This window comes from Gavia stellata, chromosome 13, assembly GCF_030936135.1.
Source record: "Gavia stellata isolate bGavSte3 chromosome 13, bGavSte3.hap2, whole genome shotgun sequence".
Lineage (NCBI taxonomy): Eukaryota > Metazoa > Chordata > Aves > Gaviiformes > Gaviidae > Gavia > Gavia stellata.
In genome coordinates, this window is record NC_082606.1 from 18,164,643 (window position 1) to 18,236,731 (window position 72,089).

A 72,089-nucleotide genomic window follows, 5' to 3' on the forward strand; every position below is an offset into this window, starting at 1 on the left:
TGCTTAGAAAATGTCAAAACTTCAAAAAAATATTTTGCAGGCAGGGTACCATTTAAACCCCAAACATAAAAACCTCGTGTTTTTCTCACCTCTCACTTTTCAACCAGGATTGCCTCTTTTGTGAACTTTGAAAAAAACCAAACATAATTATATTTTCCCCACTTGAAGAGAGAGATATGCCAAAATCTTAAAATCACAGAATATTTCAGTTTGGAATAGACCTCTACAGGTTACCTAGACCAACCTTTACTAAAAGCATGGTCAGCTTTGAAGTCTAATTTCAAATGGCAAGTTATGAATAATCTAGAGGCTACATCTCACCTGCCTAAGTGTTCACTGCATGGTAACACACCATCTGCTTAACCTGATAACTCTTTTTGTAGGTGACTGCAAATTACTCCTTAATAATTTCACCAACCGTATAAACTTGCTGGGTAATCAATTTATACAGGCTTATTGCCCACGTTCACAGTTCTAGTGTTGGTCCCACAGTATTTGCAGTTTTTCTTAAAATGTTGATTCCTGGAGTCATGTATTTTCCAGAGAATGCAAGTTTTCAGTTTTTCAAATGGCAGGAGCTACAGAGAAATGTTGAAAGGCTCATGCCTAAAGCATCATAAATGAGAATGTAAGTAATATCCCCTCAAACTTATAATTCTTCATGAATCTCATTGTTATTTGGACATTCTGATGTTTAGAGCTTCAGCTTGTAATTCCAATTTCTCCTTCATTTAAAAAAACGATAGGAATAGTTGCAAATCAGGGGGGTTTTTTCTGTTTTGGTAAGTTGGTTTCTTAATGGGGTGGCTTTCTAGGTTTGTTTCTCTATTTCATCTGGGACACCAGCAGCCATTTAGCTCGCAAACCACAACAGTTACTTTGGCCGTCTCAGGCACAACGGATCTTACCATGTCACCTCTCCTCCCATCCGACTTCCACCCAATGAAAAAAGTTTCTCTGCGTTAAATATAGCACCAGTCAGCTTTCCTGTGCGGCGGCTCCATTTCGGGCTGTAGCAGAAACATTGGGCACCACACTGTGGAAAATAAGTATGTAGCAGTTGTAAATATACACGTATATTTATATATATAAAATGGCGTTAGAACCCACAGTCTATAATTTGTGGGTGACCTTTAACTACATGAGGATAAATGGTTACAAATTAGGACCTCTGGTCTTGGCTGTTGTTACCTACTTTCTTACTCCTGTTAGTAAATCAAAAAACATGTATATCCATGGGGTTTTTTTAGAGTAACATTTGGCTTAGATTTAAGCTGGGATAACTGAACAAAGTGGAAACCCAAACAAATAAATATGATTATCCTGCAGTGTTTCCTTTCATGGAATCAGGTTCTGAAATAAGCAAAGTGTGTGGGGTACTGTAAGGTCTGTAAGACAGGCACGTGCTATTCCCATAATGAAATCTACTCCCTGAATTAGGTCTTTGTGTTACTAGGAGCTGCTTCTTTTGTTTATTTTGCGACAAGATCACATTTTTACTGGAGCCAAGTAGCATGTTAACGTCTGATTTTCAGAAACCCTTGGGTCATGAGGCTGGTGACACGAAGCCCGCTTCTTGAAGCACCGACTATGATCAGAGGGTAAGCTCAGTCTTCAAGACCCAGGTTGTTCCAGGATGTTTGGCTTTGAAATGCACCGGCAAGGGCTATTTGTGATGGGGAGGCGCATAGCAATTCAGAAATAGGATGGAAACAAATACATGCTTTACAGGTAGATGGGCAATAGCGACTCCCTGAGAGCAAAACATAGGGAAAACTGGAAGGAGGCGTAGCGCTCAAAAGTTATAAATTGTGTTCCCCACCCCTTTAGCTATTTTGTTTCCTATCCTTAATTAAATGTGCACATAAGAGCTTTCTCCATTCTATTGGTTCATCACAGCACAGAGAAATAAGTTTTAGCAGGTCTTCTATGACCTTAAGGAGTCAATGACCCTCTGGGCTTTTGATTTCTTCACCTTAATTTCAGTGGGTTAATTTCTCTGTGGCAGTCTGAGTGCTGCTGAGCTGTGGCCCATCTGCCTTTTGCTTTGAAGCTGAGACATTCTTGTCACAACAGAGAATAAATGTTGGGCTTCATGAATTCATCAGCTTATTACCCATTTGTTTCAAGCTTTTCCTGAATAGAGAGAGCAAAATTAAAAACCCCAACCAAAAGTAAAAGCCCTGCTAGCCCATCTATATGTGGATTTCCTTTCTTTCATCTCTCTTTTGTCCTTTTTTCATCTCCATCTCCACTAAAACTCATTTATGATCTGCTTTGTCATCTGGGCTATACCATGCACACTCCTTCTCAAGGTCAGCTGTTTATTTCCTATTTCCTTAGAGTACTTGCCCCAGTCAAATCCCTGCCACATTTTATCTCCCTCTTACCAGTCTGACATTTAAGGCTTTGAGGTTTGCTCCCATAAGCTCAGGAATGCCTTTCCCTGGGTTTGCACAGGTTTCCTGATCCTACATGTATGCAGCTAGCAGATTTCATAGGCTTCTCAATTCCGGGTGCTGCTCAGCACCTATCCATCTTTTCTGCTTTCACTCCTACAAAGCAAGTTCTTCAAGGTTTCTCCACCAGCGTGATTGCCCTGCCCAGAGCTTGGTGGCTGCACAGAGCCCTTCAGCTGCCTACAGCATCTGGAAGAAGATGGAATTTGTCAGCTCAGTTTACCTATAAAGACAGCAAGGATCAAGAAGGAAGAATAGAAATATCTAAATGTCCTATGGTGAAATTAGCCTCATGCAGGAACCCTGGCCCAGTGGATCCCCATTGAGTCTGGCACCTCTTTTAGTGCCTGCGAGATTGGAAACCTTATTTGAGAAAGTGTGTTTCTGAGAGGTAACTTCACAGGGGGGGAAAAGGGAAAGTACTGCTGCCATCGTAGAAGAAGGGGTACACAGGGAGCTAGAGAAGATTGCTAATGGCAACAGGATTTTAATTTGGTTACAGCTATATAAACAATTGCAAACAGTGCCAAGACAGCCAGTAAAGCATTGGGGGGAAAAAATAGCCAAAAGCAGTGGTGATTTCTGAGATGCCTAGAAAGATGTGCATCTTTTGAACTGGGGAGCGTGGGAAGGGAAAGAGCGTTATGAATGCAAGTCTTAGGGGTTTTACCCTTGGGAAGAAACAAGCCTAATGGGCTAGGTTTGTGTTCCTTTGGGCCCAGAGGGGAGAGAGATATCATGCTTGGAAAAAACCTGGAGTGCGGTGCCAAGATCAGAAGCAGGGCTCAGGCAGAAAAAGGCCCGTAGAAAGGACCTGTGATACACTCCAGATCACACCGTGTTAGTGCTGCCCTTAGCGCAGGTTACTGTTCTGCCTTTCTGCAGATCCTCATCTACTGCATTAAACCCACGGGCTCTTTACACAGCTCTGATACAGAGATTAATCTTCGCAAATAGTTCTCTTGCCTGTACACTCCCCAGTCTCACTTCATCTCCTGTAAAGGTTTAAGGAACTGTACGGCTCCACAACCTCCTGAAATATTTCCCATCAGTATTTTCCTTGTTCTTATACTGAGCTTCCTGATGGTTTATCCTTCTGGTTATCACAGCGATGTAATATCTGAGTGTTCCTCATGAGAGGAAAAAAAAAAGGTCAGCAAAAGCAAGGTTGGGGTATCTCTGGTTCTTGTCTTCTTTATGGCGAAAAAGATCTCTTTCCTTCAGATGTGGAGGGATGGTAATGCTGTGAATGTCATCCTGCTTATGATGGAAAAGGGGAATGTTTTTCATTCTTTCCCAAAGGTGCTCTAACTGGATTTGTCTCATTTCCTCTGCAAGTTTGTTCCACAGCTGGATCTCTTCAGCCAGGAGACTTTGTCTCTGGCTTTTGCACTTTTTGTTCTGGACTTTGTGATTCGCACTGTCGTCGAGAAGAAATAAGTATAACTGTCCAGCCAGTGTACAGATGGAGAGGAGGTTTGCAGTGTACGAGGCACTGTACTAATTACTCTAAAGATGAGCTCTGAGGACCTCAATTAGGAAGAGAGACAGACTAAGAGCAGGTGGAAGTCATGGACTGGTTTGCTGAGGGTGAAGTCAGGCAAAGGAGCAAGTCACAAGGGAGTCCTTGCTTTCAGTTTGTATTTGCCTTGAGATACTGTGACTGAATCACGGACACTGTGCACAGCTCCAACACAGACACATTTGGGGATTGCAGGTACCTTTTCTCTAAGTTATTGAAGTTGTGTCATTTCTATTCTTTTGGTTTTAATATACCTTTCTTGTGCAAGATTCATTATTCTGGCTTTCTATACCTAAGTCCTGCTCCCTGAAGAGGTGGGAAATCTCATTTCCAGGAATTTGTGGCTGTCTCAGTAAACTCTTAAGAGCTCTCTAAGATTAAGGATGACTTTCTGCCCCCACCTCCTCCCTTTCATTCCCTTTTACTAAACCCTACATTCAGGCAGACAAGGTGCTCACACAGAGCCATTCAGCAGAGGATGGGGCACAGATGTTCAGCTGCAACCCCCTGGGACCTATACTAACCTTCATTGTGGATGTAGCTTACATCTTTCCCCTTTGTGGCTTCAGCACTCTTCCCTGCTCTCATGAACCAGTCCCTTCTGATTTATAGCTGTGTGGGGGCAGCTAAACTGGTTTCACAGTGCTGTTTATTGAAAACTACCTCTATTATGCTCCGTTCCCTTCTGCTGCCGCCCGTTTGCTCGTGTTTGAATAGGAGGGTGATTGCACCTTCCTTGCCCTCCAAGCCTGGGCTCCAGCAGTCAATCCCCAGCTGACCCTACCCCATCTCCAAGCTGCCTGGCCCCACCTCATAGCTGGTTGCTAGTCCTTGGCAGCACACCTTGTTCTGAGAGGTGTTTCAGTTACTGATGGGTGAGTGACTTGATTCAGAGTTTGCTTTGGATAAGCTCCCATAAATTGTAACGTTTGACTGTAGGTTATCCAAACTATCCGGGCCTCTTGAGACTCTAAATTGGCCTGGAAGATCCAGACTGCTTTCTGAGATTTTGGCACTTCCTGATCCCAGAGAAGCTGCAAACAGCGTGGCAACAGGCTCTTGCATTTCTGCTGCTTGTTTCAGCTGGATCCTGCAAAATGAGTGAGCAAGCAAACAAGCCCGTTAGACCCAGCTACTCAGCCAGGTGGGAGCACGAGGGGGCTGTAAGGAGCTCTCTGGTTCCTTATGCCCTGGACGTGCATTGCCAGGACCCGTAGGTTGGCGTCTGATAGAGAGGGGACTGGAGAGACTATCTACTGGCACAAAATTGGATTTGGCACCTCAGTGCGCTAGTCCAAGGGTAAGTCTGGGTGGAGGAGGGATGCTGCACCACAAAAAGTGGCCAATGGAGCTGGCTTTGTTCAGAAAAAAAAATAATAGATGAAGCTGTGACTATTGGATTAAAGCGTGTATTTTTGTTTGCAATACAACCCCTCATAACTGTTTATGTGTGAACATCTACAGTGTCACGGCTAAGGCAATGTCCTGTCTGTAGGGAGAGTAGGAGATTTGGGCGTGAGCAGGCTGAGCGGGCCCTTGGCAGAGCCTCACAGGTTCCAGCGTGCAGTAGTTCAGTGACTTTCAAGCCAAAAGTCTTGTCCAGATCACTGTATTTAATAGCCACCGATGAACCTATCCTCCCAGACTTTGTCTATACAGTTTTTAAACACATTAACACTGGTGATTTATAATTACTAAGGCGGGAGGATTGATGTGGAGGGAGAGAAAGTCAAGTCTTTTACAAATCTCTGTAAAGATCCAGCTGTTTAAAAAAAAAAAGTGGTCAAAGATTTGGGTAGGTTCTTCTGTAGAATAAACCACTTATTCCTATAACTGCAGTTATAGGCAGCATCCAACTGGATGGATTCCCTACAGAGTTTGGGGATGGGAAGGAGCTGATACCTGCACTGCCAAGTCTGTGAGGCAAGAAAGCAGTCGCCTGACCTGATGATGTCATTTATTTTCACTCACCTTTGAATCCATTTTTCTTATCTCGGCCCAAAAGCACTGGATAAACAAAATCATTTTGCCAAATGTGGGCATTAGATGGGAAGCGTAAAAAGAAACCCCCAAACCCTACATTCCCATCACATTATAGCATGTTCTTCAGAGCAATTTGCATACCCTGGTGTTTCTGCTTTATGGACTGCAACCCTCCCTCTCTCCAGCTTTATTCTGGTGCGCAGCCCTTCCTGCCCACATGGTATTACGCTTCATGCGGACGTCATGAAGATATTGCTAAATCACAGCCGTCTTGCCAAAAAACTGGCTCTTCCTCTTGCCAATTTTTTTCAGCCTCTGAAAAGCTACAGGACTTGTGCTGGGCCTCATTCAAACTTAAATGATGTGCTCAGTTACAAACACAAAATAAAATGCAGGACACTAACAAAGCAGTTAGGTTTTGATTAATTTTGTGAAGGGGTTAATGGGATTTTTTTTTCTTCTTTTTTTTTTCTACCCTCTAAGGGAAAAAAAAAAGATAGAGCAAGAGACCCAAGTGGACATAACTAGAACAAAGACCTGTTTATGATTAGTATGGCTGAAAATATCCATGTTAGGCCAGGTGCAGATGGCTAATTCCCCCAGACTACAAGCCAATTTAAACCATAATTCCTGAGATAGACCACTTTTCCCAACATTAATGGGAACCAGCTGCCTCCTATTAATAATATGGATGATTACAAGAAAAAAAAAAGTGGGGGAGGGAGTAGTCAAGTTGGAGAAGATATTATTTTCCAGACTGTTGGCTGTGTCCTGCTGAGGACAATATGGAAAGCTATAGGATATGAGTCTTGAAAAACCTGTCAAGTTAAATATGCACAGTGTGTTTGCTCAGAAGAAGGATCGAGTTATCTGTGTACTTCTGTGTTTCGGTGACAAGGTTATTTGAGGAGTAGCAATTGTATTTAATTAGTTATTTGCTGGTTCTCTGCTTTTGCCTTCCCTCCACTGACACTGGATGGTTTTGATTAGCTTCCTAGGAGGGGAGCCCATTGCCGTTGGTACGTTGAGCCTGGCCGTTCCCACTGAAGCCTGATTTCATGTGAGATTTGTAGTGTACATCAAAGCAGAAGGACAACAAATGATCCAAAGTGTTCTCCTGAGAGCCTGACTTGCTGGTTCAAGAAATTTGTTCAGGCTTCCATTATTGCTGTGCCAGCGTGAGATGAAATGTGAAGACATGGCAATTCACAGCATGTAATACCAATGTGTCTCAGGAGTGTTTTTTTCTGTGTTCTTTATGATTGTTTTCCTTTGGTTGTTTTTGGGAGTCTGAGTAGAATTTATTTTAAAAAATAAAGCCCATGACGTACTTATTTTACTTGTCTGGAAGGTGAGAAGAAAAGGCCCATGGTATCAGTCAGCTTGGCTATACTCCTTGTTCCCTATGTAGATGTGATTCTTAACACATGGATCATTTCTCTGAGATCGATGAATAAAGGACACTTGTTACAAATCTCTCTCTTGCCCCTGCAGGAGATGAGTAGGGGCCAATGCCCTTTTCCTAGTTATTCTGCTAGGATTTTGTGGAATTGTGGGAGACATTTAGCTCACACAGGCTGCATTTCTTCTTAATCTCTTTGATGACGGTCTCTGGAAACATGGAGGAAAATCCAGCTCATGGTATTGTAATTCCTGCTGGCAGGTTTGCAAGGGGCATTTTTGTTTACCTGAAGAGATGCGTAGATGGAGCAAGCTGGGATTCCCCTCTACACAACTTGAGGGTACAAAAGGCCATGCTGCCTTCTCAGACCATGTGGACCTTGTACATACCTTCTCCAAATGGACAAACTGCAAGGGACCATCATAGCCTTCCCTGGTCCTTGATGGTTTGTAAGAGGAAGTGGAGGAGAAATGCAGAGTAGGACTTTGATTCTTTAATACCCTGATGACTTGGCATTATAACAGGGAGCCAGGACGCATGGTTCTTGGGAACAATTTCCCTCACTTAGACTGTCTTCTGTCCTTTGCTAGGTTCCAGGAAGAGCGCTTTTCTAAGTCAGGAGCAAAACATTTTCTAGATCACAAACTCTTAGATGGCAGCTCTGAGAAAAAAAGAAAAAAAAAATCTTTGAACTTCCAGCTAAGCCATGAAACTAAGGACATTCCAGCAATGTATCCCAGTGGCAACACTTTGTCTTCATTCACATGCCTTAGTAGCCCAACCCTTACATGGGTTGCCAGAGCATCTCTCTGGGGTATTTACTGTGAAGAAGAAAACCTCCACTGCCCATATCCAAACTTCAGAGCGGTATTTAAAGCAGACATAGCAGAGGTAATGGGAATAAGATTGTTGATTTTATGTATGTAAATAGAGCATAGTTGAGTTGACAATGTCTCTTTAAATAATTGAAAAAATCAGCCTCAGCTGACAGTAGCTCACTAGATAATGAGGCTGGTGGTGGAAGAACGTGAATAATTAGAGAGTGGGGATTCTTGCTGTGTGGAATTGACCCTTGGAGGCTCAGAGAAAGCAGGATTTGTGGCTGCTCTGAAATGCCAGTGGTCTGGTCCAGCATTCCTCTTGTCAATACGAACCTTGTGTTTTTATTGGAAACACGTGTCAAAATAAAACAGCGTTTGAGGCTGCTGCTGAGAGGAGGTGGGCAAGTCCAGAGACAGCCAACCTGTTTTTCTGTTTGTTGCCAAAAATACCATGCCATTGCTGCCCATCATGCTCAAATGGAAGGACAGATGGTAAGCACCTTCATAATAAAGAAATTGTTGCTATACAGGTATGTACAGATAGAAAAATATCTTACACTACTGATTCTGACACCATTCCCTCCTTAATGTTGTTATTCCCACTCAGAAAATTAGAGAAGTCAGGGTGACTATGGCATCCTACTACGCCTTGATGATGCCTAGATTGAGAGTTTATATTACAGTACTTCCCTGAAGAAAAGCTGTTGCAGCAAGCCAGTCCTGATCTTTCCTGGACGGGCAGAGGAGCATTCGGTGAAGACCTGCCAGTCACATCTAATATTTTACTCCCTATGAGCTGTCAAAACACTTTGAAAACTCTGTAAATTATGAATCTTGGAACCGCTACCTGCATTATAGAAAACTCAAAGTAAAGAGGTGAGAGTCCTAGTATGTGGTGTTTACACAAATAAGTCTTTGGGTTTGTTAGTTTTCTTTTTCCGGATTTAAAATTATTTTGTTGGGCTGATGTTAAACATCTGCCTCTTTCTCTGCCCTCTTCCCTATCCCACCCTCCTGAGATGGTTTTATTTCATGGGTGAATTAAATGGTTTGGGGAACTAAAGAGCCTAATTTGTAATGTGCTTTAGGGGCTTTCAGAATGAAAGGCAGGGATTGAAGTAGAGTATTTAGTTATTAGTGTCTCCATATTTCTTTCCCTTGATCTACCTGTCCCATCATGTTGTCAGATCTTCACAGTTGAGATTTGAGGCAATAATGGTGAAAGCTGGAACATGTGAGCCCTATTTAGGCCCAGCACCATCATATTTCTGGACTGAATCTAAGCCTAATTGAAAAGGCAAGTGGATATCTCTAGCAAAAGAAAACATGGCTGTTATAGGCTTTACCAAGTTCAGTTGAACACAGTAGAATGTGCTCTGGCATCTTTGGTTTGTTTCCATTTTAAATATAAAATTAAAGACATATTTCCTCTGTTGTAGGTTTTAAGGATGATTTACAAACCAAAAAAAGAACCCTACAGCACTCCAAGGTGTGGCCCTTGTGATGCCAAGAAATAAGTCTCCGTTTGTCTTAATATCATCTCTGCAACAGTTTGTGCAAGCCTGCTTACATACCACCTTATGGGCAGCTTGTATATTTGTCACCATTCCTCATTGCAACTGTGTCCTCTTCTTATGTATTTCCTATCGCTCTTGAACACTTCAGGAAATAGAAACTGTTTGCATCCAAGTTCCAAAGGATTAGAGCCGACTTTTGGATTGCAGGCCGATGGAGGTGGGATGAGAGGATTTTCCTTGAGCCCGATTTCTACACTGCTGCCACAAGCAGAAGTAGCTTTGAGACATTCTCTTTGGAAGGTCAAAATGTACCAAAACTTTCAGGCAAAGCTCAATCTATTTCCATCTTCTGAGACCTTTTTCAATCATCACTTATTTCAGATGTATTTCTTTTGGTGAGTATCCCTTTCCAGTTTAGAAACTGCAGAGGACTTTTTTTATAGTTAATACTCCTTTTTGTTAGTTTGAACCACCATGCGATGATTGTCATGTGCACTTCAGAATACAGTTTATGGAAAAGTTTTGCCCTCAGTAATAGTTTTACCAAAAAAAATTTCCCTTAGTAATTAATTGCACAAGGTTAATTGATTCTTTAATGGAATGTCAAAAATAGATACCCATTCTAGAAATCTGAATCCACTTCTTGTGGTCTTTGACCGAGCCCTTTGGTTTTATTTGTGTCTGATCCATTTTAGGGTCCTCATTGCTTACTGAGCAAAGACTCCCCTATGAATCAGGCGCATTTTGGGAAATGTATTACAAAAATAAAAAATTCTGCAGATCCTCAGATTGAAGAAAGAGAATCTGAGAGCAGGCAGATGGCTCCTTTAGAAGACCTTGTCTGTCAACTAGGAATTGGCACAGGCAGCCCTTGGATTACAGTGGAATTATAAGCACACTCTTCTCGCAGCGGTGGCACAATTGTTTTGAAACTAGGCAGATCTTCTGTGTTTACTATTTGGCAGGTTCTGTGTTTTTGGCTGGCAGCCATGCTGAAATGTGTTTAGTTTTAATTGACAGCCCTGGTCAACACTGCAGATCCCAGGTAGGTACTGCTAATCCTGACAAGGCAAGGCAGAAACAGACAGCAGGCTTGTATTCCAGCAAGCCAGAAACTCAGTCTTCCGGAAAGCAAAGGCACTTTGCCTCTAGACAGTTCACCCTCAGGAACTCAACCTCCAGCTTCATACTCCACCTCCGCGCCTCTTTGTAAGCAGCCCACAGCCATGGGAGCTGTAAGCTCTTGCAAGCAAAATGATTTTGTGATCAGCTTTGATGCAATGGGAAGCCAGGTGCTACTACCCTTGCACGAGAGATCTTATTAGAGCAGAGAGACATCCAGAGTTGTAATTTCTTGGATTTGAGACTTGAAAGCAAGAACAGTTACACACAGACCTGTAGTTTAAAATATGAGACATTCCAAAGGTGCATATGGTTAGATTTATGTAAGCCACAGTTTGTAATGGTTTAGATTTAACCTCCTAGTCCTTGTGAGAGAGTTTCAACCTTGCTCTCAAGAGAGTAAGAAAGTAACAAAGAACATTTACAAAAGTAAAAAAAAAAAACCAACATATGAACAGACTTACGATGGCTTAGTCATGACATCTAATTAGGGACAGCAATGATTTCTGTGAACCACGAAAACGTTAGTTTCAGTTGGCATAAAATTCCACAGAATAATACTCGCGCTATCTCTCAGCCTATCTGTCTCTCTGTCTATCAGTTGTGCTTGTATGCTTTACTATTAGTGATGCATTCCTTCTCATGTTATTGTCTTCCTTATAAGATAATTTCTCAAAGAATTCTTTAACTTCCCCCTTAAGTGCCTTGCATTTCAAGTGGCTGCTTAACAAAGCTCCATGGTAAAGGGACTTCTATTTGTGGAGATACCTGGGTATCAGGACAACATGCCTCCTATCAGCATTCAGGTCTCATCCTTATTAACAGCTTATGCCTCTGACAGAGAAAAAGAAACAGTGTCAAGTTAGATACTACCAGAAGAGGACACTGAAGGTAGAGATTTACTGTGCAAAGAGAGCGAAGGAAATTTGGTGTGTCACCTGGGAGTAAACGGGATGGTTGTTCCATCCTGGTGTCGTGGGATCCCCCCAGTAAAAAAGGAACCCAGACCCTGACACAGTCATTGACAGTTTCAGAACATGACTTCAGTGTATCAAGGTATTCTTCAGCCTCCAGATACAATTAGTGGTAATATCTCTGCAGAGAGACATCTTCAGAACTGCACAGCATTTATGAATTTGGATTATTTCTGAGAGCTGGTTTTTGAATCTGGGAGAAGTTGAAGAATATCCTCCAGTTGCTCATTTTTAATGGGGCTGCAAGGTCGAGGTGGAGACCTGGCTGTTCCAAACTTTCCAAAAGGCATTTCCAACAGTAGAGTAGCCCTATTTTCTCCTTCAACAGGTCCTTAAACTGTGCAGTACTTGTTCATCAGCCTCAGACTTTGATTTGGCACTGCTATGTCGTGCAGATGTAGCAATCACATTTGCGAGCCTGGAACTAATTAAAAATGGAATATTTTAGATCAGTCATGGTGAGTGTGGCCAGATTTACAGGGAGAATACAAGGGAGCTTAAGGAGCAGAGTGATCTAGCCTTTTAAAAATGTTCTTCCTTCAACATTGGTACATTACCTACAGGCCAGTTGGGTTGGTCCTTTACAGCACTGTCTTTATGCACCCTCAGGCTGGTTAAAGTGGAGCTTTAAGGAGACACAGGCGTTTCACGGTTTGCTAGGTTCCAGATGCATGGAGAATTGTCTCTAAAATCTGCCTGGCAAGACATTGCTTTTTTCATTCTCTTTTTTAAGAGGGCATGGTTGCCAAGCCTCTCTATCAGTTTAACAGGAGACAATGAATTAAAGGCAGTGGGGAATAGAAAAAACAGGAGATCAGAACAAAAACAGGTGAGGTGACAAGTGTGGCTCGAGCCCTGTAGCAACCATAAGTCTGATAGCTGCACAGAATGGGGTAGGGCCATCATAGGTAATACTGTTACCTAAAACTTGCAGGCTGCACTGATTTCCAGGAACCTCTCCAATCCTTTGAACTCGGTTTGTGAGTGACTGAAGAGAGAGCTCACCTTCAGACAGCGCTGCAGGGTCTTTGGGGAGGAAAGATTATCCACAGAGCAATAATAGGGTGGGTCACCGCCATTTTTTCCTTGCTCAGCTCAACATTTTCTAGGCTTTGCTGCTCCTGGCTGCCAGCTCTGCACCTTCTCTGTCCTGAATCAAGCTTAGAAACAAAGAAAAAAATCTACGATCTCCCCCGCGGTGTGGTCAGGGTTCATTACAGATCAGTGCTTTCTCCCTTTGCACCTCACCAACAGCTTGCTCTAGCTGTGACTGTCAACCAGAGTGCCACAATACCAGTCACACACCAATTACACCACTCATCATGGTCTGGTGGGGACACTGGGTTCCTGTCACCACTGCTTTGTGTCACCTGCTTGTCTCCTGGACAGCACCCAGCTGCAAGTGCCTTGAGTCGGGATCTTTTCACTGCCTGCAGACTCTAATGGGCTATTTGATTAGCTCCTCATCACAGAATCACAGAATCACTAAGATTGGAAAAGACCTGTAAGATCATCATGAGACTGCCTCCGGGCAAATAAATAAATGACGATAATAAGGCTGTGCCCTACATGGTCCTGCTACTGGAGAATAGGAGGCTTACCTGTAGGTTGTCATTCAGATGTGATATTCCTTGTATGATGCTCAGGTAGCAAAGCCCATTACTGGTTTGTATATAGGAAGGTGACTTTTCAGTCCTGGTCCCTCCCAGAAGTTTGTGATTTGCAAACCCCAAGATAAACAGACAATTTTTTATCATATAGTAATTTTTTTTCTTTTAATCCCAAAAGACCTTTAAAAATAATTTGTAGACCAACTGGTAAAGTGTTGAATGTGGGTGGAGGCATTACGGCGGGGAGGTGGTTGGGGGGTGTCTTCAGCCATTTGCACCCAGCTTTTCACTCCAAGGGATGCACTGTCACCAAAAGGCCCCATGTGGTTCTGCTGAGGGTATCCAGCAAATGCCTCAGTTTATCAGCCTACCTTAGAGAAAAATAAATAACAAATCATCTTTTCTTAAACATGGCATAGCCTGCAGTCTCTGCGAGGGGTTCTTCGCAGCATGGCTTATATTACCATTAAAATGATTTAACTGGAACCTCCGCTCAGCAGCATTGTAGGTGACATGTTCTCTAGCTGCGGTGTATCCAAACAGATTGTTGCAAGGCCTTGAATAAACATTTTGTAAGTCTAGCTCTGAAGCAATTTACATCAAGCAGCATTTATTTCACGGGTGCCAACTAGTTCTTGTGTATTCCTGACAGAGCAGGCAATGTTTTCTATCAAATCTGGTGGGTGTAAACAGAATACCTATTAATAATGTGGTAGGAACCTGACTGAGTGCGGTATTTATGGCTCATGCATATGAAAGTCTCATAGTTTGCTTATAAAGAGCACATGAATTTTCTGGTTAATGTTTGAAATGAGTAAGAGAACAAGAATAATTTTAAACTTTTTTCTCACAAGCCACACACTTTCATTCCTCTTGTAATATGAAGGATTGATGCTTTTCTCAGAATACACTGAATGCAGAACTCAACAAAGCTGGTCCATCCATTGATTTCAAGAGGTTTAGTGCCAGGGTCAGTAAAATGCAGTAAAGAATTAGACTAAAGCATTCAAAATCTAGCAAAAGGAGCAAATTCCCAGGGCCCTTAAATTTTTCTTGTATGTTACTATGGTGAAATCTCAAGTTCATCCATTGATTTCAGTGACGAGTTTAAACTGTGCTGAAACGGAGCAGAACAAGGTCTTGGCCAGTGTGGCAGTCGTTAGGTGGTGAGTTTTGTGCTAAGCACCTTAAAACTGAACCTCGTCCAAACCCCGAGTCTGCAGAATGGAGATGGAAATTTCGTGAAGCAAGGCTTCAGTTTGAGTATTCTTGCTCCTTTTTGCTTTCACACAAATTAGCAGAGTTCTAAAAACAGCTTCTAATGCTCATTTCTACTGGCACAGCTGCTATTGATCGTGTCCAGAAAGAGGAATGGAAAGACACGACAGAATTGGCAATGATCCCGAGCTATGGAGTTTGGATCTAAACCCCGATCCAAACTTTGCTAAAGAACAGGAGGTTTATTTGTATCTGGAGGTTTCATTTAATCTCTTGTACGTGCATGGGAAATCCATAGCGCTGGAGTACGGCTTTTTCCCAATGGATAAGATCTATGGGATCTGGTGCTCTGGGGTGACCACCTTGGTGAGGAAACTTTTAACCTGGGAAGAGAGTGGCCTAAGCAGCAGCATCTGCAGGGAAAAGGGGTCTCCAGCCATGGGAACCAGGAAGGCAAAGAATATACCCAGCATTCCCAAACATGGCCCAGCTTGCATGTCTCATCCAGCTTTTTTCCAGAACAGTCTCTTTTTTTTGGTTGTTCGGTCAGCTGGAGCAGGTATAGTACTTAAAACCTGCTTCCCAAATAATCCCATGAATAGACTGGAAATTTTAGTCAGCATTAAGATTTTGGTCACATTGTGATTAATACTTGCCCAGTTTCTGCAGTATCATTTACTATTTGTTGGTTTTTCAGTTTTGAGCTCTTCAGTCTCTCCAGTCAAGAAACAGAAATACTAGCATGCGTTTGAGCCAACCAGTATATAACCATTATTATTAAATCAGCTAACAAAATATCATACTGTACAATTTGTAAAGAGACAACAGATTGGCAATTGCTTGTCCAAACTGTGTGGTAAATATGTTCTAGTAATGAGTGGCTTAGCAGAAAACAGGGCAGAAAAGACCACAAACAAAATCAATATTATTACAAATATTATTTGCCACAAGTAATTTGCAAAGCTCTGTTTTCATCCAAAACATTTGTTTTAAATTATATGCTGACATATTCTGGAAATAACTGTTATAGACTATTTTTAAATTAGTAGTACACAAAGGAGTTTTTTCTTTATGGCCTTTTTCATATCAACAGTTTCTGGTTTCTGACATGCTAAAATAGATTTGGATAAGGATTTATATATGTGTTTGTGTCTATGTATGCATGTAGCCACTTTTATTTATTTAATTTCTGGTTTGGGCTACAGAATTGTGTGCTTTGGGAAGCAGGTGGTTTCCAGCATTTGAAGAGATCTGCATGTTAAATGAGTTATATTTTGTATTGCAGGGAAGTATTGCTACATGTATGTTCATGACATTCCTTTCAGGCATCTTCTTGGGTTCGTTTCCAAAATGCTATGAAAAAGTGATTTGCTCTCAGAAAGGAATTGCTCAGCTAAAAATAATAAATATTTTAGAGCGAATGTGGAAACTAAGTATGTTAGAGGTGATGTGGAAAACATTGGAGCAGACTGAGCAGAAAGGATAAATGATCCCAAAAAGGAGTCAAACAAAGCTGTTGCAGAAATCTCAGCTTTTACCAGAGTCAGGACAGTTTGGAAACCACAGATGAAAGACCCTTGCTTCCCATGGAGGATTCAGGAGAACCAAGAGACTTTCTGCTGGCTTGACTGAATGAGTTGGTCGTTGTCTGGCCAACATATCCTCACATTGACCCTTTCTGGGCAAAGGATCCAGATATCGGTGGTGCCTCAAGCCCTACACCCCATTATGGGATGGCCAAGTGTCCCACGGAGGCTTGTGCAAGGTGGGAATGCCATGTGCTTATAGTTTCAGTGGCAAACACACCCCTGTGTCTAGGACGAGCATTTTGTGTGACCTTCTCTACAGGCTTTCACAGAATCACAGAATGATAGGGGGTTGGAAGGGACCTCTGGAGATCATCTAGTCCAACCCCCCACCAGAGCAGGCTCATCTAGAGCAGATTGCACAGGAATGCGTCCAGGCAATTTTTGAGTATCATCTCCAGAGAAGGAGACTCCACAGCCTCTCTGGGCAGCCTGTTCCAGGGCTCTGCCACCCTCAAAGTAAAGAAGTTCCTCCTCATGTTTAGACAGAACTTCCTATGACCGAGTTTGTGCCCGTTACCTCTTGTCCTGTCACTGGGAACCACTGAAAAAGGACTGGCCCCATCCTCCTGGCACCCACACCTTAAGTATTTATAAGCACTAATGAGATCCCCCCTCAGTCTTTTCTCCAGACTAAAAAGACCCAAGTCCCTCAGCCTTTCCTCATAAGAAAGATGTTCTAGTCCCCTAACCATCTTCGTAGCCCTTTGCTGTACCCTCTCCAGCAGTTCCCTGTCCTTCTTGAACCGGGGAGCCCAGAACTGGACACAGTCCTCCAGATGCGGCCTCACCAGGGCAGAGTAGAGGGGGAGGATAACCTCCCTCGCCCTGCTAGCCACACTCTTCTGGATGCACCCCAGGATGCCATTGGCCTTCTTGGCCACAAGGACACGTTGCTGGCTCGTGGCCATCCTGTTGTCCCCCAGAACTCCCAGGTCCCTTTCCACAGAGCTGCTCTCCAGCAGCTCAGCCCCTCACCAGTACTGATGCCTGGGGTTATTGCTCCCCAGGTGCAGTACCCTACACTTGCCTTTGTTGAATTTCATAGGGTTCCTCTCTGCCCAACTCCCCAGCCTGTCCAGGTCACGCGGAATGGCAGCGCAGCCTTCCACTGTGTCCGCCACTCCTCCCAGTTTTGTGTCATCGGCAAATTTGCTGAGGGCACACTCTATCCCTTCATCCAGGTCATTGATGAATATATTGAACAGGACTGGACCCATACTGACCCCTGGGGAACACCACTTGTTACAGACCTCCAACTAAACTCTGTGCACTAATCACAACCCTCTGAGCTCTATCTATCAGCTGCTTTTCAATCCACCCCACTGTCCGTTCATCTAACCCACACTTCCTAAGCTTGCCTATGAGGTTGATGTGGGAGACCGTGTTGGAAGCCTTGCTGAAGTCGAGGTGGACAACATCCACTGCCCTCCCCTCATCTATCCATCCAGTCATGCCATCAAAGGCTATCAGACTGGTCAGACATGACTTCCCCTTGGTGAATCCATGTTGACCACTTCTGATAACCTTTTCCTCCAGATGATTTGAGATGACGCCCAGAACAATCTTTTCCATCATCTTTCCAGGGATGGAGGTGAGGCTGACTGGCCTGTAGTTTATTTAGCAGTATTGGAGATCTCTGTAGCAACTGAAGTTTCCTTATTGTCATCCCAGGAAGCCTTGATAGAAATGCAAATAGAGAGTTGCAGTTTCAGCAGTGCCCTGTATATCTGACTGGCAGTCCTGGGGGATGCCTGCCCTGTCCCCATCCGCATACAGTATCTGTACCACAGGGAGTCCCTCGTGACTAGATGCACTGTCATATGTGTATGTTGTTTTTCCGGTTTTGTCACCAAATATCACATTGGCTAAAGGTTGACAGACAGCTCTGATGGGTGTCATCTCTGCTTTTGAGAGCATTCATCTTACCAGATCTCTCAGATCAATTCTCCAATTTGGCTACCAAAATGAAAATTAAACATCCTACCCACCAGGAAAACTAATTTGAAAATACATTTTTAACCCCAGAGCAATCTTTTACTTGCAAACTTAATTGTGTTCCTTTAAGAAGATGTAATTAAGTATCCTCATGGCAGACCATCAGTTTTTACAAAGCATCTCTAGAGCAGATAGACATCATTACTAATACAATTCTTGGAGGTGCAGGCAGGAAAATAAATTGGTTGTCATTGGGACATCATCAATATAATGAACATCTGACATGTAGACTGTTTGTTTCAGATGAAGCAGACATAGATGAGGGGGAAAAATTGTTAATAAGAACAGCAGACAGGACATTGTAGACTGTATCTGTCTCATGAAATGTTATTTGCTGCCAACACATCACACTAAAGCAAGTCTGGTCTACCTGGGAATAGATGAGAAAAATAAAGTGAAGAGACACTTTCAGGTATGTCCTGAGAAGCTCTGCTGAATAACGCAGTTTGAATCTTTGACTTTTTTTATTGTATCTCAGTAGCGACTTTCATTTCAGGCAGGAAATTGGTAGTTTGCCTGTCTTTTATTTCCATTTACCACTACAGCAAAACTGAACCTCTGTTTTTTGGAACTATACCGTCTCCAAGAGAAATCAGTAGCTAACATTGTCATTCAGACAAATACAAAGCAGAGCTGGTTCAAGTGTTGCAAAGCCTACAGGGAAATTTTGACATGCAGAAATGAATACCCAAATGCCCTCAGCTGCCTCGGGGATTTCCGGCAGCGTCTGCAGGATGCAGGGGAAAAATTCCAGCGTTGAAAACAGCTGAAAATGTTCCATGATAGTGTCCCAGCTCAGCACTCTTCAGTCTCACTCGTCTTAGGTGGATTTAAGCATGTGTTTATTGTTAAGGGTAGATGCTAAATTCAACAGGAACCCACTGCTTTTCCAAGCAGGACCACAGCTCCTTTTCTGATTCATGAACTATTTGGGAAGTGAACCTAGACTCTTTCAAGTCTTTTCTTCCAATATTCATTAACAAGTTTGGACGATGTGCAGTCTTTGATTCAACTGTTTCCTTTTCAATTTACGTGATGGGTGAACTAAACCACACAATGTAATTCCTTTTCCCAGTTTTAGATGACTGAAACACACTGAAGGAGAAAATTTCACTTTGTTTACTTGGAAGAATTTTGAATGAACGGTTGCTCATGTCAAAGGGATTAGCAAAGGGAATTATCAACATACTCACACAGATCCCCACTTGTCAGGATATGCGTGAGTGAAAACCCCACAAGTCAGAGCAAACTATAAGAAGCAATGCCATAAGAGAGTATCCTTATGCAACTAGAGAAGCTCAAAGCACTGTGCACACCCTGAGCTGATCAGGAGGTATAAATAATCCTCCTCGTGAAATGCATTTGGCCAGAGAAAGCATGGTAGACAGCGTCAAAGTTTATGTGGAACCTGAAAGGGATAGCCAAACCTCAATAGGATCAGAAGTTCAGATAAACACCCTAACGCTTAGATACTAGCGTGAATGCTCTCCAAACCTATCCAAGCCATCTGGGCCCAGCTTATTAACCTAGTAGTGTCATGAGAAATGGGTTTCTCACAAGGTTTGTGATGCTTCCTGTTGTTTGACAGGCAGGAAATACCATCAGAAGAGCCTTTCTCGCTGGAGTTCATTCCATCATTCTCGGTACGAGAGGGAATCAGGAAGTGCAGAGGCAGCGCGAAAATGAGAAACAGTGCGCTGGGGTTGGGATGGGGGGAGGGATATCGAGAAGGCAAGTTAATCAAGTTTTCTAATGCCACAGAAACAGGCTAGTTTTGAGAGGTACCAGCACATGTGGGAACGGGCTGCCGTGCCGGGCAGTAGCGGGGTGTGCTTCTGGAAGAGCAACTCGCCCCACTCCTTGGTTCAGACCAGGTAATAACATTTCCCTGTGACTGGGGAATGCAGCAGAATGAGAAACTTTGTTGAAACGAGAGCTGCAAATGCAGCTCTAAAAAGACTTTGCAGCTCTAAAAAGAATTTTCCTTGTGAGGATCTCAAATCAGTAACATTAATCTTCATGCTGTTGTTGCTTCGCAGTGTATCTGGCATCCTGGAAAGGCTCATCATCCATTGTTTTTGTATTAATATTTATTTTTTATTTTGCAGGGATCTAATTAAACACTGGGCTACCTGCTAGCCTCTGTGGCATCACCTCATTGCTCCAGGGCGACAGGAGAGCAGCAGTTGTCTCTGATGATGGATTCAGCAGTGTATTGCTGTGCTGTTTTGCTACAGCATAAGCAAATGGAGGATTCTTTGTGTGCAAGTCTGAGGCTGTGTACACATGTGCGTGAACTCTCCAAAAGCAAACAACTAGCCTTTATAAAGCCAAATTCCAAGCAAGAAACCAGCTCAGCAGCTGTGAAAGGTGTCTCTGTGTTTCATTGTTGATAAAAGTACAACCCACAGTGACTCAAACCTCAGGATGTGGTGGGAAGCAGAGAAGAAAAGAAAGATAGAGAGTGGGGGAGAAAGGGAAAAAAAAAAACCTACTCAGGATGAGGAGTTCAGACACGCCAGATTTCTTTGGCGCAGACATTGCTGTCATGAGCCTTGCAGACGTTTAGTGTTTGATTCCGTGCTTTCTTTTCACTTGGCACTGAGCGTGAAGATTTTGAAAACAGTATCGCAAAGTGTTTTAAATTGCAAAGCTGACCTGTGAGTGCCATAAACAGCATCTCCTTCATATGCTACAAGCTGACAGTGCAGGCAGGAACCTGCCATGTGAGGGCTGTCACCAATCTGTCATTAACCTAAGTCTGCTCACGGTGACATAAACGTCGATGATCATTTTCCTCCCCACCTCCCCTCTACTCCAGTCCTTTCTTGAACTCTTCTGGGAAGGCAGAAGGCAGCTGCCTGAAGGACAGGGACTTGGCATGGGAAAAGGGAAAGGGAAAATCTAGTCTGGAAGCTGAATACTAAAAATAGGCATCGATTCCTATCAGAGAGGTGAAGTGTTCAAAATTGCTACGCCGCTTTGTCTTGAAAGTCATTTACCCAATCATGGGGACTACCAGGCGTGCTGCGTTCAGATGAGATCATGCTTCAGGATTCATTCTGAGGCCCCAGATTTCAGTCCACCAGCTCCAGCCATCTGGCTTAGGCACAGCTTCTTGCTGAAGCAGCAGGGATGAGTTGAAGGTTGGTGGCCTCAGTGTTCCTCCTGTGATGCTGTTGTCAGATATTTCGCTATAGGAGCACTAGCTCAGGCATGAAGAAGGAACAAAACTATCCTGTAACACATGGAACAAAACTACCCTGTAACAGATAGTACCTAACCAGCAGAACAGGCCTTTTTTCTACTGAACATGTGTTTCCTTCGCTTGCGGTGAAAGAGGAGCGCAGCTACAATATGAATGAAGTGAGAACAGAACAATCTAAAAGATGAAGAAAATAAGAAATGGAGCAAATTGCATGAAGGCTGTATGGGCTTGTCTCCAGCGTTTACTGATAGGAATAATACAGGATCTCCTGTCAGGTCTAATCAAGCCTGTTGAGTTGACAGTTGCTCATTCAGCACTGAGACACAGTGCCTGCTCTCCAGAGGAGGATTTACAAAGGTCAGCCTGAACCTCTGCAGCAGTGATTTTCATATTGCTGGTGCTGGGAATCCAGGAGCTACTCAGGCAAGGCACACAGAAGGCAACTAAGAAAAACAAGTCTATTACTGATAGACTTACGCTGCTACACTTCCTCCATCAGGCCATTACAGAGACCCAGGAGGCCCACAACTGGAGAGAGATTGAAAATGAATGCTCTGTCATCAGTGAAGAGGAGCTGGGCTTCAAAGTCTGGTTCAGAGCAGGAGCCAACCCAAGGTGCTCTGCATCATCTTCACTGATGACGACGGGAATGGGACTTCAGTGTCCCTGTGGGAAGGTCTGCCTTCGAGAATAGCAGGTTGTGTCCGGTCTCTTTTAACCTCCAAAGAGTTTGAGCAACTTGTGTGAGTTCTGAGTAGCTGGAAAGGACCAAATACAGGAATAATTGGAGTGGTGCTACCTGGGTACCTCGGCAGTCACCAACACCTGATCTGTGCCATGCGTTGTGGTCTTTATTGGCCGATTGTTCAGAGGTACCGACTGCAATTACTCAGGACCATATCACACACAGCTCCGCGAGGGACTGCTCGCAGCGGGCACGGGGAGAAGCCATAGCCTTGGCACAAGCAGAAACGTGAGCTAGCTACTGCCACCTGCTTCTTCTTTGCTCATGGCTCAGCTCTGAAGCATTGTAACAGCACGTTACAAAGCTAAATGAGAAATACTCACTTTAACATTCAATATTCAAACGTTCTTGTGCACACGCACACTTATGTATGTGTGTGTGGATACAACACATGTATAACGTAAATGTATTTGTTTATCAGTGCATTTCCTGAACGGCTGTGGTTTTTAATAGCGCTACCCCTTTATCTCCACAAATGAATAACACTATTAGATCTGATCTCTAATTATATTCTGAAGACCAATAAACCCCCAAACATTTCTGGATGTCTTTAATTAGAACAAAAGCCAAACAAAACAACGAAAAGAAAACAAAGTGGTTGATGGAGTCTCACTACCCACTTGCTGGTGGTTAGGAGTAGAACCGGGTTAATTAGTCATTGCAAACATTTGATGATTTTAGACCTGTCTAACTTTTCTCAGTATCCTCCAAACAGGCTTTACTTTTTGCACATATTTATACTCTTTGAAATTTTTGATACATATTTTGTATAAACACATTTCAACACACTGGTAGTAAAGTAGTTTTTAGCTGTATTCAGGGCTGTTAGCAGTATTTGTGTGACATTCAGTAGGTCTTGTAAATCACACGGTGCTGTATATGCTTATACTTGGATAGCTGAAAACACCATAAAACAGACGGTGAAAAAATCAGAGATTTTTTGGTGACCACATAAGCACTTGCCTAAATCGTTGCAAGGATGCAAGAGAGGACAGCATGACCCAGTGTTGTTTCAGTAAAAAGGAATGGGTGGTTTTAATCCCTCATAAATGTTTTTTTCCAAATTATAATGAGGTTTTAGTTAATTTTTAATGACATAATGCATGTTCAAAGACATTTTACCTTTATTCGTTTTTTGTTCTGATGATTTTCATAGGAACAAAGCGGCCCCTTGCTGTAATGCAACGGTCTCCAGGGTGAAGCACTTCTGGTTAACCCCAGCGCAGAATCAAATCAGATCTGCGCCTTAGACAAAGAAGCAAAATCAGCAAAGGTGAATTGGATGGAAAGGAAGAATTTGACTTGGAAGAGAACTCTTCAGAAAGTACCACGAGATCTTCAAGAAAGCAGTGGGATCAGAGCTCTCATTGCATGTGAATTGCCTGAACTGCATGAGTGAGCTTTAAGGAGAGCAGTAACAAAGGAATAAAATGGCTTACAGGGTACATCAGCCCTGGAAAATAGAAGCATTTTACAAATGGTTTCACCTTCTTTGACTCTTGATACCCGACAGTGATGTACAATTACTTCATGTTCTAGCTGTTTTGTTGTATCTGAAACACAAAGCCTTCACATTAAACCTGGTTAAAGAATAAAACAAGGGAATGCAGCGATTTCTAAATTAACCATTAGCTCAGCAGCAGGGTTTTCTCAGGCTGTTTTGAGAGATGAAAAAAAAAAGTTAAAAAAAAAAGTAGTTTAAACTTTTGCCTCAAGGGCTGGAAACCTATTTTTCAGGCTGTTTAACTTTTGTCATTCTCAGTGCATCTGTTCAAATTAGCTTCAGACAGTGAAATAAATAGGAAATATTGCCCAAGGGTCCTTGGTTTTGTCAGAAGGGACTTTGAAAAAAGTGGAGGAGAAGAAGGAAGCCTGATTCATGAAGGCCTGCCGAGTCTTTTTGCTGACATGAAATCAAAACTGACTGAGGTTAAGTTCATTCAATTATCACAAACACCCCTGTGTACAAGAAAACCCATAATGTGATGATAGTGGATTAAAAGTTCAAGAGAAGATGTGGTGTGAACTTCCGCAGGCTTGAATTCAAAGTTTCAGCAAAGGAAAAAGAATGCCAAGTAAATCTGGGAAACAGGTTCAGAGATGGGGGAAAGAAAAGATTATTTGCTCACAGTACAGAACGGCAAAGCAGCCAAGGTATTTGCTGTGACAGATGTGCTGACCGTATCCTGTGGGCTATACATTAAGATCTTCATGTCTCTTCATGTTAGGAGACGTTAATGTTGATTCTAGAGAGCCAAATGGAGGGAGAGCTTGGACAGTCATATATCTTAACCACAGCTCAGTAGATCATCTCTCCTCAGGCAGCACTTTGAGCAATTCTGCTCTAATAAACTCTGTTCATGACAAAATCCTGGATACTTGGTTCCTCTTCTCTTAGTGTTCTGCCAGATGATGGAAGCATCTTTGTTTTCAGACTGCTTTCTGTACCAGTCTCCTCTCTGCCCCTTTTCCCAGGAAAACCCTTCATCATCTGCAATGCTGTAATTTATTAGTACAACAGTGATATGTTACAAATATACATGACCATGGCAAGATGTAATAGCATCTCCCCATCTTTTAAAGTCTTTCCTCCCTCCCTGTTGTTCATGGTTTTATTCTTAATGGGTTGGCAAAGCCTCTTCAATCTCTGTGTTTGCAGTGGATGAGAAGTGCAGGGTAACTCATGCACTGGCCACTGACAGATGGTGATGGTTCTTGTATAGGTGTCCTACATATCCTAACCAACCAACCAACAACCTCCCTGAAAATGAGCAAGGCAAAGCAAGACCATCCAGGCTGGGACATCCCTAGAGCTATTCCCATCTTTCCTCTATAGATCTTCTGGTCCCGCTGGCAGTGTGGTCCCAAGGCTTCTGGCAAGGCAACTTCATTTCCCCCTGTCTTTGCAACAGTCTTCCCTTTCTGGATGTATGTATGTCGATGACTGCCTGGTAGGGGAAGGGACCCATCTGTGGCACAGATGAACACATGCAATGAATGAGCTACTAATTTAATATGGTGGTTAAGGAGGATAAATTCTGATACCAGCTCTTTACAAACAACAAGTTGACGTGAATCCCTACCCCCAGTCTGTTTCCATTTCTACACCCAGTAGTTTACTTCATTCCCTCAGTCACAGTCTTTCCTAAATGATCTCTAGTACCTGGTATTTAATTCACCTGTTGTTCCCCTCTATCCTCTGTGTGCATGAATTAAACTGTTATCAACAGGAGGAGCTTATCCGTTCTCTTTTATCGAATCTGGAATTTGCTAATACATCCATTACCCTTATACCACAGAAAACAATTATCAGACGTGTTTGTTCATAAAAGAATCAGTTTATCTTGGTTAAATGTTTGTATCTCGTAGCACAAATCCTTGCACAGCACACCTCTGGTCCAGAGTACTTCTGGAGCACCAAGAACATCCTTTAGATCAAGCAGGAAAGGCATTCCTGTAAGTGACTTCATTGAAAAAATTGTTTTTGTGTCAGAAACATATCTTGCTATCAGTGATGATTTTTCTCTAGAAGTTAAATTCAAAAATGTCTAAAATCAGCATGGAAATATACAGACAAAAGACATTTAACCATGTTTTTGTCTAATTTGCACCTCTCAGGTATTTTGTGAGACATTAAAATGCACTTCATGGCTCTCTCTGGCATGCACTATAACTCCGATCAACATTTCTAAGAAGTATCATAATAATGACGATGATGATGATAATGATGGCCACTGCTTCGCACCTATTTGCTGCAGGAAAAGAGCTGACTGCAACAGGATGTACTATGAGTTAGATTTATTCCTAGATTTATTCCTCCCCTCTCTCAGAGGTAAAATAGGTCAATATTCTATTACAGTCCAAACATTATTAACTTTCTTTCCCCATATATTTTGATATTCCAGTGAAAAAGCCCAGTGAAAATCAAAATCAAACTTCAGAAAAATGACTCATCTCAGGTGTAATTTTTAAAGTTTTCTTAATCCATAATTCCCTTTTTTTTTTTTCCTCTGGCGTTCCTGTGTGTATGCTCTTTGCTTTCTCAACAGAAAGAAAAAGAAAAACAAAAACTGAGGACTCAAGAAAACAAAGCAGATCCTGCTGCTTGTGGCTATTTTCATTGGGAAGAAAACCCCACAACATCTTTCCCAAAACCAAATAAACATTGATATTATTTATTGCAATACCAGCCCCTTTTTGACAAGTGCTACTCTGGAAAGGTGTGCCTTTCCTGGAGTTGTGTTGGAAACCATGGACTCCAAAATCTTAGCCCTTTCTTTGGGACAAGAAAAGAAAACATGGAACTGCCAGCATGTGAGGGTATTTTCTGCGTACAGCAAACCTCTTAATAGGCAGCCGCATATATTAAAGCAGAACTGCTAGAAATGTCTTGTCCATTTATTCTGATTACTCTAACAGAGAGCATTCACTGGTTTATGCCGCCTTCTCTGACAGAAGAAAAACTGCAGTAAAGGAAAGAAATTATTCTGTCTGTGTCCAAGGTTAAGGCAATCTGTAGAAAAGAATGAAAATGACACAGAGAAATGAGTATCTCATTTCAGCAAGGTCTGAATCATTATCTGCAACATTTTGGATGAGTCAGCATGTTTTCCGGCTTTTTTTTTGTTGTTGTTTCATTACAAGGGGTGTTTCTGTGACAATGAACGCTCAAATGAGCATGCCTCTCACTTCTTTCTCTGCTGTACCTGAAGCTGTAGGCCTATTTTTCCTCTTGCTGACTCTAGGATAAATCAAGATTGGAGGTCCAGTCCTGGAGAAACGCTGGTGTGAAATTGGGCTGAGTGGAGACACATCACTTACTGGGTGTTACATGTCTCCAGATCACTGCAGAGACTACAGGCTGGGAATAAGTAGCACATGTTGAAAAATGGTTAAGAAACACAGCAACTTTTAGATGAAAGGGCTAGACTTTGGGGTTAATGGCCAGGGTAATGAAAAGAAGGGAAACAAATACAGTCGCAAACAAGAATCCCTTCCAAGGAGCAGCCTTTCTTCTTTCCCCAGCCTGAATATGGAAATCTATTGGTCCTCATTGGAAAAATAAAGCTGTGAATGCATTACTAGAAACTGGACCGATCAATGTCTTAACCTTTTGATTTAAACATGAGAACAGAATTTTTAGGATTAAGCGTATTAATTGTTCCACTGATATCTGATGTTCGTTATCGAGGGTCAAATGTTTGAAAGCAGGCTCAATTTTTTTTACTCACAGTCGACTACAGAAGCAATTAATTACAAGCACAAACTGGAGGCAAGAGGGGAGAGAGAAAAGGAACAGCTGGAGTAGCAAAAAGAGAGAAGTGGGAGGAAATGAAATGGAAAAATACACATAACCACGTTTGCTGCAGAGGTAACAAGGAGAAAAGGATGAATTTGGGTTCTTTGAAAATGTTCTTGTTGACAGGAACTTGGAATTTTTATTCGCTGTCATTTCTTTCTCCAAAAGTATCCCTTTTTACTTGAAATCTCAATATTTCACAAAATCTACATTCTAGGGAATCTTCGTTCCCTGCCCTTCCCCCAGTTGTGTGGGATGAGAGCTAAAATATCTAGATTTTATAAAAATGGAATGAAAACTCTAAATCCATAGCAAATATCACTGATAACGTACAAAATGATAAAATCATGTTTTCATGCTTTTATGTGGTTGGGTTGGTTTTTTTCATCCTGCCAATCATTTCCTTTTTGAGGTACTCTGAGGGAGGGTAAACAGGGACATCAGATTAGTGGCTAGCAGTGGCTAGGAATGGCTAGTGCAAAAGTAATGATAGCTCAGACTGCCTCTTTGCTATATGCTTTGCCAGTGCTACAGCTCACTTTTATGGAGTTAGTTATTATATTGTGAATACTGTTTGCCAAGAACTGTTCACAAGAGTCCTCACCACCCCAGAGCTGTGTAGCGGCACTTTCAGGGAAAACCACTGTTATGGACCTAAAATGGCAGACATTTTAAAAAATTGCTTGAAAACTAAGTATGCGGTCAAAGTTATAGGTAAAAAGGCTGAATGGGCTGATGAAAGATATCCCCCAAATGAAGGAAATTGTGTCCAGATGAAGAGGTCACTTCATCTGCAAGCCTTAGGCATTGCATGGATAATAATCCCCAGGTTCAAGCATTAACAGGAGAATAAAAGACAAATGGAGATATTTGCCATTTATTTCCAAATAAATGCAAGTTTATTATACACAAAACCTTCACCTTGTCTCAACAGGCAGATCTTAGAGGGCATTTTCAGGGCAGTTTTCCCTGGTGAGTGTTCGCTACGGTTTATGTGGAGTTCTGCTTCACCTCTTCAAGATACAGCATCGGGCTGTTCAGCGACTGGCTGGTGCTTTGTACTTAATGCTACTACTTTTGGTGAACAAAGCTCTTTGTAACAATTCCACACAGGTTTCTTGTAAAGATATTTCTTTAAGTTAACAGAAAGACTTACAGTGATTCTCACGGACTGTGAAGGAAGCCCATGGAGGTGTGTTCCTACTGCCTGGGTACATGTCTGGGAGCGATGTGAATGCAAACAGGCTGAAGTTCAATTAGCCAAGATGGAAATGATATCCATGAATTGATTAGAGCATTTAGCTGATATGCAGGGAGGGACATGTGATCCTGACCGAGAATGGTTGGACCTGCCCACTTGTGGACAGGAGAGATGTGATGATGACTCCCATGCCACCTGACTGGAAAGGGTTAAAGAGCACCAGTTAATCTGCAATCAAGCAGCTGAGAGGCATAATTAGCCTGACTGGTCAGGCCATAAGTGCTGTGGCAAGAGGTAGGTTCAGTTTGCCTGAAGGGGGGAAGTCTGTAGGCTGTGCTCCTTGGAGGAAGGCTTGGAGGACACCTGGACTGGGACCATCACCTGTCCTGCTCCATCCCAAGGGTGGCTGCTCTGGAAAGGAGCTGAGAATGGCTATTCTTTTAACAGTGAGTAATTATGAGGCTTAAATACAATGTTCATCTTCTATAGCTATGATAAAGCTGCTTTCTAGTCCTTGAGCTGAGGCCTGGTCTGTGTTCATCTGGCTGTTGGAGGTTTCCTAGGTTGGCTGCTTTGGGGGTGGTGGGGAGGCACAAGAGATGCTCCAGCTGGTCCCTACTTTTTCCCCTTCCTTGGCAATTTTGGGACAAGAAAGAAATAGCAACAGCTCTTCAGCTGCCTGTGTTTTATCACAGAATCACTAAGGTTGGAAAAGACCTGTAAGATCATCAAGTCCAACCATTACAAAAAAAAAAACCCCGACAAAAAACCCCACACACCACCATGCCCATCAAGCCACGTCCCACAATGCCACGTCCACATGTTCCTTGAATACCTCCAGGGAGGGTGACTCCACCACCTCCCTGGGCAGTCTATGCCAGTGTGTTACCATTGTGTTCCATTGTGGTTTTGTGAGCTTCTGTGTGCTGAGGCCAAGCTGTGGGGGTGCTTGGTGTTGGTATCTGGATGTGAACATCTGCCAGCTGTGGAAGCAGCAGCGGGGCATGGGTCCAGGGCTCTAGGGACAGTCTGATGCTCTGCTGAGGAACCAGCCAGTTCATCCTCTGGGCATTGCTGAGACTTGAGGGTCTCCTTTCCTCTGGAGTAGTGGTGGCAATGAAGGAGGGTTGGAGTACTGATAGAGGCCCTCTTTCCACTTCTCCAGTGCTCACCAGTAAAGTGTTTGAGGGCCCTTACAAAGGAGGGGAGGGGAAAAAAAAAGTAAACTGGTTTCTGTAGTCCATTGCTGAAACACAAATCAGTGCATCTGTTCTGTGGCAATAAGGAGAGTTTAGTACACAAATACACTTTAGTTTCTGGCTTCCCAGAGTATCTAAAGAGGAGGCAAGGAAATAACTAAAACAAGAAACACACACAAATCCTTATACAGTGGCCTGTTTTGCTGTTTCCCTGCCTCTTAAAGCCCAGCACACCTTCAGACATTCCTGGCTGAGGTAGATATAAAAAACCATGTCTAATTTGGATTCACAGAGTCCAATCCTATCCTAAACAAACAGTGCTGCCTGGAATTGCTTGCCAGACAGTTGGCATATCTTGCAGATTAGCTAACACTAACAATAATGCATTTCAAGAAGGAGAAGCAGCTGAACTTGGCCTTTGCTCCCCAGCTGGAATGCCATGCATGGCCCCCCCACATCTGACCTTAGTTGGAGTGGAAGGATTTGCAGATAGCAGGTTGCTTGACCCCAGCAACCTACCCTCCATGGAGGTAGGCTGCAAACTGAGCTGGGAGAATAATTCCACTACAAATTGCTGCAAGTGTTAAAGCTCCAGGGAGCAGATTTAATAGCTCCCTTCAACTCCTGCATTGGTTCGTCAGACTCTGGTTTATGGGCACAGCTGGATGATGGTGAGAGAAGGCAGGAAGGGGAGGCTATGCTGCACCTAAATTTGTGGAAAAATTAGTTTGCATTTGTTCAGGCTTTCCTTTGTGTCGATTCATCCCTGTAAATTTAGATGCATGGAGGAGAGCTGCAGGCTGTGAGTGAGGACCTTTAATCCAGCTTGCCCCGATCAGGAATGTGGGAACCAGCACCAGCCAGGCCTTACACATTTTATGAACAGCAAAACAAGGTTTCAGCAGCTTGGTCTGGAATTTGGGTGGCCACATGTAAACACCAGTGAGCCTGGCTTTCTGGGGAAAAAAAAAAAAAAGTTACAACTCCAAGCTTGTATTTGCTTCAGATTTCAAATAGTGAAAGGAGGAGGGAGAGAGAGTGTATAAATGCCAACTCAGCAAAATAAATGGTTCACACAGAAAAACCAATGTCAGGAGTGAAACCTGACTCAACTGAGAGCCTCTTGTGTATTAAGTGCATGTGCTGTAGTGACAGAAGAACACCCCTGCTGCCCCCCTTGTAATACAATCAAAACTCTGCTTATTCAAGTATTTAGAGATCAAAATGCCAAGAGGAAAGCAACAAAAATATCTCTCTGAAGATGTGAATAAGTGGAAGCTGGAGTTTCAAATATCAGTTTGGGGAGTGTGCAAGGCAAACAGTAGCGGTGCTTGCTGGAAGCACAGCCCAGCACATGTGCTGTATACCTGCAGGACAGACCTTCTGGCTCCAGGGCAGCGCTGCAGAGCTGGGGGTGCTGGCATCTCCTCTTGGGAGGGAGAATCTGGGGGAGTTACCATCCCAAGTGGAGTTGGGGAGGAAGTACCTCAAGATCATATGTTTCTGTTAGCTTGTGTGGAAATGTTTATCTCACCTGGCAGGCTTTGCCAAGCCTCACTTAGGAAATATAAACACTTTTTTGAGGTTCCCAGTATTTGTTTCTGTTCTCCTCCCACCCGTTCCTGTCCCCAATGGCAGGATTGCTTTCTAGATCTCAAAGCTGGTGAGCAAGGGCTGCTAGTGCTCTTGCCAGTATTCACTCTTCTTGCCTCCAGCCCAGGGCTTGTGTGTCAGTTCTCTTTCACTGAGGAAAAAACAGTGTAGTCCTGTAATGCCCACAGAAAGGCTTGTGCTGGAGCAGGCGCTGCCCCTCACTTCTGTCAAATTCAGTTCTTACAAGGGTAAAACTTCAGTCTTTGGCTTCTGAGCAATGTAACTTCTCCAGGTCCAAATCTCAGCTCAGCTGTTGACCATTAAAATTGGTCAGAAACTGGAGAACTCTAGGCAAGGGGCAATATTAGGAACATGCTTGCAAAAAAAAAAGACCAAACCACCAAACAAAGCACCTCAAACTGTATACAGCTGCACTAAACAGAAATAGAAAAGTTCTTCAGATGGCAAAAATACCCTGTGCTTATCTAATACCTCTTCTGACCATTTCTAGACACCCAAGGCTGTGCAAATTTTCACTTAAAGCTTGGCCATGCTTTCTGCTTGCCAGCCCTTGCTCCCATGCCAGGGTTCGGTGCATGCTCCCAAGCCAGCGGTGCTGACCTGCCCGCACAGGTTGGGCGTGTGGGAATGGGGCAGGCCCACCCGCAAACCCCCGTAGCCAGATGTGCCAGCGGGTGTGCAAAAGCCACAGGCGATTAAAGGGTGGCGGAAAGCAAAGCGAGTGTGTTATGTCGTGACTGTCAGAGCTGTGCTGACATCTGCAGAGGTGGAAGAGCTCGTGTGTCTCGTAGCGGGCTCTATCCTCCCCAAAGGGTGCGGAAGGCTTGAGGCATCAGTGGTTTATCCCTTGCGGGTCTGCCACGCAGAGCAGCGGGCACAAGGTGCCTTGCCATCTCCCGGCACAGGGCTCCCTCCTGGCCCGCACCCTCCCTCCGTGCCGGGGACGCAGTGCCCTCTAAAGGAGGCACTCCGCGGGAGGAGGGAGGTTTGGGAAGCCCTGCAAGGAAAACTTGCCCGTTACCGTCTGGAATTGCTGGAAATAATGTCAGGGCAATCTGGAACCTGCCTGAAAGCGTTTATTAACTAAAACGGCGAAGAATTTAAGCGCTTTTCCAGAGCCCTCTGTGTGCGGACAGGCTTTGTGACAGCAGGCGAGGAGGTTCAGCCCCGGGAGGTGGGCAGCGAGTGGGGAGCAGGGTGTTTACTTGGGGAGTCAGCCTCTCAAAAAGAAGTCAGAGGGTCTTCTCTCCATGCAGCAAAGGAGGTGGCATGTCCATCGGTCAGGTGTGCACGGGGAGGGAGACCCTCTCCAGCGTTCAAAGCAGCTCCTTGTCCTCGGTCTTCCTGCAGCTGGCTGTTCTAGGTGGGAAAGCATCTGTGCAAGGACCGTTTAGAGCTATGTCGGCGACGCTTATCTAAGATGCCCTTATTTTGCACAGTCTGATTTTGCAGTTTTGACTGTTTTGCTGTTGAACACCCTCCTAAGGTAAATGGAGCAAATCAAAGTGAACGTTCCTGACAAATTAATGAGCAAACACATTAGCAGCTCTGAAAATGAGATGCCTACACATCACATGAATTCATTTCACAGCGTTTATCTATTTATGGAAATGTCTTTGAATTATACTCCCAGCTCTAGCAGAGATGATTTCTTTTTCCATTACAAAGCAGGTTATGTGGTGATAACTTCTGGACCCCTACGAGCTACTGGAGCATGTAATTATCTTGTTCCACTTATTAATGATGAAAGGTCTATGCAAGTCCCAGAGTAGCTGTATGTGCTACGCTCAGTAGTTTAAAGAGCTTGTATAAATTTAATTTAGTTTAAAATTTAGTTGCTGACTTTAAATAATCTTCAAATATGGAATATAAATGTTTTGGGGCACTTAAAACTTTTCAAAATCATAAATGGATATGTACTACTGCAAATCTAAACTTAACATTGTGGTGTTAACATATGAAACTGAGAAAGTGGACTATAAGCAAAAGAAGCTGACCTGGCTCTACTCTGAAATGCATATTGCAAACAAAGATCAAGCTAATACAAATTGGGACTCAGGCTTTTAATTTTGAAGTAATATTATTGGTAATGGAAGATATGTTAAAAATTAGTTTCATCTTGACATCCTTGGAAGGCGGCCAATTTATATACTTCTGGGCTAGAGATCTGCAAACCTCTGTTCCCCAACCTTCCTAAAATGGCATCGCTTGTTTTATGATGTCTCCTAGCTATAATCCTGCTTCTCCAGTCTGCCATAATAATGCTAATTAGTTCTGTATGTAAATAAACTATTGTTGACAGGACACTTTCAGCAATTCACATATGACTCATGGAGAGAGAGAGAGAGAGAGAGGTTTTAAAAATGATTTATCCATAAACAGAGATTCCATATGTCCTAATCTGGCATGGATTTCTCTCCTTCTCTTTATAGCAAGGAATGTGTGTATGCCTGTATAGCAGGGCTATAATGTGACAATTTGTCTCGAAGTGAAACCAGGATTTATGGTACTTACTGGAGACCACAGAGGTAAAATGAACAGCAGGCTGCATTTAATCATCTGAATTTTCAAATATTTCTTTTGCTTGAGTAAATGTGTCTTTGTTCCTTTTTGGAAACACGTTTGGCTGTAGGATTGGTTGCCGTAAAGTTATCTGAAAATACTGCAGGCATACTTTTAGTGAAGTGCATGCAGGGGGTGGGAGAGGAAGCATGGATAGGGGACACTTCTGCAGGAAAAGGTCTGGGGCCAAAACTTTCTAGCTGAGTATACTTCTGGCAAGGCTGCCACTAGTAACATACCCTTGAAGAAAATGCCCTTATCAGGTGTCCAATGCACATTTCTGGAAATTGGGGCATACCGCACTAATCCCAGATAAATGCCGTAGGAAATCCAGGCAGAGGAGAAAGAGGAATTGTGAGCAGCTAAATGCTATTCATGTCTCCTGTAGGGCCTGATCCTGTGGCCTTTAGTGGTGTGATACCATTCCAGCCTCGAGAGGAGTTGTGCTGATATGAGTGTACTTGTAAGAGGCAAATACACCCTTTGCAGGGTTTGGAAACTTGCCTGGGAATGAAGCTTAGGTTGAAGTACCTTGTATCTGGGGTTTTTATTTTTGCCCTTGTAGTCTGGACTGCAGTATATATCCTTCTGGTGATGCCGTTTGTTCTCCCTGTCTCTTCTTTTTGCCTCTTGCTTTCTCTTTATTTTTCTTTTTAGCACAGGGTCACTCATGTTACTACAAGTAATTTTTGTAACTTGGTGATTCTACTCTTTTAAATCAAACCTAGGGTTCTCATAATCACTAGATTTCAGGATATATGGAGTTTTGGGTAAAACAACCAGAAATCATGGCGTTGTTGATGCCTAGAAAATGGCAGCATGGATTACCTGAACACACAGAAAAGGCAGATTAAAACCCCACAAACCAGTAGCAGGTGGCGTTTGTGCCTTCATAATTTGAACAAGACAATGCTGCACATATGAGCCATAAAATGGGGTGAAAAAAAAGTGCTACTGGCAGTGAGTTGTGATGACAGAACAAGAGCTGGGGGGGAAAAAAAGCTGAATTTTGTGTATGTGGGGAGAAAGCTGGCACCTGCAGAGAAAAAGGCTGGCTGCTTATTCATGGCAAAGGTGCCAGCTTTCCTGCCAGTGGAATTCGAGCCTATTTTCTTCCTTCAGAAAAAGAAAGCTCTCTAGGGGTGTCAGTGGTTTAATTGGGATGGCTTGTTACAGCCTTTGGGCTGTGAGTCCTGGTGAGGCTGCCAACGAAGTGCCAGTGCAGAGGAGCTTTGTCTGCTGCAAACTCATGTCTGCTGAGAATTGGAGCAGGTGCTGGTGCTTTGGCACAGCTGTTTGTGGGAAAGGCAAAGCCAGAACTGCTTTTTCCTTCTCTCTTGAATTTGCAACAACTTTCCTCCTTCAGGCTGTGTAGGAAGAAAAAAACAAAGGCATTAAGTTGGCTCACCCAAATGGGGGGATCCCTGGTCTAGTTTTTCTTGCTTTCATCAGTTTTTTTTAGTTCATGGCCTGGCTCTGAAGTCCTGAGCCTGACAGTTGTCATTTGCTGGTAATGCTGGCCAGGGTTTATCTGCGACCCTTGCTGGAAGAGCTGCTTTTTAGCTGGTCCCAAACAGCTCTCTTCCAGCCACGGCTCCTTCATCTGATGTATGAGACTGAGAGCAACCTTTAGTAGCACCCATGCCAATATTCAGGTCAAGGTTCTACAAGTGTGAGCCAGCAATAATACTAATTCATAATTTAAAAAAAAGTAGGAGAGGTTTTCTGAAGTTGTTTCTCGTGTTCTGATTGTAGTTCTCTCAGTTGTGGGACTTCTGGTCCTCTCTGCTCTTGACTTCAATTCACTTATGAGCATTTGCTATGAAAAAGGAAGGTGGTTAGAGAGTATTTTCTTATTTTGTAAGGAACTAGGATGGAACCTCTGAAATGTGCAACCTGCGTCCAAACATAGGGATAGGAAAAATGATCACATAAAAGGACCTGTTGATTTGGAAATGTGCTTTGATTAGTTTCTGATGTTGGCAAACTTGCAGAAGTTCTGCATTCAGGTCCTGATATATAGGTTTTACAAAGCCAGCAGTGACTGGGTGCAATTCTGAATCTGAATACAGTCATGATAGTAAACTATCAAAGGCTAGCTAGAAACTGGAGTTTGATTCAGTTCTGATAGTTTGGTGGCCCATTATATAGCTCAAATACATCACTGTCTTTGACCTTTGTTTCCCACCTAAGCATTTCTGGTGTAAATATACGGTGATGATAAAAGTGAAATAAAAGCAGATTTTTGGGAGGCAGAGCAGAAATGTGGGTGTGGAGTGGGGATTGCGTTTGCCCAGTTCTGTTAGAACTTTCCGTTTTCCCCTCTGTAAATGTGACAGTTTATGAAAAGATCATTAGATTACATTTTTCATGCTGTTGTCATTGCTTGCTGTTTGAAAGTTAATGAAGAGTTGGGTTGCTTGGTTGCTGTGAGGTGAGTAATGTGTGTTTACTGAGGGGTGATCTGCTGCCTGCCAGCACACCTTGGCTACCTGTACTTACTGGGTTTAGCCACAGAAAGAGCTTGGGGTTATGTTACCTTTGATTCATTTAAAAACAAAGGAAAGGGAGATTCTTTCCTGTCTCTTCAAACAAATTTCTTAATGAGCAATATCCCCAAAAAAGGCTGAGCAAGAAGGTAACTAGCTATTTTGGCCAAAGAGGATAATCCCAACCCAGAAGCCAGTCATTCTCAGGGAGCTGGGATTGTTGGAGAGCACAATTTTGAGTGAAAGGTGAGCTTGGAGATATGGCTAGGGTTTATGTTAGCTGGTATAATTTTTCACGGGGTTTTGAACATTTCTGAAAATTCAGGTGCCCAAGAAGCCTAGTGCTCCCATGGAGTGATAGCTGCTGTATGAGGTTGCACTGGAACACTCATGTGGAAATGTCAAGGATTCTCTATGTATTGGAAGAGCTTCAGTTGGGGGATTATTTTTCTAGACCCCAGAAATTCTAACCAGGTCGAAGCAAGACAAAAGCATAGAAAATCTTCTGCTCAAGCTAGCGCTTATATTTTCAATTGCTTTGAAGCAGACAATATGGCTGTATTTGGAAGTGTAAGTACAGGACAGGGCCACAGAGGATCCATTTGCTGTTCCCAACCCTCTGCCCAGTTTTTCTGCTGTTTTATAAATATTGAGAGAAAGGCTGGTGGTGTGAGAATCTTGTGATGTTCTTCCTAGGAATCTTTTGTCCCAGGGTCCAAACTGTGAAATTAAAATTTGCCCTGTGTGCAGCTCTTCTATATGCATATAAACTCCGAACAGAAATGGCAGGATTACGGCCAGAGCTGATTGATTAATCAGTTAAAGAATTTTTGCAGAAACACTGGAAGAATCCTCCCAAAATATCTGGGTTGTATCTCAAAATGTAGGTCACAGGGAAAATGTAAAAGTTTGATTTGCAGGTGCAGCTGACAGTTTAGTTCTCAATTATCTGTGTTTGTTAGAAGATGGTTGTGGTTGCTGCTTATCTTCCCCTCCGTTGGAGCAGACTGTTAAAGGCTGATGTTTGCAGTGATGGTTGTGGAGTCCCCTGGCAGTCAGAAGTGTGTGGACATAAAAATGCAGGCTGATTTATGTGAACTTGAATCACTTATTAAAAGTCTTTATTGAAAGGGACTTCCCATTCAGGTCTCGTGTTACTGTTTCTTTATCTGATATGAAGTCGCTACTTCATATGAAGTTTTATTTTTCCTATGATAATGCTCTACTTCAAGTTTGATAAGTCTTTTATCAGAGCATCTACCCAAGCCTGCAAACACACAGTAGCTGTATGAGTTATCCTATAAAGAGTGTGTGAATTGTCAGGGCCTGAAGCTGCTGGGGTGTCCTTTTTGGGAGGTAAAAGAAATTCAACTTGAAGAGCAGTGATGACAGTGAGTGCTAACATGGGAGTATTTGGGGGAGGCTGTGACAGGGAGGTGGCTGAGATGAGTGACTACGTTTGAGATGAAGTAGCTGTTTATTGAAATCCTATTGCCTCCAGGGGGGCAATGAGGCTGTATGGTATTTTAGGACACTGATTTCCTGTGTAATGTTTGGGAAAATGTGGCAATTCAAGGACTGTTTTGGTGTTTCTTGGTGCTACCGGCATTTTGCATTAGTGTGCAATGCAGATGTCAACTATCACTGCATTAGGACTTGGTCTGGGTCCCTTTTAAGTAATGCATCTTGCTCTGGTGTTCAAGGAGTTTCTAATCCCTTCCAGTGCCAGGAGGAGAGAAACTAGATCTAGAGCTGCCAGAGGGGCTGGGCAGGCACAAATGAAAGAGTATCGGTAACAGCTTGCATTCAACAGAAAGGTAAAAAGATGTATCCAAGGAAGCAGATTCTAGCATTGTTCTTCCCTTGTATGTTCTGTCAGAGCCAAACAATCCCTGCTCTTAACAGCTCTGAACTCGTGATGTAAGTGTATGGGCTCTTGCCTGTCCCTTGGTACTGTGATACTTCAACACTGTAGTTTTGTCTTTGATATTCGGGTACTGTCTTCCTAGAGGGAACCTTGTAACCACCCCAAGGACTCCACTCTTGTCAGTCTGTCCACACTTATAAGTGACTGCCGCCAAGCAGCTGCTGCTTTTGACTTGTATCCCTGACAGCACCCTCCCTCAGCTAAGGGAACGGGGAATAGGGTGGAAAGTTTTCTCATGTGTCTAGGTTTCCATTTTGATGGAAGGATCACCGAGTGTTTAACACAAAGAAACAGCTTTGCTTTATGAGAAGAGCATCCAGAGAAGAGGTTTTACTGATGCTCTGAATATCAGTAATTCATGGAGGATAAAGAGCAAATGCGGTTCCCAGGATTTATGTGCGAGAGCTTGAGAGTATACTTGCAGCTAGGCTGCTCTTGCTTGGTGAAGTAGTGGGGCCTCCTAAGAAAATCTGGTTCACCACGAAACAGGCACCGTGTGGGTGACTTTGCAATACTTACAGAAAGGGACCTGAGCAAAAAGGGATACCAAATTGGTCTGCAAAAAGGAATTGCACTGAAACAGGTGTGGATAAGTGAAGTAATCCAGAAACTATCTCTTCAGGTTTATTTAGCAGCTTTGCAAGAGCTTGTCTGAACACAAACTTCAAAGTCGATCAGAAGGCGAGCATGGCATGATCTAAACATACAGGTATTACTGGAGACCTGTGTTTTGTTCCAGGCTCTGCTACTGGCCTGGAAGGAAGAAGGTATTTGGAGAAGATATTTCATCTGTCTTTGATTTTCTGTAAAATCAAAGCAGTGATACCAGCTACCATGAAAACATGTGGAGATAAGTCGATGGAAAGTTATTAATTATACTAGTAAAATCACTTCCATGATTGTCCATGGCAAGTTTCCCAAACTAGACTCTTGAAATAACTTTTTTCAGTAAGTAAAATCCCCTTATTTCATGCCTCTTTCCCTCTCATGTCCAGAATACAAGAGGGATCTCACTTTCTGTTGCTTCCACTTAATTGAATTAGTCATCTACCTCCAAAGGTATGTGCCTCAGGTCCAGTTCTTGCTGACAACCAAACCAATGGGCCATTACATGAGGTAGATGGAATCCAACATCAAAGGAAAGAGCAATTTGAGTTGGATAGATGCCAGGAGCTTTTTGTGCTTATCCAAATACCTGCATGCACTGAGATTTTTCTCATTGCTGCTAGTGCTCCCTTATTGCACGTTGGAAAGATTAAAACCTTTGCTGGTAAGTAAGGTTGTGCTACCATTATCTCCAATGCCTGAATGAAAATGGTGGTGTGGAGCTGCTTATGATGTTGGAGATCACTTGTCATTTTCAAATGCTGGTGCCTCTGGGCAATGAAAGTGAATGCTACGTAAGGCTATCTACACATGGGATGTTTAGCAGGGCCTCAATATGATCAACTCTTTATCTCTTCCTGTCACGCAATCAATGAACAAAACTAAGAATTACCATTGCTATAATGTGGCAGGAAGGGGTTGCGAGGAGATGAGAGCGCAGAGTTCCTGCTGAGCTCTCCTAATGAAGCTATTGCTGCAAAACAGCTTCCAAAACATCTGTGAAGATCCCTGGAGAGCCTGCCAGAGATGTGACGTTGCAATAGTTTGTGTTGCCCTGATATAGACCTCAACAGCATGCTCCACACTCTTGGCTATGGTAACCCACAGCCGATGTCCCTGTGGAAGTGACATTCACTGCAGAGTAGGGCCACCTGCAATTTGAGAGCAATTCCTAAATGGACATTGGGAAAGCTGTAACTGAGTCCAAAGACCGTTGAAGTGCAGGAGAAATTCAGATAAAGATCCACGCCAGCATGTGTGAGAAATTAATCCCCAAGATCTCTATGGAGCTGACTGCAGCTGTTTTGCAAATTATGACCCTTTTGGTTTGTACATTGAGCCAGATAGCTTGGGAGTTGTTTACTGTGTTATTTTCTAGTGTCCTCCTGGGAAAACAATCTTTGTGTTCCTTTTCTGGTCAGCTGAGGAGTTTGGAAACGGAGGCAGAAGAAAGGTAACTGGGCTTTGCTCCTTCGGAAAGATACAGTGGGGCCAAGCAAATGCACAGCTAATGTAATCTGAAAAGATCTGCTCTAGTCAGATTGTCAGCCAGGCTGCAGGCACAGCCCATCCCTTTTTTGTGTCTTAGTTTTCATGTTTGAAAAGTGAGATGATGTCACTGGTCTTTGAATCACTTTGTAAGCTACTGATAAGTAGGTGTCTGGAAGAGGAAGGTACTGTTTGAGCATTGATTAGGTGATGGGACCTATTTGCTGTGGTTTCTCCCTCCTCGTCACTAATGGACAGATCTAAAAGCTTTGTTGCAGTAGTGGGCTATCATATGAAGAGCTATGAAATCGTGTGAGTTTGCAGAAAAGTTCAGGGCCACCTTTAAAAATGCAGCTTTTCATAGAGCATCTGCTAAAGCTGTGGGGGACCTGTGCTGGCTTATTGGGAACAAGTGTGTTAGGGCTGGAGCACCCTTTATGGTCCACAATACATTTACAGCTAGTTCCCCACCAAGTCGAGCGCTCAGTTTTCTTTTCTCAATCTCTGGCTTCCTCCATTCCTCCTGCTTTTGCTGTGCTGAGACTCAGCTTTTTCACAAGCCATGGGGCAACTTGCCTATACAGATCAGGCAGGTACAAAGACTACTCTTGAAAGTCTTGTCCTGGGGGTCTACATCTGTAAAACCTGGCTCTCTAAAACTAGCATTTGGGTATGGTTGTTCCCAGCATAGGATAACGTATGAAGTCAGGAATTCCAGTGTTAGTACTGGGCGTGGATTTGCCACTCCGAGTTTTTTCAAGGAGAAGATATTCTTGCTTTATTTCCAGAGGCAAGCCCTTCCAAAGTTGTGAACACAAGAGCTTGCCAAATATTAGCTTTCAAGGTTTTAAGTCACACAGTGTTTACTCGAGTTACCTCTTCTTGAAGTCTATATAAAGAGTCATGTTTGCTCAGGCATACTCCTAAAAGCCCCAAGACATGGCTCTGGAAGGAGGTATGCAGCAGCAAATGTAAATATTGCTGTCCTTAAAACTGGAAGCCCTCTGAGTAATCTATAGAAGGAAATAGTAACATGAGGAAAAGACTTTATAAGATTTGGAGGGGACTTTATAATATTTGACGACTACAGAACAAGTACCTGGAATGGATAAAATTCAGAAATTCAGTGATATTGTAAATATGACTTCTCCTGGCCAAGGCTTAGCCCTGCAATTGCAGCTGCTCTTTTCTGCTCCCCAGTGTCGCCCTTTGCTGTCACTAAGGCAGAATTTTCCCATACCCCAGCCTCTGAAGCAATGGCTGGGAACAGTTCTTAGGGACTTTGCTGGCCAAACTACACTGGCCTCTTGCTGTGGGACAACAGTTGGAAAAAAATATTTGTTGTACTTAGCAAAGTGATTCCCTCCCACCTTTTGTCAGTAATTGGTCTCATTTTTCTGAGAAGGTTGTGGGAATGCGAGCTGAATTTCAGGTGCTCTGAGATATGATAAATGGGAGAGGAATTTTCATGAAGGAGTGCCTGAATACAGTGCAAATAAAGAAAAATTAGATTAAAATTCAACCACAATATTTACAAGCCTCTCCACCTGCCTATATATGCAGGTATGCGGAGACCAAATTCACATCATGAGTTTTCTGCAGCTGAGACAAGTGAGCAGAGTGCTGGGTTGTCTGAGGAGGATAGTATTTGCCCTTGCTGTGCCACTTTTTCTAGGTTTCAACAGGCAGCCCATCAAATTTCCACTTACTTTCTTCCCTCTCTGTAGATAGCTGTTATCAGCCTTCCCACAGCAGGGTCAGGATGTAAATAAATGGAGATGATGGATTTTTACGCTGCAGCAGAAAACCCTGGGCATGAGTTAATGCAGAATAATTATACTTATCAGCGTATTGCATCTAATGCTGCACTGTCTAGATGAGTGAAGGATTGCTGCAGAGCTGGAGGCAGCAGGACCAGCTGTGATCCTTCACCCTGCAGATGTATTTATGGTTTCCCGATGCCATCTGCTGGCATGGGCCTTGCTTGTGCACTGAGCACTGAAGCCCTCCAGCTTCTCTCTCCCATAAGCAGATGCTGCAGCTCCCCATGTCTTTGCAGGTGGTGTAACCTCAAACCACCTTTTCTTGATGAAGCCTTGAGCTTTGCAAAGCAAATGCTCCCTGCAGCCAAGCACCTGTAAAACCACTCTGCTCATGGTCCCTCCTGGAGCCGTTCTTCAGCTGGGTGCCCCGGAGGCTTTCCACACCTCCCTTTTTGCCTGCTGTAATGCTGTATGCTCCATGGGATCCAAGGGGATCTGCAGGTGGAACTTTTTTTTTTGTAACCTACCAGGCTAAACCTCCAAATCCATGTGGTTTTGAGGGAGCGGGTTTGTCTTTGGTGGGGCAGTAGTACCAGTAATACTGCATGAGGGCAAGGTTGTAAAGATACTGCTGGAAAGCTTTGGGAGCAATGGAAGTTTGATCTTTGTATAAGTCCCTGAAATAGCCTGAAAAACCAAAATGAATATTCAGGTAGTAGAGGATGTAGGGAAGTTTGCCCTTTTTGTCTTGCAGTCTTGCAAAAGGGCCCTGTGGCAAGCAAAGGTGCCCTGTGATAACAGCACCAGTTGATGATGTTCCTTAGCTTTTGGTGTTAGCGCTCCTGATATCCTGGTAGAGCTGGTTTTATGCCTTAAACTAGCATCACTGCCTCCAGCATGGCATCTGCTCTGGGATGATGTGTGCTGCTGAGGAACTGATCTCTGAATCTTCCTCTGATTCCAAGCAAGAACAACTCCGTTGCTTGTAAGCGCTCCTTGGCAGGTGCCAAAGACCTGGCTGTGCCCATGTGCGCTGCACGAGCCTAAAGGCAGGACCTGTGTCAAAGCAAAAGCCTAGTAGCAAAACTCATGAAATCACCTTTTAAATCTTCCAGTTTTTAGGGGTAGTATTTCATTTTGTGTAAACATCACATAAAAAAGACTTGCTTCGTGCACCTCGCTTTGACTTCAATCCAGGTTTGTTCTGGGCTTCCCTTATTTCTGCCCGTGGGGAGCTTGCACTAGTTAACCACAAATAAAGTGGAGTTTGACACTTAAATTCTAGTATGTCAGGAGTGGGTAGCAGCAAGATCTAGCTGGAATCTGTATTAGCATGTTTGCAGATATGGATCAAAGGTTTGAAACCCAGATGTCATGAGGATGAATGAAGAGGAGAAATTGCTAATCAAATTCTCGAGGACTGCAATGCAATAAAACAGGGTAACTTGATGGAAAATGTAATCAAGCCTCCTAGCCTGTTTTCCAGATACATTTAGGCTCCAATTTTTCAGTCCTTGTGCCTCCCTTTTCACATGGACTTTAAAGGGAAGGAAGATGTCTGTGAGGATCAATGAAGTAATTTAGTTTTACCAGGCAAGTCTAGTAATCCTGCTGGACAGATCTTCCAGAGGCTTCTTCCTCTTAACTGGGGAAAATATTGTAAATAAAGTCTACATCTTCAAACCATTACTAGTATAGATAATGCCAAAGCAGAAGTATGATGTTGGAGCAGAAAAAAAAGGAATTTTTTTCCCTTAATTGGCCAATAAGTGGTTAAATTTGAGACGTTTTTCTCTATTTTGCACATATATAAACCATTTTTTCCCTGAGTTCCAACACCTGATTTTGTGCTGGGGGAAACTGGTACTTGTGCCTGCTATCACATTTATCAAAATGATGCAATTAAATGCAGAATATTTATCAGTAAAAAGCGTTCCTAGACCATAAATTATAATGGACTGCATGTATTTTTTAATTGAGATGGCTGGACACAAACTATTCCCCTGTCATTATTGAATGGGGGTGTCCCTTTGCTTACAAACTCTTACTGGATACAGGAACCTCAGATATTCCAACATCTCTGTGGGCTGAAAGGAGCTGAGAAATTTCATAGCAGAGCTGCAGGTGTTAGTTTTCTACAAAGTAACCTAAACTGGTTTTCTCTGAATACTGCACTGTAAAAGCACAGTGGTAGCTGACATACTGCCTGCTTTTTGAATTTGAGCCAATATTTAACCCTGAAAAAAGTAATGATCAAGCACTTTGGGTTCTGTAGTATTTCAGGCACATTACTTTGAAGGTTTTAACACTGGCCAGATGGGAGATGATGCACGGAATTGCTGCTTTAAGATTTAAAAGGCCTCTGCAAATTAAGCTTTTCATTCTTTCTGTTTTCTTCCTAAAATTTGCTTGCAGGTTGCATGCAAAACACTGTTTTGACAAGAACAGCCTGATTGTAACACTAAGCTTTAGCTTTCAGGGAAAATGATAAACTGCCAGCGAGTTGTGTGCATTAATGGGACAAGATTGCTTTAAGACAGAGCTCTTTTGGTTCCATCTTAGAGCCAATTTGTGACTAATACCTACAAGGATGTGTATGTACATATCCTGGGTCTTGGAATCAGTGATATAGGGATGTGGTCATTTCTTCTAGGCCAGGCAATAAAAAAAAAATGGAGTAAACACTCAGTAAGTGATCAGACCTTGCAATGGGTATCATCTCCAGAAGCGGTTTAACGTGCAGGATTAAATGAGGGACCATCATAGCTGTGTGAAAGGATTGCAAGCCTCAGCTAGTTTCCTAAACAAACAGGAGTTGACACCGCAGAAGCTAGGATAAGGAGCGGATCTCTAACATAAGCCCATGTGCTCAGATATTGGGCTTCCAAAGAAGTTTGCCTCACCAGAGCAGCAAACCATGGATGGCAGTGATCGGTGGGGCTGGTGGAAGTGCTCCCATAGCTTCCTCTGGGTTGGCCTGTCAGGTACAGACAGTGTAATTTAAAGCACATTGCAGACTGCTCTAAATCATGGGAAGGAAGGGGGGTGAGTTGTGTTGACCCTAAACTTGGGGGATTTGAAATAGCATCTTATACCCACTTCTGTTGCGCCACAGCTAATGAGCTGTGGGGGAGCTTGACAAAGCTGGAGGGGTGCTCTGGTTGCTTACAGCTGTGTAAAATGCACAGATTTGCTTTGCTATTAAAATAGAAGCAAAAGTTCAGAAGTCAAATGGAAGCAGCTGCCCTTAGAAACTCGCACGTTGTCTGTTCTTATTGCCTGCAATTTTCAACGTTTCTGTTGACCCCATGTATGCCCCCAGGACCTGGGAACTGGATGGCTTTGAGATGCTGCCCTTGGCTTCACGCTGTTCCTCTGTAGCCAGCAGTTAGCTGTGAACTGGTGAGTGACTGCTGCTCAGATGCTTTGTGGAGCTTTGGTTGCACTAAGCCTTCAAATTCACAGGGGGGATAAGTCTCCATGCCAGAGCCAAAATGGGATCTGGCAGCAGGTTTTTTTTTGGTGTTTCCATGCATCGATGCTAATATTCACTGAAAAAGACATGAGAGTTTTTGCATTTCATGTTTTCATTTTTGCCTCTTTGCACTGTTTTGCACTCAACTAATTTGTGTTTTGGGCTTGCTCAAAGTTTTCATGTGGCTTACCCCAGAGATGGCTATACTTGGTCGTGGGAGAGGGTTTACTGTATTTGAATTATTAAAATGCTGAGCTGTTTAATGGCTATGCAATAGGAAGTGCTACAGGAAGACTGAGGACACTTATTTAACAGCTATACTGGAGTGGGCAGGCATTATTTTTTCAGGGGCTCATTTTGGGTCCCTCAAGCACCACTTTCACCTGTAAAGCTGAATGCTGCAGAAAACTATGTTCCTTGGGGATGCTGAGAGCATCCATCAAAATCGGACTTTGCTTTATTGTCACCAGGAGACTCATGCTCAGGCCCTAATTTCTCCGCTTTCCCCTCAGAAAAGTGTGTATTTCTTTGGTAATTTCTCGTTTTGCGTGTGAATAAGCTACATAAATCACCTGTATAAGAAAATACAGGCTCTGTGATCATAGCTGTGGAGTTGTGTGACAGCTTATAGCATCTTAAATTAAGATCTTTGTTCTCAATGGCCACACAGTGGCAGCAAAAACCAAACAGGTTTCCCCATCCTAAGTCAGTGTGGTAGAAGGAGGAATGAGTCCATGGCTGTACAAGATACAATTCGTGCTGATAAGGTATGGAAAGGCGTATTTAAGTAAAAAAACCTTCCTATCTATAGGTCACAGAAGGGAGAACTTGAGCCCATGCTGCCCGAGTGTAATGACTGAGATGAATCCTGCTGCAGGGGAAGAGGGATGGGGTTCACTTCTAGCAGTACTTGTGTCTTTTTGTGCTCTGCTCCTGGAGAAATCAGACCGGCTGGGAATGATGCTAACTTTTCTAGACACTTTTAGTAAGTTTTTGTCGAGTTGCATGGGTTTTCAAGGAAATGAACAAACATGTTTTTAGCATCTCTCTGAGGATGAATTAAAGGCATAGTGGAGATCAATCTGGTTTGGAAGCATATGTACTTTCCTTCAATCTGGTCATATCATTTGTCATTTACACCTTCAGGGTCCTGTTAGGCTGTGTACTCTACAACCATAGTATGAAACCATCCCTTAAGTAATCCTTGAAGTCCAAACAAAAAGCAGTAAGGAAAGGGCACTTTCATTACAGATAAGGTACCAAAGAATGGAGGCAAAAGACCACTTTTTGTGGCTAAGGATTTATCTGGAGACAACTAAGGAGCTGAATGTCTTTTTAAACAGGATGAAGTCTTCAAGCACTTGACTGCTTCTTGCCTAAAACTACACTGGAAATGCCCCGGGTGGGGAGTGGAGAGTAAATTTTTATCACAGCCCTTTGGCACCACATCAGCCCTGGTCCCAAGATCCACTCACTGCCCCACAGACTGAGCCATAACCAACAAATGAAGATAAGGCTGAAAGGCAACTAATCACTTATTATAAAAGAAAAATAGTGCAACCCAAAATGGACTTTTACCTCCCGGCCCATAAAACTTCAGGGTTTCTCTCCTTGTCTAGAAGGATGGAAATTTCTTTGCAACCATAAAAAGATGTTGGCTGTGTCTGTAGTGTGCCCAGCTCAGCAGAAGGGAAAAGTGTCTTCAATTATGTGCAGCCGTAATTAGTTTAGGACACTAGTTAAAGGAGGAGCTGTTTGCTAAGCAATCACCAAGCGAGATACGAGGCTCTGGGAGAAGTGAGGAGCAGCATGGGCAGAGCATTTGGATGAAGGAATGTGGTCATACAGGAAAGCAGGGCAAAACACCATGGGGGGTGTGAACTCTGAAGCAATTTTTTCTGGCCTTCCTTGTAAGTCGATTAAAGGAGACAATCTGAATATCTTCCTTAATCATCACCGTTTCCTATATATGGAGTAATTTACTAGTTTCAATAGGAAATAATATAGTACAATTTATTTAAATGACTCATCAAGTGGCGTAAGACTGATTCAGCCCACTGTTTTATGCCTGTCCTGTAGGAAGTGGTAACTGAAGCTATAGTCATACAGATGTTCTGTACCTGTACAGTACAGGCTGTAACTTTTGGCTGTAGCTTTTGCATATTGCCACAGGCCTGTTTAATACTTTTGTTCTCTTGTCTTTTAAAGATCATCAGAAATGATGTATTACAGTTGAGATGTATTTATCTTGCAGCTAACAACAGCTGGATGGACTAAAGAGCCTGTTGCCAATTTTAAACTTTTCTTTTACTCACTAATCATTTATTATAAAAGAAAAATAGTGCAACCTAAAATGGATTTTTACCTCCTGGTCCATAAATCTTCACGGTTTCTCTGCTTGTCTAGAACGATGGGAATTTCTTTGCAAGATGCCGTAGATCAAGATTAATGCTTATCTGTGTCCAAGGCTGAACACAAGACCTGAACACTGGCAAAGCCTCTGCAGACTCCTTATGATTTTCCACTATACTTTGCAAATGACACGTTCTAGCATGACATTTATCATTATTTCCCTGCTCTTGGAGGGCTAGTCTGACTGTGAAGATAATCCTGGAAGGTTAGGTATTTAAATGAATCCTTCATACAAGGCTTAAAGTTCAGATTTTCAGACTGCTGGATGCAGATGTGCTCACCTGACTCATGTGTGTGCTTGTCTGCTAATCCCAGGATTCCCCAGAGACAGCCAGCAGGAGGGCATGGGCACTGGGACATGGAGAAGGGCTTGGAAACATCTTCTGAAGGGCCTGTGTCATCATTGATGTGACCAGGAGGAGTATATGGACGGGCACACTGGTGAGATGTATGGCTCGTGCAGCCCAGTGTCCTGTTTCAGTGTCCCAGGACTCCATTCTGCAGAGGGAAGGCAAAGACTTTAAGGATCAGTATAAAAAACTGTCAGAAGAAGCCTCTTCTCCCCTACGTGGAAAGGAGGAGGGCTGATGCATGCCAGCATTATTGCTTAGTTGCCGAACAATTACTGGCTACTCAGTTACCATCTCAGTTATTTGTGCCTCTGTGCTCCTCTTGCCTTTGTCACTGTTTTTATGGCTGCTGCCCACAGCCTACTCTGAGCTGTGGTATCTGACAAACTGGCCATCAGTGGGCACTCAACTTGTATGGTGAAGGTAAGTCAAACTTTCTGGAAATTTTTGTTTTCAGGGTATGAGCAGTGGCTGGTTCCCCACACGCACCCCCATCTGCACCACCGCCCCCTCCCCAGCATCTCCTGCACTTGCTTATTTTTATTTAGACATAAATCTAAGGTTTAACAGTCTTTGCTGCAGCAGTGGAGGTGGTGGTACCTTTATCTTTAGTCAATGTGTGTTTTCAGACATCTTTTTGTTCTATTTTATCCAGCTGCTTGCATGCGATGCCTTCTTTCTGGAGAAAGGAATTAGAGATAAACCTTAAAACCTTGTTCCTAAGTAAGCCTGATGAATCCTCTGACCAGCTTTTGCTGTTCTTGGGTAGATACAAACGCTTGTACAGTAGACAGCACAAATACTCTGGACCTTACCTGACACATTTTCATGAGCCTCACTGTTTTTCTTCCTCTTATATGTGTACTCTTAATTTCCATGATAAATCATTTATTTCCCTTCCCCCTTTGGCAGTCAGCCTTTCAGCCCCTTCAGTGCAATGCCAAGTTTGGAGCATGAAGGGTTCAGGTGAGCTGGAGATGCACCTCCCTTTCTCCAGAGTCCGGTTCAGTCAGTTCAGTAAGGCTGCGGTTGGGCTTTTTCTCTGAATGTGCCCAGATCCTGTTAGTTGGTGTAGTTCCCGCTTGCACATGTTCTCTGAACTTTTGCTGGCTGTTTGCATAACCGGGAGCATATTTCCTGGCTGGCATACGGCCCTGGGATCTGTTTATTTAGCAGTAGTCTTGGATGGGGGTGAGCTGGTATTCAGAGCTGTAGTCTCGTGCTTCACATACTCTGTAGAGTCTTCCAGGGGTTTAACTCCTAGTCTTGCTTAAAGTCGGTTTGTGATTCAATTTAATTTCTGTCCCCCATCCCAAATATCGGTGTACTGGGAGCTTATGCAAATAGAAGATTCCCAGATTTGATCCTGGTGATCTGAGGGGAAGCGGCAGGTACCACATGGCCCAGTTCAGTTCCTCTCAAAAACGTCTAAACGTCATCCACTTTCTCACCATGCAACTGTAAACTAAGGATGTCATGAAAGCCGGGTTTCCAGGATGTGAGATCACTTATGGAGTCTGAATGCTAATGATGCTTTAGCTGCATTTTCAGCTCAAGCTTTTGATATTTCTGTATTTCCATTTGTTAGCGCTGTTTACCTCCTTATCCGATTTTTAGATTCAGTGCGGATTTCTTGGAGATGGCAATTCTCCCTCAAGTCATCCATCCATTGAGTGTCAATTGATCATCTTTAGTGTCTCAGGCAAGTCAGAAGACAGTATTTCTTTGGGGTTTTCCCTCCTGTGCTTGCTATTTCTTTTGTTGACACTTAATGGCCATTCAATACCACAGCTGCACGATTGCATTTTCCTCATCCACTGTACCTTTTCTCTACTATTGTCAGACCTGCTCTCTCTGGTTTTTGGACCTTCCAGCTCACCTGAGGCTAAAAACTGCAGCTGAAGCACAAGGGATGAGTGTTTACTTGACACTGAGACGAGGACAGCCTAAGCCCATTTGCTTGATGCACACCGCAGAAATGGCCATCTTCCAGTATGAACAGCAAACTGCAGACACAAATCTGCCAAAAAATGTAGATGTACCCAGAAACCAGCTCGTGCCAATGGCTTTAAAGCCTCATGCCCAAGGATGCTTCAGATGTGTTTCTATTTAGCTTCCTCATGTGAGAGCGGTGTTGCTTTCCTGAGTGCTATGGGCATGAAGCTTAGTGGTGAGGAAAGTGAAGGAAATCAGGTGATGCTAATTAGTATAGGCTAACAAAATTTTCTGACCTTATTTAATCAGGTATAAAGCAATTCCTATTCAAGACAAACAAGGGAAGAATCTGAGCTTTCTTTTCAATAACAGCAGCTATTTTTCTGCAGAGTTCAGATGCTGTGATCACTTAAAATGGAAAGGCAGTTAACAGTAGAAATGTATTTGCCACTTATATATGCAATAGAATCCATGGTCTTCTATAACTAGAAGAAATAAATATGCTATAACAAGGCTGTGCTGTGGTGTTTTCCTGTAAGTGAGAAGCAAAGGAAGAGAGGGAAAATATTCACTTCAGGGGGAAGAGAAGGAGAGACTTCCATCAAGTCTGTCTTGTATTGCCAACACTGGAGAGAAATATTTCATGCTTTTTTATAACTTTACATAAATCATATGGGAACATCAGACTCTGAATAAAGAATAGCATGGAGGAAAAGAATGACTCAAAAGGTGATCTGCCTTACTGAAAGCACAGTTAAACTGTGTGCACGTACTATTCCTGAAACTGTTTTCCCTGCTCTTAAGATTTATCCTTGAAGTCCCTGACTTACTACAGCTATTGGAGGAAATGAATGTTGTGGTCTGTACAGGATATTTGTAATGCTTCTGGTGGTATAAAAATAACTTTCCCAGTTTCAATTAAATTGAGTCCTCATAAAGATAACTTTGAGTTTGTGGAATGAAATTTGGCAAATTCCTAAAGATGCTGTCTATTTAACTACCTGTTATAAACAAGATTCTCAATGTACATCACTACTATATCAGCTGTTAGAAGTGATAGACTTGTAAAGAAGTGGCATTTTCCTTCACATTTAGAGTTGTATTTGTGAAAAATCAGTGTAGTCAGCTTCATTTTTAGATTAGACTTCATTCCTTGAAAGTAGTTTTTTTCTAGTTGTTGAGGTTCCAGGCTTTTAAAGGAAGGTTGTTTTCTTCTGGAAATGTGCCATTTAATCCTTTAAAAAGAAAAGTAATTGTAGTCCTAGATTACATTTCTCTGTAAAAACTGTAGTGCTAAATTTGATACCCATGCAAATTTTCACTTTTTCTTCTAAAAGCACAAAAGATGGTGGTGAAACAGTTGCTCTTTAGGCCATAAATTAGAGTCAGTTTGCAAGCATTAAGAATGATTATGCTGTATCAGACTTTCTCAGCATTCCCACTCCTTCATGCTAAGACTTAAAGCTATGTAAAATACAGCTGTATGAAATATTCACAAAGGTAAATGAAGCTGTAGTCCACACTTGTGTGTGTTCTTCTCCTGTGTACTATGAACAAAAAAAGGGGAAATTCTTTAAACTTGCACTTTTTTCAGGCAGACAAATTCAATCCAAGTATTAATACATAATCTTTAGAAAGGAAGCTTGCTTCAGGTGGGGAGTGACTTGCTCTGATCACATCTGACCTAGTTCACAGAATCACTAAGGTTGGAAGAGCCCTGTAAGATCAAGTCCAACCATCAACCCAACACCACCATACCCATTAAACCACGTCCCACAATGCCATGTCCACATGTTCCTGGAACACCTCCAGTGATGGTGACTCCACCACTTCCCTGGGCAGTCTGTTCCAGTGCTTCACCACTCTCAATATCCAGCCTGAACCTCCCCTGGTGCAACCTGAGGCCATTTCTTCTTGTCCTATCACTTGTCACTTGGGAGAAGAGAGCAGTTGATCTGCTCTGTCTTTGGGTGCTGAGAAGGTGTGATTTGAAGAAACCATAATGACCCTATGGGACTTAAGGTGTGATCAGTGGAGTCCTCTGCATATAGCTAAGTTGTGGGAAAGTATTACTGCTCCCCAGGTTATCCATGTTACATCTCACTGGAATTCATTACCTTCTTGGAGGTCCTGGCAGAGTGATTTGTTCCCCAGGTGGACTGAGCTGGGCGAGCAGCAGGCTGCAGGAGCATCTGAAGGGGGCTGGGGAGAAGGCAGAGTCCCCTTCTGCTGACACCAGTGTTTAAAAGGCTGTTGAACCTCAGCTTCTCTTTCATAGCTACAGAGGAGATGGGTTCAGGCAAACCTGATTCTCAGCTTGCATCAGCCAAAATAGGCACTCAAATTTATGCAACCGGTTCAGGTTTTTCCAAGTGATGCAAAGCTAGGCAAAGTGGGACAGCCTCACTGAGAGGGTTTCTGCAGCTGAATAAAGAGCAGAACTCAAAGGCCAGGCTACTTGGGAAGAGTTTTGTATGAATGCTGGGAGAAGCAAAGGCTCTAGACTAGTTTTTTGTCTCCCCCGAATGTAATTGTTTAGCAAAATTACTGCCAAATGCAGTGAAGGGGGGAGGGAGATACATGTTGGGTGCTTGAGTACAGGATTGGAGGAGGAGGGAGGGTAACCTGAAGGCATCTTTTAATTAAGTTGAGCTGCATCAGTATGAAAAGGAACTGTAATGTATTGCAGTAACTCACCTTGTGCTGTCCCAGGCCAGTGAGCAGCAGAGCTTTCTGTTCTTGTATGTCCCCATGACCTGGACCAGGGCATCGGATGGTAGGAGCTGTGTCCTCTCCCCTCTTCCAGATGGAGCAGGTGAGTGTTGGGATGCTGAATTCCCTGCTCATTTCAGTTTTGCTGCTTAGAGTATCTTTGCTTTTTCCATCAGGATTATATCAGTCTTGGATTTTTCCCTCCCCATCTAGTTCTGGAATGTCCTGAAGTATTGGTCACAGGTAGAAAAATGGTGTAAAGTGAGCCAGGCCAGGCATGGAAAATAATTCAGGTACTGACTGAAGAATATTTCTTGCCTTTGGGGGTTGCTAGGTTTGGTGCTAATATTGACACGGACCTTTAGAGTCTCTTCTTTATTCTAACATGGCACAAGTGTTTGCTTTCAGGGACTATCTGCTATTTTTACAAAACTATTATCTTTCCTGTTAAAGGAATCTAGAAGAAGAGAACATATTCTTGATGCTGCTATCTGACATTTTTCTGAGGAACCCTGCTTTTTATAGCTTGTAGTCTCCTATGAAATAGATCTAGACTGGCCCTAAGGTACCATGGAGGTGTTTTGTGGCATCTGGAATATCAAGTAAAAGTTATGGACACCCCTCTGGATTGATCAACTGTAGCAGGGTTGGCTGTGACTGCAAAGCTGGGTCAGGATGATCTACCTTCTTTCCTAAACTAAATTTTAAGGTGTTTACTGGTGGTGGGGAGAAGAACATATACCTGTTTCCTTTACCCAATACATATTCCCTTTCTCCCCATGGTCCCCTATCTAACTTTCTAGGTTACTCACATGTTTTCAGGGACAGAGTCTGGAAGGAGTCCCAGTTTGCTCCGCTTAGACACCATTATAATTATAATTTCACACTTGGCCTTCAGCAGAATTGAGTGCCTCATCTCTTGGAAAGGAATATGCATAGGAAAACAAATAAAAGCACTTACCAGCTGGTGCCTGGTGAATTATACTGCTTGAAGTTCAAGGATATTCAGTATAGGACTTGCTTGATTGGCATTTATGTGGATGTTTGACTGGCACAATTTCACCCTTTCTAGCACTGTATACAGACATATACGCTAGTGTAGTTTCTGTCTTGACATGTGAGAGATGTTTAAGCTCTCATGAACTTTTCTTGTTCCCTCTAGATACTTGATCACTTCTCTTCTTGCCAGCAAATGGTCTAGGCTGGTTCCCCTCTTTCTTGATCCCACAGAATTGCTCTCTTTAGTTTTCTTCTCATAAAACATAGGTGGAGACAGCCTGCAGCAGCAGCTGGCTGCCAGAAATGCCTTGATTGTGGTGTGATTCCAGCAAGGAGGAGAAGTGGTGTGATTTGCCTGCCTGCTGTCAGCTCTTAACCTCTTGTGTTACTGCTGGACAACTCTCCCTCTTTCTGTTTATCCCCTCTGTCCTCCTCCTCTCCCATCACCCAGCAAGTGGCTTTAAAAGATGTACGTGATGGTTAAAAAGAAAGTAAGAACTCTTTGGTCTTACCCTCCTGGTGTAAGAGGTGTCATGTCACAACTTCCTTCACCAGCTGCTAGATAACAGCTTGCAACATGGAAATGTTGTCTGTGTTGAAATAAAGTTTTAAAAGTTAAATGGGGGAATACTTTTCCCCAGAACTGTGGATATTTGGAGCTCTGGTTTCTACTGAACCAGGCAAACAATGGAATTACCTTCAGTTGTCTCCAGGATTTAGTGAAAATAAGTCACTTTGGTGCTAAGGCTGCACTGTGATAGTTTGCATTGCAGGGAGTTAATATGCTTTATGAAGCAAACAGTACAACTGCGCAGTTGTACTACAGTGTTGAAACATCTGTAGTTTGTCCTCTAAATGGTCCTGGAGTGAGTTGAGAATTTGTACTTGCCAAAGCAGCCGCACAGCTTTTGTGAGGGGATTACTTGCAAATTTTTCTTACCAAATTTGGAAAATGTTTAGGTACCTACAAATGTTCAGAGGAGTCAAGGAGCAAGTGTTTTTCTACAGTGATAAAAATCCTGTTTTTTGAAGAACCGAATCTCATCTTCTAAGTTGGCTTTCTAATCTTTCTCAGATACTAAATTATTTGCATCAATTTAAGATTCATAAAGAAAATGAACAACAAGATGCTTAAATGCTACATAATGTTGGAACATCTTGCCATGTGAATTACAGAAATGCCATAAAGTGCATGTATTATGCTAAGCATTAGAAAGCCCTTTAAAACACCCACACTCAACAAGTTGTTTTTCTCTTCCTGTTTTCTTTTGCTGTATTTTAGCTCTAGATATTGAGGATGGTAAACATACAGACATAAGAATCTGGTTTGGTAATTCTGTACCATAACCTTTCATATCCCTATGCAAAACAGAATATGCTTTTATTCCCAATTTATTGATGCTTGCCTATCTCTTACCAGCAGTGCTGAAGCTGGATGTATAAAGCACCTGGCTGTGGTCTCTGGTTGTTACCTAGAAACATCACTTAGCTTTTATTGCTCTTTCTCCCCTTTCACCCACCTGGTCCTTAGGTAAATCATTTATATTAAAAACCTTAACAGTAACCTGTTTGGTTTATCAGGGAGGGGGGGGGGGAAAAAGCAAGCCTGAAATTCTTTTATGTATACATATTCATTTTATATCAGCCTCAGACCACTGAGACAAGGATTAAGCATTTTTTTAAGGCTGCAGTACCATAAATCTCTGGACTGGCATTTGTAGTTTATAGGGGCTGAGTGGCTGTGGTGATTCTCCATAAACAACTCAGATATGTGGAAGATGAATTTTAATGAGTGCTCTCAAAGCTAAGTGCTACCTCTTGCTTCTACACCTCAAATTCACCCATTTTTTATTTTTATGTTGTATCAGAGGCTGCTCTGTGCTATTTTTCCTAATTATCCCCACTCAAGCTGGATTCTGTCAAGCCCAGAGGAAAGGGAACATAGCTGTATACACAGAGGTGGGGTTTTCACCTGGCCTCACTTAAGCAAGTGTTTAAGCTCTCAGTCAAAACACCTGGGCTTTTGGAGAGGAGGGATTAGCATCTCCTGTTCAGGGATTGTTTCATTTACTTTTGCCTGTGCAAAAGGCTTTTGTGTTTCATGTCCTGCCTGCAAAATGTTCAACCTTGTTCTAGGAAAGGCTCCAAAGTAAATTAGAGCAGCCTCGGGGGCTGTTTTAAATCATAGCAGCTGAGGCCTTACCCCAGCACTTCATGCTCTGCCCTGTGCCTCTTCCACCAACGTGCTCGACAATAACCTCAGATCTTTACCTTTTCACAGAGGAAACTCCTTGCTTTGCATCACTGGTGGGTTTTCCTAGGCTGGGAAATCGTCATATCTGCTTTACAATAAGCAAAGAGAATGAGAAAGGGAGCCCACCAGCCTTGCTGGGAAATGGGCATTCACCAGTTACTGTAAGTCAGCATTACTGTTCATATTCTGAAGTGCGTAGACTGACGAAGTAGGAAAAACACAGCTAGAATAATTGCTCCTGGGTATTGTGCTTTCACATGCAAACTTAACCATTCCTGAAGCTGCTGAGGACAATTTCCCTGAACTTCCAGCATTGTGCAATCGACCATATGCCTTCTCTGGGGTTTCCACTTTCCTCAGCTCTGACAAATATCGGTCCCTGCCAGAGGCAGGGCAGGGAAACTGATGGATCAGTGGAATGATCCACTACCAACAAATCCATAGTTACAAAAATAGGCAGTTATTCTTACCATTTCCTTGTTCTGACACAATTTCCTGCCCTCCCGTTAGGCTGTTCTGAAGACTGCCTGGATGACAGATCTGCTTTGAAGACTGTCAAACCCCGCCGCAAAGTACCTCTCCTGTTAGAAACAGCTGTCTTGAAGAAGAGTGGCTGGGAGCAGGGTGAGAAGCTGTGCGATGTTAACAGCCTTTGATCACGCTTGGTGTGTATCCAGCTAATGCCTGCTGTGGGCATTGCTGGTTTTAACATTTCTGATCGTATCGTACTAAAGCATAGGAACTGTGCTTGCTTGATGAGTTTTATTATACCTCCTACAGATTTAGTGATCTCCAGTCTTGGAGCAGCTCAGAACGGGAGGGGGACATGGGGACCACGGAGATGTGCCTATCCGAGCTAGTTAGGACATGACTGCAGCAGGCACGGGAGGAAGATGAACTAGTTTAATTAATGGGGTTCTGCTAGTGCAGTTTATTTTGACAGAAGAGGATTAATGAGATCTCATCAGCTGCAGCTCTTCTGACAGATCTGTGTGTGATAATGTCTGGCATGGGGTGGTAGTGAGCAGATGGAGTCGGTAACCTCTTTGGCAAGTACGGCTGTCCTTGGCATAGGAAGCATGATAGCCTTTAACACCCCCGTCAAGACCTTTCAGGATCTATGCACTAATGGCTCTAAGGGTGTATGTGACAGCTGGCCTGACTTTGCAGACTGGTCAACTTTAGTTGCCATCATCAAACCTTGTTAAGCTTAGTTATGGTAGTTCTCAGCTCACCTTTGGTCATTTCTGGGTCTTAAAATATTAGAAAGTAATTGAAATTACAAGACTAAAGAGTCCATAGGTCAGCGGTTTTTTAGAACTAAGTCTTTCTATTTGCTTATGGGATAACACTTGGAGACCATCACTAAGTGAGGCTCTAAGTAGATTTGTGGCCATATCCACATGTAAACACTTGATCTGGTCCAGGACCCTTAAGTTTATTCAACATCTACGAGTATGTGCAAAACTAATATCCTCCAGAGTCAACAATTCTAATGAGTCTGATTAAACAATTTACTGGAAATATGTATTATTAAAACATGGATGGAGTCTGCTGCACTCCTGGTTTTAGAGTTTGGATTTAGGCTTAATGAGATTTTGTACTATAATGAAGTGGTAAGTGCTGTAATAAAAAAAAAAAATTAACAGTAGCAGAAATGAAAGCAAGTAGCTAACTTTCCTCATTCAAGTCAGTTCTGAGGAATGCAAAGTTTGCTGCTTAGCTATTAATTATTAATAAACATAGTTGAAGACTCTATGTTAAAAATTTTCATGTGTAACTTTTTCTTCTTTTAGCTATCTTGGATCACAGTTTTTGAGCAAATGCCAGTTCCCACAGAGATGGTGCAAGGTAGGAGAATATTCTCTTGAATGTGCACTTTTCTGAAAATAGACTTAAAGGAAAAATACCTTACTTAGTAGAGTCTGGAACAGAGTACAACTCTGAAATTCATGTCCCTGTTCTCTAGATCCAGGTCTTGTCTAAAGCGCACTGTATTACTCTTCTAGTTTGCATTTGCATGTTCTTCTCATGAGGATCACTTTGAGAAAGCAGGGATAATGTACACAAATCATCTGCTTTTAATAATGCTGTACATAAATGAACAGGGAGAGGATATTCAGGGGAAATCTTACAAAAAATACTGAAAGACTATTTTCATTTGTCCAACACTGTGTTTATTTGCATTGCTCAGAGTTTCTATAGCTTGTGTTTTCTGTTGCTGGAGTTCATCTTCAAACACTTTAAAAGAACAGAAAGGGAAGAATATAAAGAAAAGCATGGCTCCAAAGAGCAAAGATCCTCTGACTTCAGTAGATGTGTTCAAATCGTCATGCTGGTGATGTTTCTCAGTGCTATGTGTTACAGGAGAGCTCAATTTGAAGATTTAAAGAGAAGTTAGCTAGGCAAGAGATTGCTGTGGGGTAAAAAAAAAATCTTGACATGCCTCTGGTCAGAGCCCTTGGTATTCTGTCTGTCACAATACAATTAATAGTGTGTCAGTGGTATGTTTTAAGCTATAGTTACCTTTTGGCTTAATGTTTAAAGCTGACAGAGGAATGAGCGGTATGTACAAAGCAGTTTAGCTGGGGTCAAAGCAAAAGTGGATTGAATACGGGAGGTGCAAACTTCTGGTTCTGGGCTCCTGTGTTTGGAGCTCAGCAGGAGCTGGGACCTCCTTCCTCTTCCCATGGCAAGACCTCACCGTTGCCTGAAGATCCTACTGAACAGCAAAAAGGGACAGGGACGCAGCGAGGGTGCCAGCCTCACCTATTTCAAGGACCAAATGCCTCACTGCAGCTCTGGTAAGATCACAGGACTAGAAGCTGAAAACTCCAGGGACCCAGTTTTCCCTGTTCAAGAACTACAAGCAGAAAACCTAAACCAAAATAAGTCACTCATCTTATGCTTCCCTACCAAACACTTTGGTGTTACTGGAAAGATCAAAATTTCCTATCCTATTCCTGACTGCCGCTGTTTTCCTATCTAACCTTGAGACAACCATAAAACAGAAATTTAGTTCGTATTAGTTACGTTTGACAATATTTCTGAGATGTACAAGGACGAATTTGTTAATGCTGGTAAATACCTTGGAGATTCTTAGATGCAATTCCTTATTCAACTCCCTGAGTATGGTTTTTCTTCTAGAAGTTGTCAGCTGCTCTCAGGAGCACATAGATCCACTGCACAGCTCTGCGCTACTTTTGGGATGAATCAAAAGCGGAATTTTCAAATCTTAAAGTTCATTGTTTGCACAAGATACAAACTTCCGCATTGCTGCTCAATGAAATGTCAGGAAAACGGCTACGTAGATACTAAATTATAAGATGATCACAAAATGCAGCCTGCTTAAATAGTTTTTAAAAGCTATTAATGAATCCTGGGTGGTTGAAACAATTGTCTCATGTCTTCATGGAAATGGCCTCAAGTTGCGCCAGGGGAGGTTCAGACTGGATATTAGGAAAAATTTCTTTACTGAGAGAGTGGTGAAACACTGGAATAAGCTGCCCAGGGAAGTGGTGGAGTCACCATCACTGGAGGTGTTCAAGGAACGTGTGGACGAGGCATTGTGGGACATGGTTTAATGGGCATGGTGGTGTTAGTTGATGGTTGGACTTGATCTTAGAGGTCTTTTCCAACCTTAGTGATTCTGTGATTCATTCTTTCTCAGCAAGTACAGCTGATCAAAATGTAGTCAGCACTGAACAGCTTAAAACGGTTGAGTTGCACGCAAATATGGCCATGTGATTGAAAAAGAGAGAAGATGAAACTTGAGGTTGTGATGGTTTCATTTCTTTGAAGTTTAAGCTCAGCTTTCACCACACGGCACATCCGCTGTTCAGACAAAAAATAGTCAGTGACACTTCAAAGCAGAGACTCCAGCTCTAAACAACATATAACACATTTAGCCTACAAGGTGAATCATAATGACGTTAAGTGGGATAAAAATATGTGTTTTTTCAGGGTAATCTGTTGGAGTTGAAAGTGAGTAGTCAAACCATAACTAATTATCATCATTCATATCTTAATCCCAGACTACAAGCTTAAGTCTTCTAAGGTCTTCAGTACATTTATTTGTGTAGTTGCACAGAATGACTTAAACCTTGCAGCTAGCTTGGTTTGCATTCTGGGAATGGCTTAATGCTCACAGACCTGGAGAGCAAGCACACCCTTGGTCCTGCTCCAAATTCTGCCTGTAAACCAGGTGCTCAGCTGCAAGGAAAATGAGCTGCTTCTTAGACTTGTAATTCTCTGTGTTGGGGACATCAGGACTCATGGGACCCAATTGTCCAACTTTGAATGAAAGAAATAAAACACAACAGTTAACTCTTGCCTGCAATTTCACCTTGGGTTTTTGAAAAGCCTTTATCAGTTGCACACCTGAGGGTTTGTGCCCTAGGTTAACAAATGTTGAAAGCAATCTATTAAGCAAACTTCTGTAAACAGATCAGTAAAGCTGGTAGTGAATAGGCAGGTGCAAACAGAATTGCTCAGAATTATGATAGGGGATCTTCAAAGCTTCTGGTGGTGTTTCCAGTGAACACCTTCTACCTGTAGGTGAGATAGGAGACATGAGGAGGAATCACTCAAATGCTTTTTATTTGATTGAACTCCAAAGACTTGTGTTACTAGATACACTCCCTATGAGGTCAGGAGACAGGGTGTTTTAACATACAGGGAAGGACTGTTTTCTTCTGTGATTTCATCTCCTTCTGTCCCTGTACCCTCAAGTCTCTTCCTCATAACCCTGAAGATGTTGGAAATAAGCTGTTGGAAATAAGATGTTGGAAGCTGCTGGAAATAAGCGATGCAGAGGGGTGGGCTGGATACTAATGCTCCTCTTCTTGCATCTCTGAAGGCTTGCAGCTGAACCTGTGATTGGGAATGCAGCTAAAAGCAATACCTTAAGCAGCCTCGCATTGAGCTACATTGGCCAGGTATTGATAAAGGCTGATGAGGTCATTTTTTCTTCCAGCAGTCAGACTACAGGGAAAAATCAGGGCAAAGGAGAAGTTGCATTTTTTTCTTTGCTGAGAAGAGAGCTTTTCTTTCCCTTATGAGAAAATGAGACATTCACAGAAGAGATGAGTAGGCCAGCTGTGGGTCTCAATTATGTATTTTTCTCTTTTCTTCCCTCAAAAGAATTGGTAATGCCATCCTTAACAAAATCTTGAAGAAAAACGTTTGTGTGCATGAAAGGAAGGTGTACAGTGGCTCCTGTGAGTATTCCTGGAAAGGTAATAAGGAATCTTGTTTAGATATACACACTTAAATTTCTCCTGTTGCTGTGTTTTTAGCTGTGCATTTGTTTTTTTGATGGTGTGTTTTACGGTGTAATTTAATTAGTGTTTATCTCTAAGTCCTATACTTAATGAGTTAATGTTATAATAATGAATATCTTGGCTCTTGATGGCTTTGGAATGCATTGGATACATTCTTAAGATATCCTCACACTGGCTCCCCTCATGATATTTTGCTGGTTTCACGAGAGTTTTTGTCCCCTCCTCTCTTCCCCTCAGCCTGCCAGTGATATAAAGTTATTCCCCAGAGGATCTGCTCAGTATCATCTTCCCTTTCCTGTCTTGGTCAGCAGTGAAGTAGCAAAGAGCTTTGACGTTCAGCGTGCTGTGGCCTCAGATAGCATCCCACCACTGTCCTTACAACAGCTCTCACCAAATTTGGGATGATTTCTCCCATCGCTTCCCTTTCATTCATGAGGTGAAGATTTTCTTTGCAACTCCACTATAGAAAGTGAGGCAGACTCTGACTTCTGAAAAAAGTCAGCACACAGCAGGGATTGCTTAGTTAACTGAGAAATATTTCCAATAAGCCACCAAATTAGAGGTCTGACCATAGCTCACAATATCTCTCCGTTTTACAGGGTTTTTTAGATGTACTATATCCATATAGTGTAGTAAACTGTCTACAGGAATTGTTAAAGGCTATTTTTTTAATAATTAAAATAAGCCCTAGCATTTATTAAAAATATGAAGAGTTAACATGAATACTAGTAAATAGGTATATTGTTTCAAGTACAAGATAAAGACGGGACAAGTTCTCAATAGTTCTGGTTTCTTGTCTATTTGCTATAATAGGGTGTTCTAGAAAAAAGTTTTAGATTACTTTAAATGTATCAAATAGAGGAAAGAGGACAATTAATAGGTCAAACAAGGAAAGCATCTACAAGGGGCTGAAGAGCAGTAATGAGTCACCACATCCACCGGCCTTCACAGGAACTAGAAACCAGATGAGACTTCTCACACTGAATATCTCTTTGCAGTGGCATGTCTTCAGTAAACAGGCAAAACCAATACTGTTATAGAACAAGTTGTTTTTCAGCTCTGTCGGCACCTCCTTAATAATCTTTTTACTCTAGACCCATCATTCTCCTATTTTGCCAACATGGCACACAGTGAACAGGTACTGGTTTCCCACCTGAAGGACAAATGAGTAGTGACGTGGTCCTGATGGGGTAAACCACAAAGGCCACACATAGTCCTGGTAACTGGCATGTTCCAAGGCAGCTGTAGCAGTTATGACCAAAGACACCTTAATACTTACTCAAAACTTAATACAGTTACATGATGTCCAAGAAAAGAAAATGTCTCAAGCTAATCTTTTTAAAAGTCCCTATTTGGGTAGTCTTGTAATAGTTAATTGATTTGTCTTTTTATTGCTGCTACCTCATGGCAAGCTCTTCTCATTTTGGTAGTACTGGATACAAGAATTTAATTTTTGTATCTCTGTCTTCCTCCTGTTGCATCCAAGGAGCACTGTTACGTTTTATTTTGGCAGACACACACACAAGCTACTCTTTTTTTTGCTACTGCAAAAATCAGCAGCCTTTTCAATTAGATTGCCCTTGGGCGTGTTTACAGTTTTTTCTCTCTTGGCTGTAGTCTTTGACAAAGCACGCACAGAACTATTTTTACGATACACGTTTTGTGGGATGACAGAACTACCAGAAAAGTATTTTAAAGACTATGTTGTTCTTGTCCCAAAATCCCCTAATTATCTGAATCTGATACCTTTCTTGTTTTAGATGAAAGGATGATAAAACTATTAGTGGCACAAGTTTTCTTTCTTCTGTTTTCAGTTTAGGTGGTTGACTAGTTTTCCGTTCTCAGCCAACTTCCCCTTAAATTTTTGGTTGCACGAGCTGAGTAAAACTGGCCTGCTCAGCACTTAGCGAAACTTTGGAAAGTTATATGCACTCTAGGAGCAGCTGTATACTTCTGATAGAATATTGACCACAGTAACTGATGTTGTCGTTGAGGCTGTGCTAGAACATTAGGATCTGGCCATTCAAACTTGATCTTAAGTCAAGAGGCAAAACAAAGCGTTGCCATCTTTTGTGCCCTGATCCTGTAAAAGTGTTCACGTGTCCAAGCAATAAACTTACTGATGCGTAGCTCCTTGCTCCTGATCTTGTGGATCTGTGTGGGACTGTGCATGTGTGTGAATTCCTTCTCTCCAGATTTGGTTGAAAGAATTGGAGCAATAGCTTTTATAATGTTTTCCCTGTGTTTTTATTCGGTGGTTGGGGGAACGATTCTTTGCACTATGACAAACTCTTACCACATGTGCATGACAATTTCTATTTTGCAATGGCATAACATGTTGCATCACCAAGTTTCAGTAGATGATATGAAGTGAACGTCGCTACGTCAGCTATGCTCTTAGATAACGTGCAATTTCTGTTGATCAGAATGATAGCCATGGAATGTAAATAAATTCCATCCCTAAGCTTTTTTTTCTTTCCCTCATCGCTCTGCACCTTATGTAGTGACACCACACTCAATGGAGGTTAAACATCGCAGGTGGGAGTGGTGTGCTGTGTGACATGCATGGGATCGCTGTGAAGGTGTGTGGTAGAGCGCGAGACCCACGGGGCTCCGGAAACAAGCTGGTGTTGAAGGGGCTGCTGGGCAGTATTTGCCTTTCCATGCTGTGGCAGACTCATGAAGAAACATGTGGGACCTTGTTTCAGCTGCGGACATGCCAGGTAAGCAAGTCGTCTTACCCAGTCCTGCCTCAGTTTCCTTGCCTGAAACGCACAGCTGTGGTACTTGGCTCCCTTGCTAGGCACCAGGAGCTGCAGCCAAGAAAAAGCGTTAGAAGTGGCCGAGAAAGTGTTACGTGGCAGCGCTGCTGTTGATTTTATTTCCCTTTGCCGGCAGTCATTCACGTAGTTTCCTTTCCAGCTCCACCCTCACCCAGGGCTCCCCAGGGGAGCGCTGCCAGCCCCCTGCCACCACCCTCCCCTCTGCCCCGGGGCCTTGGGGACGAAACCCTCGGGGGTTTGGGTCTGGTCGGGGAATGCTTTGGGTGAAACAGTGTGGGCGGTGCAGAGGGGTAAAGGGCTGGGAGGGCGATGCCTCGGGGGGCTGGGAATGCTCCGAGGGGAACGATCCCGGGGTGGGGTGGGGGGGGTGCCCTGGGGAAATGGTCGGGAGGCGATGCTGCGCAGGGGGATGCTCGTGGGGGTGGGTTGCGGTAAGGCCACGCGGTTCCGGGCCGCGGCGGAGGCGGGCGGGAAGCGCGCAGGGAGGTGCCGGCGGCGGCACCGCCCCGGGAGGCGGGGGCGGGCGGGGGCGCCCGGCGCGGCGGTGACAGCGACACGTGCCCCCCCCGGGACCGCCTTTGCCGAGCGAGTCCGGCGGCGGTGGGCGGCTGCGGGATCTCCGCCGGCTCTGCCCGGCGGACAGGTAACCCCGCTGCGCGGGCTGCCGCGGAGCCCCCGGGTTCCCTTCCGCGGGTGGGGATCCCCCCCTGCGCTCGCTCTTTGCTGTGCCATCCGCTTCGGCACTCCGCGCGTCCTGTCCTGTTGCTTTAAATAGAGAGTGAATTCACTTGAAAAGGAAAAAAACCTCAGCTGGTTGTAGGGGTGGGGGGTTACGTGGTTTTTCGGGAGACTTGGTGGATTTTGCCCGTTTCGTGCCGCCGAATTGCTGTCGCTGTTCGTACTCACCCAGGTGTCCAACTGAACTAACTTTGTCGTGGGAGGCTCAGGGTTACTCTGCGCTTTGCTTTGCTGTGTATTGCTTTAGTGATGCTGCACGAAATACTCGGACCTTGTGTGAATATATATTTTTTTGTCTATGTAAGAAAATTATGCTGGAGAAATCCTCTCCTTTCCCAGCCAACTTTCACTGAACTGATTCATCCCTGTGTGTACTCGCTTACTGAAATTGAGTTGATTGGTTATTGACTTTAGTTAGAGAAATAAGCCACTTAATAATAATAAAACAACCCCTAAAATAAAAACAAATGACGAAGAAAAACATTCACACCAGTACATCAGTGTAGCAAAGTTGCTAGTTTCCTTGGGGGGAAATTTAAGATGTAAGGTATAGTTCTTTAAAAAAAATCTGTTCACGTGCTTGTAATAAGGAATGGTGCAATTTTTCAGTGGTTTTAGCGTAGCACAACTATGGCAACTGGCAAGAAACCGGTTGGTGCCCTTAGTTTTATGACAGTCAGTTGCTCAAAGCACATTGGAAGGTGAATTACTACTATGTGGCATTAATAAAACAGAAATTCTCTCCTGGATATTTTTCTATTAATTTTCTGTGATTAAGCTGTAAATTTGTGTTTTGTAGTGACTTGGATTCTTTCGCAGAAGATGATACTGTTGAATGGGTAGATTTAGCTGTCAGGATGAATGGGTGTATTTGAGTAACAATCTTATTTGGTTTTTTTTTTGCTGCTGTTCGATACCATCATAAAACAGCTTATTGTAAAGCAAATAGGCTTTCATACGATGTAGTCTGAAGATGGATTCAGTATGTGTAATTTCACTTTGCAGTAGTTGTGGGAAGAACAATTTGAAGCGAACGGTGCAGAGGGGAAATTTTCATTTTACTTAAAAATTTTTGGCACTCCTCATTTTTTTAATAGGGATGGTAAATTTTGCGCTGTTAAGAAATGCTTAACTTCTTTAATATAGAAGTTATATAATAGTTTGTAGTTGTGTGTGTTTAAGGTGTTGATTAAGAAACAAGGGTGTGAGGAGGGGTACTGCTATGGACTGTCGGTGGGTGGGAGGTGGGTGCCTAAACAGCACGTGAGTTCCTGTAATCATCTCCTCTTTGGCCAGTGCGTAAGACCGTAACAGAGGGCTAGAAGCGTTGCTTGTCATGTCATTCGAGGTAATTACTAGCATAACTGCCTCAACTGCACTGCAAGTTTTTTTTCCTCAGTGGCTTTTGCATTTAGTAATATAAGCAGCTGCTTTTCAACTAACTGCACTGATGAAATTTCTCTTACTTGAACAGGTAATTATTCAAAATGCTCAGCGAAGAAATGCTTTTGAGAAGAATAATGGTTGTGCTTTGATTGTTGAAGTTCACTGGGATTTGGGGCTGCCTGTGATGAAGCTGGGGTGGGGCTGTATGCGTGGCCGGGGTGGGCTCGGGAGAGGGGATAAACCTCACCCCAGAAGCCTCTCGGTTCCTCCCACTGAGGTTTCCAGGCAGTATCAAGTGTCTGCTGCTGCTGCTTTAGCCTACACTGTGCTGATTTCCCCATCTCATCTCTAATTTCTTACCGATAGCTGAGGTTGCCATGAGGCCTCCACCAGCTGTGAAATTTGGGCAGGACACATGTAACAGCTTGCGTTGTCACTTTGTTTCAAGAATCTTAGGTTTTATCTGTTTTGGTCACTCGCTAAAATTTACTTCATGGTGTAGGAGTATGGGGCTTTGAAGCTCAGCCTCCCAAGGTGCGGAGGGATGGGGTCTCATCATTGCCATGCTGGTGGGGGTCCCTCTGCCCGGGCAGCCGGCTGCTGGTGTGGGAAAGAGGGAGCTTCACCTTAGGAGAGGAGAGCAAAGCATGCTAAATATGGTCTGCGTTTCCTCGGCACCATTTCCATCCTTGAGTGGAAAATTGCTCGCGATTTCCTCAGATTTGGAGGGTTTATGTTGGCACCCTTCCCACATTCCCATTTTACTTCCAGTTGTATTTATTAGATAACACACTTGCACAGAAGCTTGTTTATAAGCAAAAGGAACGTTTTTCCTCAATCTATTCCTACCAAAGTTGAGCAGTTGAATGTTCCCTGGGTCCCGGGGGGCTGTTTCTCAAGACTAAATTGGTCTTTGCAGGATTATGAGGCTGTCAGAAGCACGAGCACCTCGAGCTCTGATTTCAAAATGAGTATCACTTAACAGCTCTACCTGAGTGCACCTCCATTTTCTAAGCTGTTGATGCTATAAAATCAAATTATAAAAGCAGATATATTAACAGATATATATCTTTTATATATATATGAGCTATATTAATATTTAGGTAACTTGTGTCTCTGAATAGCTAGACTTTCTGTATTCCCCGTAAGGATTAACTCCCCATTGCCTTCTGTGTGAGGGTCCTAATGAAGACAGAATGATAAGAGAAACTGGGCCAAGTCTCCTGTGTTTGATCAAATGATTGATCCACTTTATTATATGCCTGGCAATTTCTTGCTTGAAGAAACTAGTTTGGGTGGAACTACAGGTTTATCAGCATTGCCATGGAGTGGGGTGATCGCTGTGTGGGCAGACGGTTTTGGTCCAATTTAGGGATCGGTAATAAGGAAACTTTGTTAATGGAGACTTTGTTTCTGTTAGATGTGCCCCATCTTCCCTGAATTTTGGGTATCGTGTGAGTAGTAAGGCATTACAGATGTGCAGTCTGTCTGTCCTGCCCTGAGGGTGCCATCTCCTAAAGCAAGCTTGGCTTTCGGCACCCGCGTCGCAGCACGCCTCGCTGTGCTGGGGCACATACCTCCATGTGTATAACTTTATTTGCACTAACTCATCGTGTAGCCACTCTGCACTGATATAAAAAAGGCTGGTGCTACATTTTTTTAAAAGTATTTAGGAATTACTAGTTCTCTTATTTATCAAAAAATGCAGACCTTTAGGGAAAAAAAAGCTGCACAACCAATCATAGCTCATTTTAAAACCCTCTAACCTACTCTTTCAACTAAAAAAACATTTGGTTAATTATGTTTAATGATAAATGGAAAATAAGATGCTAATTAACTTTTCTTGAAACATTCCTAGATGGTTTTGAACTTTTGATTGTTTTGTCCTACATTATATATTCAGGCAAATCAATTACTTCAGGAAAAAGATTCTGTATGCCTGTTGTGTGCCAGTTAAGATGTTTGCATGGTATAACATTAACCAGGCTCCTTGAATGATCCGTGCTTTTCAGTTAAGAGAGATCATTAGAGAAGATGACGCAGAAGTGCGCAAAATCTGAGTGATATGGAGTAAACGAAGAACAATTACTCACGATTTCACACAACTCAAGATTTTAAAGAGGTGAGAATAAATGAGCAAATTTCAATTTTTTAATGAGGAACTTTTCAATATAAGGAGATAAATTACGCTTGTGTGAAAGAGTATCTGTGGAACTCATTACTACAGTGTCTTCTTGTTGCTTAAGATATAAATGAATTTTAAATGTTGTTAGGCAAATTAATAGAGAAAAAGTATGTTAAGACTGTTACTTACAAAGATGCAGATACAATTTCTAGCTGAAGCAGCCTCTAAATTGCAGATTCCTGGGAACCAGGAGATTATTTTGCAGGTGGAATCACTATATGATTTCCTGAGCTTATATTCTTTCCCTGAGCATCTGCTTTTGGTCAGAGTTAGAGGCAGCTTATCGGGCTAAAACGATATTTGGAGTGATGGAGTCCACTTACGTGCCATGTGTGATGAAAATTTGGATGGTTTTTTTTCAGATCACTGCTACTTTGTGCAAAACAGTTCCAAGCAGGTGAATGTTAGATGTAACTTCAATTTGCATGCTTGGGGATAAACCTGCATTAAATAGCGCGCTCAGTGCTGTGTTTCCTTAAGTTTTGATTAACTGGCTACTCATAACCATCTGTTAAGAATGCAGATTGAGCTGACTTTTTGCAAGGCTACTCTACTGCTGCAAAGCTTTGTTGTTTTATCACCCATGAAATAATTGGATTATTATGTGAAAATCTGGAGGATGTAATGATTTTGGTTTTGATTTGTGTTCTTAAATGTAGACTGCTTTTTTTTGAAGGAGGCTTATTTTTTTTTGCTATCTTCACATAAGCAATCTGCTGACTTTTAGGCATTTTATTTTTTAACCTTTGTTTTTGATGCTTACACTGCCTCCTGTTAAACCCTGCATCAGGGCTGATGGTGACCAGTTGTGTGTGTCCACACTTTTCCATTGACTTCAGCTGCTGCTTGTCTAAGGAGAACAGACCCTTGAGCTGGAAGTCTTCAAGGCTGCCTGTGGAATTAGAGCTGGAACATTTCCAGTTTGGTCACGAAGCTGTCCAGCCTCCCCTGCCACCAGAGAAGACCCTGGTGTGGGTAGGTAGGATGCATAGTGTGACCACTGTTGGTCTTACAGGAGAGCATCTTGCTAACAGTTTCTGGTGGTTCCTAATTAAAACTAGTTAGCTTGATTGCTTGTTTCTGTTTCTTGGTTAGTGTATGGTGAGAGTTGGAGCTAAGTGACCCGGAGGGTGAATTTTCTGCCGGCTGTGGTAGGTGCCTGTTTCATATGTGTTTACACAGATGCTCCTTTGCTAGCTTGTTTTCACTTTCCCACAAAAACAACTTGCTAAAATACAAGCAAAAGATTAACGTAGGTTTTGAGATATTTCTCTTGTTTTGTTGGCCTTTTGGAATGAGGGGAAAAAAAGGGATATCTTATTCATATCCTTCCTTTCTGAGAAGTACTTATACCCTTGACTATTCTTCCTGTTGCCCACTCCTAAGAACTACATTTGTAGTCTGCAAAGTAAATTCTGCTTTACTGGAAACTTCAGGTTTGGGCAGACTTCATTGTTTTGGAAATTCTTGGAATTGTATAGCTTTGCTGCCTTAAGATCAGAGATAAGAGCTAATTTAGAAATAAAATATTTCCAACTCCATGTAACACCGTAAATTAAGATGTAGAAGCAGCTCTGTTGTCCCTTCAGGATTTATGTGTGTGGTTTCATTCCTCTTTGTTCCTAAATATGTAAGGCTTACTCTAGAAGTAAATTTTGGCCAGGACACAGGGTATATAATCTTTCTTGTTGGATAATCTCTTAATGGAGATGAATGGAAATGAGATGGCCATACTCATTTATTTGAGCAGGCATTTGTCTCTATTGCCATTGATGATCTGGAGCTGTCAATGAGGATGGGGCAGACTCTCTTAGCTCATACTATCATGTCTGTGAAATTTTTTAAAAGTCTGGCTCATCTGGGTTTAAGTGGAAGGGATTACGGAGCTCTGTTCTTTGAAATTTTATTGGATGCAAGTTTACCTTAAAGTTAAATCCTATTGAACCTAATGGTTTTGACAATTTCAAATAAAAATACCCAAATCAGTGGTAATGTAACTCAGCTCCTTGTCACTGCTTCCCTGGGTTTCAAGGGGAATGTTTTTTGCTGTCTTCCTTCGTGGGCAACATCTGCAGAACGAAATGGCAAATCATTAATGCTCATTCAATAGCAGGCTTTGTTCCCAGTTTCTCGTACTTGGAAACAATTAACTGTAGAGTTTTGTTTTGTCTTGTTTTCCTTTTTGAATGCAAACATTTTAATTCCAGTTATATATTCTAGTGGATTTTGTCAAAGTCCTGCTATTTGGGTTTGTTTGTAGTCATTTTAGCATGTATGCTCTCCACCCAAATTCAAATAGTGGTAATTGTGATAGTACCTTTGTGATTGGGCTGTGATTTTTTTTTTTTTAATATATAAGTGGCTGAATTTTATTCAACTTTGTAAAACTGTAATTTAGGACACAAATCTCATTACAAGCTAGGGAAGACATTTGTGTTTTGAAATGCAGCCTGTTTCCTCCAGTTCAGGAAGGTTTCTGATTCTTACCATCCACCAGACAACCTTGGATGCCTCATAGTAACATTTAGCAAAAAATCTGCCTAGCCTTTGGTACTAAGCAAATGAAAGGTGAAGAACAACAAGCATTCATCTACTTAAGTGCAAAAGGTGTTTGAACCAAAAAAACCTCCTAATCTATTTAGCTGACCGTGAGCGGTTTGTCTTTCAGGACACTTGTCATATTAATGACTCTTGCCCATATCTGCTAGACATAGGTAACTGGAATGTGGATTGCTCTTAAATCCATTAAAAAACATTACTACATCTTGAAAGGTTTTTACTGACACCTATTGGAAAAGTTCTGGTTTTGAGTTCTATGTGGTTTTAATCCATGAAGAAAACGAGGAGATTGTATAATTATGATAGCTGAATGAAAATCCCTTTTAATATTCACCTGAACTAAACACCCAACAAACAAAATGCAGAGTTTATTAATGGGCTAAGCGGTCATAATTTCTGCACTTAACATTTAGTCTGAGAATATGTGAATGGGGCACGATAATGACAAGTGTAGTGGTCAGTTTGATCTGTTCTAAACTATCCTGCCTGGAGCTATGTATGCATGAAAGGAGAATTAAAACCAAAAAAACCCCACTGTGGTAATAATGAACAAATCAGCAGCCAGTGCGGTTGGGCAGCAAGAGCAAGGAGCTGTAGATATGCTTAAGAGAAGGTATTTAAAGTTTACCAAACTTTACCCCACCCTGCCCAAGGCAAATTTACCCCAGATGAATCAGGACTAAAGTGTTTAAGGACTGTGTAATGC